At 37.9% G+C, this 72,089-nt stretch overlaps 1 protein-coding gene and 1 long non-coding RNA gene across 15 annotated transcripts in view; both read left to right on the forward strand.

Annotated features, from left to right (window-relative positions):
* Window positions 1–18,768: 18,768 nt before the first annotated feature.
* LOC114310067 (uncharacterized) lies at window positions 18,769–46,167 on the forward strand. Of its 8 annotated transcripts, none has more exons than XR_014327362.1 (8): window positions 18,769–18,912; window positions 19,019–19,056; window positions 19,237–19,411; window positions 21,365–21,548; window positions 21,656–21,741; window positions 43,339–43,456; window positions 43,651–43,772; window positions 45,821–46,167. It is a non-coding gene; the product is annotated as an uncharacterized LOC114310067 (long non-coding RNA). The 8 variants fall into 8 exon arrangements; XR_014327360.1 differs by having other exon boundaries at window positions 19,242–19,411; XR_014327359.1 differs by lacking the exon at window positions 18,769–18,912 and having other exon boundaries at window positions 18,920–19,056.
* Window positions 46,168–64,097: 17,930 nt separating this feature from the next.
* LOC114292667 (coatomer subunit beta'-2) overlaps window positions 64,098–72,089 on the forward strand; it is an 18,895-nt gene continuing 10,903 nt past the window's right edge. For 6 of the 7 annotated variants that reach the window (XM_082865979.1, XM_028236677.2, XM_082865980.1 and 3 more), the window contains exons 1-11: window positions 64,112–64,354; window positions 64,590–64,610; window positions 64,732–64,793; window positions 65,077–65,131; window positions 68,588–68,624; window positions 68,739–69,064; window positions 69,177–69,308; window positions 69,387–69,535; window positions 70,674–70,742; window positions 71,534–71,684; window positions 71,792–71,857. In XM_082865979.1, the coding sequence (XP_082722105.1) occupies window positions 64,352–64,354; window positions 64,590–64,610; window positions 64,732–64,793; window positions 65,077–65,131; window positions 68,588–68,624; window positions 68,739–69,064; window positions 69,177–69,308; window positions 69,387–69,535; window positions 70,674–70,742; window positions 71,534–71,684; window positions 71,792–71,857 (1,071 nt within the window). In that variant the 5' untranslated portion in view covers window positions 64,112–64,351. Of the gene's footprint in view, window positions 64,355–64,589; window positions 64,611–64,731; window positions 64,794–65,076; window positions 65,132–68,587; window positions 68,625–68,738; window positions 69,065–69,176; window positions 69,309–69,386; window positions 69,536–70,673; window positions 70,743–71,533; window positions 71,685–71,791; window positions 71,858–72,089 lie in introns of all 7 variants that reach the window. The other variant, XM_082865978.1, reaches the window with a different exon arrangement.

Here is a 72,089-nt window from a genome sequence, read left to right on the forward strand (position 1 = left end):
TTATATGCCCCTTTTGAGGGGCCCCTATAATAGCATTTCCTAACAATTTTTTTTTTCTTTTCTAAAAAGTATTTCCTAACAATTTATATTATACTAGAAGTGATGGCACACACAATGTGTGCGCATATGATCATTTTGTTTCAAAAAAATAATATTAAAAAGTGTATGATTGAATTTAAAAACTAAAAATTAAAATGGATTTGAAAAAATTAGAAGTTGAGAGATTTGAAAAATAAAAATAAAAAAATGAATTTAGAACATCACTTTCCATGTAACTATTATAAGAAAAAATAAAAAATAAATAAATAAATAAGACGTCAACACCAACCCTAACCTTCACGTATATACTAAAAGTGGTGACACATATAATACTAGACATCAGCAATAACTCTTTTCTTTTTTTCCTTAATATATATATATATATATATATACACATACGTATCAAAAGAATATATGAAGTTAGTCCATTATTTTAACTCACAAGTCAAAATCCTAATTTCAAATAAATAAAAACCGTAACTGTAGACACCCCATTTTTGACCGTCCTCAAGACTCGGACGTCATCGTTTGAACACTCGGTGATCATCCATGTTCGTGTTCGTTTTGAGATCCTGAAGGACTCGGCTGCGCGCCTTGCCTTAGGATCTCTCGACTTGACTGTTTTATGCTTGGTTGTGGACCAAGGACTTGTAGTTTTTTTCACCTGAGGGTAGGAAGTGGCTTGTTAGCCATCCCTCAAACCCACCGGCCGTGGCACGAAGCCACCGGCCTTGCTTTATTTCTACCGACCAAATATTTGGTCGATCGGCATGGATATCTGGTTGATCGGCCATTTATTTGGCCAATTGTCTCTTTTTCTGGCCGGTACCTCCTTTTTGCCTTTTCCAGGCATTGTGCATGCCAGCTGTGCCAGCTGGAGTGCACATACCAATCCTCCATACACGTGTATGGAGGATTTGCACCCTTTGCACCCTTTGCTCTAGCTTCTTGAGGAAGCTTGACCCTTTGTCTTAGCTTCCTCAAGAAGATTGGACCTTTGTCTTGGCTTCCTCAAGAAGCCTTGACCCCTTTGCCTTAGCTTCTTTAAGAAGCCTCGACCCCTTTGCCTTAGCTTCTCTAAGAAGCTTAGGCCTTTGTCTTGCTCCATAAAAGAAGGCCTCTCTTCTCTTTGAAGGGGTTCAGCAAATCAGAGATATATATGATATATATACCACTCTCTCTCTATATCTCCCTCTCTCTCTACATTTGTGTGTTAGAGTGTCCAAAAGTGAGTTTTGTTCTTAGTTTTGCACTAAGACACCTAGTGTTACACCATATCTTGGCTATTGAGGTGTTGAGAGGTTGTTCTTAAAACTTTTGAGTTGGTTTTGATCAGAAAAGGGGGCTGGAGTTTTGGTTCTTGAAGTGTTCTTCAAGGGTGAGCGCTATTGCTTTATATTTCCCATTCTTGCACTAGCTTTTAACCTACTTTGCATGCTGTTTTGAGCTTTGTGTATAACTGATAAAAGTTTTGATTTTTCATGTTTAAGATGTTTCATTAAGGTTATTTTTGTGTTTGGGGTCGACCTCCCCCTTTTAGGCCTTGTTTGGCCCTTTTGTGCCTTCTTTGTTTGAGCTTTGAGAACTTTCGTGTATTGGCCTTCTCACCATTGAAATCCAGAGGATTTTTAGTGGTGGTGAAGGAGTTTTGAGGTCTTTCATAGGGGAGGGACACCCCTCTCCCCTTTTGTCTTATATGTTTGTGTTTTTGGCTCATAAAGGTAGCATGCATGCCTAGCTTTGTTTGGCTTTATTTCAGAGGTTATTTGGTGTTTATCTAGCTTGTTTTACCTCTGTTCCATGTTGGTTCGTCGACCCCTTGCATGCACCATACACTTGCCTTGCATTCTTCTATTTTGCCTAGAGATGCATCTTGCATTTGGATCACCATGCTTGCATGTTTTGGCTTAGCTTTGTGAAGGTTTTGGTCATGTTTTATCATGTTCAAGCTCTATTGGGTGTTGATTTGGTCATGTTTTCCATACTTTGTATAGCCTCTTTGCATTTTAGCTTGTTGGCTTCGGGTGTGTGAGTCTTTAGCATGCATTACTTAGGCTATTTCAGTGATTTGGAATCACTTATCATGCCATTTCAGTCCATGTTTTATGCTTACATGCTTGCATTTGATTACCCTTTCAATGCCTTGAAGAGTTGTGGTCCTATGCTCCATGTTTGAGTCCTTGGTGTATGCCTTTTTGTTTAAATTCTTGGGCTGCCATATCGGTGGGTTTTGGGGTGTATTTTGACGCATTAAAACTCTATTTTTGGTTACATAATCCATGCCATGTGTGGTCATGATAGTTGTAGTGGAATGCTCCCTTTTATGCTTTAGTTTTAGGCCCATTGGTGTGCATGTTTGCATGAGCATTTGTCCATCATTTCCATCACTTTTGGCCACTGTTTATGGCAAGGCTGAGGTCTGCCCTTTGCGGTTTAAGTCCACCATTGCATGTTCGTCGCACGTTTGTTGCATATTTGGTTCATCGTGTGTTGGCACATGCTAGTTCCATTGCATATTTTTCCATATTTGCTACATTGCATTTTGCATGCTTGGCATATTGCATATTTGCATGTATAGGTTGTATTGCATTTGGCATGTTTTGCTAACTTAGCCTCATATTGCATACTTGATGCTGTTTTGTACACTTGAGCCATATTGCATACATGCATTGCATTATGTTTGGTTTGGGGTGTCAAACCAAACATGGGGAATGAGGTGTGTTCGTACTCAAAGTGACGAAACACGTCTCAATCCTTGGTCGCCGACGCCCTTGATCTCAACATGATAGGGCGTGAAGCATTCACTCATTTGTTGCATTCATTTACATTGGTTTGCAAGCTTGGTGCCTTTGGTCATCATGCATCGAAATGCGTGGTTGGTGGCCCGAGGGCTGAGGGCCACACTCCCTTGAGTCTGTAGAATGATAGGGAAAGCGGCCATGCACACATTGCTTTGAAATTTTCTTGCCATGCATTGTTTGTCCTCTGCTACTGTCAAAACAGGATTCTGCAGGAATATTTGGCCGACCGACTGCATACAGTGCCGACCGACCAAAAATATCTGGCCGATGGATTCACAACTGGTCGATGACAATCTATCAATGGCCGGTGGATCTTTACCTTGGCTGGTGGCATCCCAAAATGATCAAGGAGTGGTTCAGAAGCATCAAGAATATTTTCACAATGCTCAGAGGTGCAGAACAGTGCAAACAGAGACAACAGTGGCATGGCAACGGGTTTCCGAGCGAGGCGATCAAGCATGCATCATTCAGGCATTTCGAGGCGGGGCTGCGGCCACCTCCTTTTGTATTTAATTTATTAATTAATTAAGTGTTTTGTAATAATTAATTAGTTAGTTAATTAGTTAATTTGTATTATTTATTCGGACCCTCCGAGCGAGGGTAATTGTGTAATAAGTATGCGTGCGTGTGATGTATGCCTTCCAACCCCACGTCTTTCTCCCTTTTATTTACCAGCTTATGATGGTTAGATTAGGGCATGTTTCAATTAGCATACTTATGCTTGCATGTTTGCATCATTCATCTGTATTGCATGCACCGGGCTCGGTGCATCATACTAACTGCATCGTATTTCAATTCCAAGTTGAATACATGATTTTTGCAGCATTTCATATGCCATCTTAGAATAGCCGAGCCTATCTTAGTTGCATTTTTGCATGTGTTGCATTAGACATCTCAGCATAGTTTGGATTCATGCATGTTTTCTAATTAACTTCTTTCTTTGGCTCGGAGTACTCGGTAAGTCTTTATGCTTTAGCATCTCGCATGTTTGTGAGTGTTAACATCACAGCATGCTTACCATGAGGCTAATTACTTATGTGATATAAACTGCCTGAATGCCTGTGGGTGAAGGTTGGATTGCTTGAATTGGAATAATTCGTCGAAATCCGTGTTTTAGCCTACTTGCGAGTAGCAAACCTCAATCCATTTTCAAAACAAACAGATATGTGATGCTTTGTTCTAAATTAGGCAATCTAGTCTATACTTGTATGTTGTGCGCGTCACATAGTAATTCTAGGCTAATAACTGGAATAAGAGCACACAATGTTTTCAAAACTTGATATCATGGTTAGTAGAGGCCGATCTTTGATCGGGCGAGCGGGGTGCTCATAGCTGACCTTTCCCAATCGTACCCAAGTTCCCGAGCCAAGCCAACTTTGGTGATGACGGACACGTGGCCTTAGGCAAACGAGTCAGGGTTTCCTAAATTCCCCCATAAAAAAATATTTAGGTGGCGACTCTGTATCTGGCAAAGCAGTCTATGTTTGGCACTTCTTTCTAAAAAATCTATATTCCAAAAACGATTTACTGGATTTGGACTCTTTGGTGATTTATCAGTCTTGCATTGCACTTTGCAAGACCAGATTAAGAACCGTGACAATTTGAGTCCTGAATTGTAGTGAGCCCAAATGAACAGAACGGGATTTATTCCCGGGACGTTCGGGGACGTCTACAATAACCTTTAAAAATGTTATTCTAAACTCGATTCTAAAATGATATTACAATGTTAAACTTGTACAATAAATTTATACATTTTTAATTAATATCACAATAAATCATAATTAATATCATAATGAGTAATAATTAAAGGGAGCTTTTTTGATAAATCCTTTTTCTAAGAGCTTTATTCCATCCAACCTATATTCTTTTTTACTATTCCATTAGGTCCTATTTGAGGTAAGAAGACCAAAATACCCTTTTCATGTACTTATGTTCCATTTAGTCCACATTATTTTCTTATGTTTCAATAAGTCCTATGGGTGACATAATTACCAAAATACCCCTAATGTGAATGTTCACATCCTATGGGTGACATAATTACCAAAATACCCCTAATGTGAATGTTCACATCGTCAATGTGAATGTTCACACTGTCAATGTAAATGTTCACACCGTTAATGTGAATGTTCACACCGTCAATGTTAATGTTCCTATTTGAGGTAAGAAGACCAAAATAACCTTTTCATCTACTTATGTTCCATTTAGTCCACATTATTTTCTTATGTTTCAGTAAGTCCTATGGGTGACATAATTACCAAAATACCTCTAATGTGAATGTTCGCATCGTCAATGTGAATGTTCACACTGTCAATGTAAATGTTCACACCGTCAATGTGAATGTTCCTATTTGAGGTAAGAAGACCAAAAAACCCTTTTCATCTACTTTTGTTCCATTTAGTTCACATTATTTTCTTATGTTTCAATAAGTCCTATGGGTGACATAATTACCAAAATACCCTTAATGTGAATGTTCACATCCTATGGGTGACATAATTACCAAAATACCCTTAATGTGAATGTTCACATCGTCAATGTGAATGTTCACACTGTCAATGTAAATTTTCACACCGTCAATGTGAATGTTCATATCATCAATGTGTAGGGGCTCGGCTCCGCCCGGGCCAGGGCCAACCCATGTAAAGCCTCGTGGGTGCTTGCCAAATTCGGGCCGGGCCGAACCGGCCCACGGGCCAAAAATTTAGGCCTATGCCCTAGCCCTGGCACAAAGGTATTCAGGCTTTGGGTGCCCCGGTGGGTCGAGCCAAGGGGCTTGGGCCTAGACCTGGGCTTGGGTGAGTCTCGCCATTTTTTTAATTCTTTTTAATTTTTTCTCCCAAAATTTTATTATTTTCTGCAAAAAAGACACCGGGCCTCTGGCGAGCCGAGCCTTAAATGGGCCTTATGCGGGCCGAGCTTCAAAGTGATGGCCCAGGTCCAGCCCAAGTTCTCGGGCTGGGCTCAGGCCCAAACGAGCTTGCCTTGACCCGCGGGAGGGCTTCGGGTGGCCCACGGGTCTCGGGCCAATTTTACACTCCTATCAATGTAAATATTCACATTGTCAACAGGTCGAACCCACTCCGGGTCGCGAGCCAATTTTACACTCCTATCAATGTTAATGTTAACATGTCAATGTAAATATTCACATTATAAACGGGTCAAGCCGGGCCCAGCCGGGCCCGCAGGCGGGTTTCGGGCCGTCTACGGGCCATGGGTCAATTTTACACTCCTATCAACGTGAATGTTAATATGTTAATATGAATATTCACATTGTCAACGGGCCAAGCCGGGCCGGCCCTGGACAGCCCACAGGCCGCGGGCAGATTTCGGGCAGCCCACGGACCGTGGGCCAATTTTACACTTCTATCAATGTGAATGTTAACATATCAATGTGAATATTCACAATGTCAACGAACCGGGCCCGCCCCGGCCCAGGGGGGAGCTTCGGACCGCCCACGGGCCACGGGCCAATTTTACATTCTTACCAATGTGAATGTTAAAATATGAATATTTACAGCTCGCCCCGCCCCGGGCAACGGGCAGGCTTCGGGCCGCCCATGGGCCGCGAGCCAATTTTACACTCTTATCAATGTGAATGTTAACATGTCAATGTGAAAATTCACATTGTAAACGGGCCGAGCTGGGCCTGTGAGCGGGTTTCAGGCCGCCCACGGGCCGCGGGCCAAATTTACACTCCTATGAATGTGAATGTTAATATGTCAATGTAAATATTCACATTGTAAACGGGCCGGGCCGGGCCCGCGGGCGGGTTTCGGGCCGCCTACGAGCCGCAGGTCAATTTTACACTGCTATCAACGTGAATGTTAATATGTTAATGTGAATATTCACATTGTCAACGGGCCCGGCCTGGCCCGCCCCGGGCAGCCCACGGGCCACGGGTGGGTTTTGGGCCGCCCACGGGCCACGGGCCAATTTTACACTTTTATCAATGTGAATGTTAACATGTCAATGTGAATATTCACATTGTCAACGGATCGGGCCCGCCCCGGCTCGGGGGCATGCTTCGGACCGCCCACGGGCCACGGGCCATTTTTACATTTTTACCAATGTGAATGTTAAAATATGAATATTTACAGCCCGCCCCGCCCTGGGCAACAGGCGGGCTTCTGGCCGCCCACGGGCCGCGGGCCAATTTTACATTCCTATCAATGTGAATGTTAACATGTCAATGTGAATATTCACATTGTAAACGGGCCGGGCCGGGCCTGCGGGCGGGTTTCGGGCCGCCTACAGGCCGCGGGTTAATTTTACACTCCTATCATATGTTAATGTGAATATTTACATTGTCAACAGGTCGAGCCGGGCCCGCCCCAGGCAGCCCACGGGCCACGGGCGGGTTTCGGGCCGCCCACGGGCCGCGGGCCAATTTTACACTTCTATCAATGTAAATGTTAACATGTCAATGTGAATATTCACATTGTCAACGGACCGGACCCGCCCCGGCCCGGGGGCGATCTTCGGACCGCCCACGGGCCACGTGCCAATTTTACATTCTTACCAATGTGAATGTTAAAATATGAATATTTACATCATAAAATTTCTAACCGTTCAAAAAATATTTGTAAGGGTATAAAAATTAAATATAAGGGCATAAGAGTCTAAAAAAAGAGTGTAAATCAAGAAAAATGACTTTATGGAATAAAACTATACATACATGGGACTAAATGGGTTAATAAATTTCTTGATGGACTTTTTGGGTTAAAACACTTCTAAATGGGATTTATCAATAAAAATCACATAATTAAATAAAATAAATGTCATAATTGGAGTATATGGTACACACTCCAAAAATGTTTATTATAAAAGTTCCTAATATATATCTATATATATAAGAAACACTTGAGGATCGTTTTTTTTTTTTTTTTTTTCTTCTGATTTTGTCCTTTGGTTTGGAATTATTTACTATTATAGGCTTGAATTTTAGTTTTCCCATTTTGCCTCTTTATTTTGCATAGTACTAATTTGGAAGAAGGTTTTTTCATACTTATGTAAAAATTCGTGGTCAGTTATTAAATATAAATATTTTGATTTTGATGGCTGCTATTAGCACCTGCCTAAATTCTTTGGACCCCCATTTCTATTTAATACCAAATTTATCCATATTCAAAATATTATCACACCTAAGGACACACCCACCTAATTTTGCACACCCTCTCTCCTTCTCCTTTTGATAATAAATATCATTACCTTAGTAAAGAACATTGCATCAGCGGTCCATCATTGAAATTCCTGTCAACTCTCAACAAAGGAGGAATTGACTTGACGGTGCCCAAAAAAGACTATCAGAAAACTCTTCGGAAATTCCTGTCTACCATTGTGAAAAACTCATCGAAAATTTCTCTCAAATAAAGCCCTCACAAAACACACAATCTGGTGTTAAAGATACAAAAATCAAACCGTTCGACATACCAGGAATTTCACTGGGAATTTATTTATTTCGTTCGTATGTTGGAAAGATGAGTTTGCTTATCATGTTCGAATAACCAAAGTTGAACTTTTACACAATGTTCGATTATTTATATTTGAACAAAACATTTTTGTTCAAATTATTAAAATTGACCAAATATTAAATGTTCATACATAAAAAATTGAACATTTTAAGTTAGTTTGGTTAAAATAAATTAAACTTCAATTCATTGTCCAGATATGAATTTTTGAAAACATTAAATTTGTTTAATTTTGTATTTATGAACATGACTAATTTGATGAATTTGAAACGACAACGAGAGACAAGAGTTCAAAATCGACAATAAAGATCAACACCGACGAAGATGGAGACCAAATGAAATACTTCGCCGGTGATCTGAAACGACGAAATGACGAGTTGAAACACGACGAGAGTTCAACACCAACAATGGAAATTAACACTAGCGAAGATGGAAGCCAAATGAAACTTCCGCCGACGATAGAGATCACGACCGACGAAGATAGTCTCTGTTGGTCTCTATTCTGAAGATTGTGGGGATTTAAATTTGTTATGTGTATTGGTGAAGATGAAGAGTTTTTGGTGTGTGTAATAGTGTATATTCAAATAATTAGTATTGTGTTAATATAGGGTTAATAATGGAAAGTTACGGTGTGAATTAAGATATTTTTAAATCCTAAAAATTATTTTGTGTGTGTACTAAGTAATGGTGTGTACTGAGAGTATTAGTGATATGTAAATAGAATCACCCAATGTCATATCCAAACCATAATCATTTCACTTTTTTCTCTCACAACTATCAAATAAATTTTAAAACGGATTTTTATTGATAAATCCCATTTAGAAGTGTTTTAACCCAAAAAGTTCATGAAGAAATTTATTAACCCATTTAGTCCCATGTATGTATAGTTTTATTCCATAAAATCCTTTTTCTTGATTTACACTCTTTTTTTAGACTCTTATGCCCTTATATTTAATTTTGATACCCTTACAAATATTTTTTGAACGGTTAGCAAGTTTATGATGTAAATAATCATATTTTAACATCCACATTGGTAAGAATGTAAAATTGGCCTGCGGCCCGTAGGCGGTCCGAAGATCGCCCCCGAGCCGGAGCGGGCCCGATTCGTTGACAATGTGAATATTCACATTGACTGGTTAACATTCACATTGATAGAAGTGTAAAATTGGTCCGCGGCCAGTAGGCGGCCCGAAACCCGCCCGTGGCCCGTAGGCTACCGGGGCAGGCCCGGCCCGACCCGTTGACAATGTGAATATTCACATTAACATATTAACATTCACGTTGATAGAAGTGTAAAATTGACTCGCGGCTCGTAGGCGGCTCGAAACCCGCCCGCGGGCCTGGCCCGACCCGTTTACAATGTGAATATTTACATTGACATGTTAACATTCACATTGATAGGAATATAAAATTAGCCCGCATACTGTGGGTAGCCCGAAGCCCGCTCGTTGCCCGGGGCGAGACAGGCTGTAAATATTCATATTTTAACATTCACATTGGTAAGAATGTAAAATTGGCCCGTGGCCCGTGGGCGGTCCGAAGCTCGCCCCGAGCCGGGGCGGGCCTGGTCCGTTGACAATGTGAATATTCACATTGATAGAAGTGTAACATTGGCCCGCAGCCCGTGGGCTGCCTGGGGCGGGCCCGGCCCGGCCCGTTAACAATGTGAATATTCACATTAACATATTAACATTTACGTTGATAGGAGTGTAAAATTGACTCGCGGCCCGTAGGCGGCCCGAAACCCGCCCGCGGGCCCGACTTGTCCCGTTTACAATGTGAATATTTACATTGACATGTTAACATTAACATTGATAGGAGTGTAAAATTGGCCCGCGGCCCGTGGGCGGCCCGAAACCCTCCCGCGGGCCCGACCCGGCCCGTTTACAATGTGAATATTTACATTAACATTCACATTGATAGGAGTGTAAAATTGGCCCGCGGCCTGTGGGCGGCCCGAAACCCGCCCGTTGCCCTGGCGGGGCGGGCTGTAAATATTCATATTTTAACATTCACATTGGTAAGAATGTAAAATTGGCCCGTGGGTGGTCCGAAACTCCCCCCTGGGCCGGGGCGGGCTCGGTCCGTTAACAATGTGAATATTCACATTGACATGTTAACATTCACATTGATAGAAGTGTAAAATTGACCTGAGGCCCGTGGGCTGCCCGAAACCCGCCCGCAGCCCGTAGGCTGCCCGGGGAGGGCCCGGCCCGTTGACAATGTGAATATTCACATTAACATATTAACATTCACATTGATAGGAGTATAAAATTGACCCGCGGCCCGTAGGTGGCCAGAAACCCGCCCGCGGGCCCGGCCCGGCCCGGCCCGGCCCGACCCATTTACAATGTGAATATTTACATTGACATGTTAGCATTAATATTAATAGGAGTGTAAAATTGGCCCGCGGCCTGGAGCGGGTTCGACCTGTTGACAATGTGAATATTCACATTGACATGTTAATATTCACATTGATAGGAGTGTAAAATTGGCCCGCGGCCCGTGGGCCACCCGAAGCCCTCCCGCGGGCCGGGGCAAGCTCGTTTGGGCCCGAGCCCGAGCCCAGCCAGAGAACTTGGGCTAGGACCTGGACCATCACTTTGAAGCTCGACCCGCATAAGGCCCATTTAAGGCTCGGCCCGAGGCCCGTCCCGCCAGAGGCCCGGTGTCTTTTTTGTGGAAAATAATAAAATTTTGGAAGAAAAAATTAAAAAAAATTAAAAAAAATGACGGGGCTCACCCAAGCCCGACCCAATCCAAGCCTAGGCCCAAGCCTCTTGGCTTGACCCACCGGGGCACCCAAAGCCTGAATACCTTTGTGCCAGGGCTAGGGCCTAGGCCTAATTTTTTGGTCCGTGGGCCGGTCCGACCCAGCCCGAATTTTGGCAAGCACCCACGAGGCTTTACATGGGTTAGCCCCGACCCGGGCTGGGCCGAGCCCTTACACATTGATGATATGAACATTCACATTGACGGTGTGAACATTTACATTGACGGTATGAACATTCACATTGACGATATGAACATTCACATTAGGGGTAATTTGGTAATTATGTCACCCATAGGATGTGAACTTCACATTAGGGGTATTTCGGTAATTATGTCACCCATAGGACTTATTGAAACATAAGAAAATAATGTAGACTAAATGGAATATAAGTAGATGAAAAGGGTATTTTGGTCTTCTTACCTCAAATAGGAACATTCACATTGACGGTGTGAACATTTACATTGACAGTGTAAACATTTACATTGACGATGTGAACATTCACATAAGGGGTATTTTGGTAATTATGTCACCCATAGGATGTGAACATTTACATTAGGGATATTTTGGTAATTATGTCACCCATAGAACTTATTGAAACATAAGAAAATAATGTGGACTAAATGAAACATAAGTAGATGAAAGGGTATTTTGGTCTTCTTACCTCAAATAGGAACATTCACATTGACGGTGTGAACATTCACATTGACGTTATGAACATTCACATTAGGGGTATTTTGGTAATTTTGTCACCCATAAGTTGTGAACATTCACATTGGGGGTATTTTGATAATTATGTCCCCCATAGGGCTTATTGAAACATAAGAAAATAATATGGACTAAATGGAACATAAGTAGATGAAAAGGGTATTTTGGTCTTTTTACCTCACATAGGAACATTTACATTGACGGTGTAAACATTTACATTGACAGTGTGAACATTCACATTGACGATGTGAACATTCACATTAGGGGTAATTTGGCAATTATGTCACCCATAGGATGTGAACATTCACATTAGGGGTATTTTGGTAATTATGTCACCCATAGGACTTATTGAAACGTAAGAAAATAATGTAGACTAAATGGAATATAAGTAGATGAAAGGGTATTTTGGTCTTCTTATCTCAAATAGGAACATTCACATTGACGGTGTGAACATTCACATTGACGTTGTGAACATTCACATTAGGGGTATTTTGGTAATTATGTCACCCATAGGATGTGAACATTCACATTGGGGGTATTTTGATAATTATGTCACCCATAGGACTTATTAAAACATAAGAAAATAATGTGGACTAAATAGAACATAAGTAGATGAAAAGGGTATTTTGGTCTTCTTACCTCAAATAGGAATATTCACATTGACAGTGTAAACATTTACATTGACAGTGTGAACATTCACATTGACGATGTGAACATTCACATTAGGGGTATTTTGGTAATTATGTCACCCATAGGATGTGAACATTCACATTAGGGGTATTTTGATAATTATGTCACCCATAGGACTTATTGAAACATAAGAAAATAATGTGGACTAAATAGAACATAAGTAGATGAAAATGGTATTTTGGTCTTCTTACCTCAAATAGGAACATTCACATTGACGGTGTGAACATTCACATTGACGATGTGAACATTCACATTGACGGTATTTTGGTAATTATGTCACCCATAGGACTTATTGAAACATAAGAAAATAATGTGGACTAAATGGAACATAAGTAGATGAAAAGGGTATTTTGGTCTTCTTACCTCAAATAAGACCTAATGGAATAGTCAAAAAGAATATGGGTTGGATGGAATAAAACTCTTAAAAAAATGATTTATCAAAAAAACTCCCATTTTAAAAATACAAAAAAATCAACTATCATCCCAAATAAAAAAAATTTAGTCAGATTAAAATAGTCAAAAAATCAATTAAAATAGCCAAGTTCTCAAAGAGGACCTAATAGCTTCCTCTGTTTTGTTTTTTGTTTTCTGTTTTTTTTCTTTCCCTGGGGTCTTGTTGCTTTTTCCTTAGAATTCTAAAGGTTTTAATTTCTTACATATAATTCATCAAAAGATGCAACAAATGCAAAAGATGATTTTAGTTATAATTAGTGATTTCTTCAGGATGACCTAGGATATTCTTCCATCTTGTTTTATTTTATAATCTATAATCAAACGATATTGTTTGTTTATAGTTGTCTCCCTCATGCACAAACACACAAAAAGATTTTTAATCCATGAAAATCATGAGCATTAACTCTTCCATGTTACTTCTATGTCCACATCCAATTATCAATCTCCAGCAGATCTGGATCAATATCCGTATTCTATGCAATATTGGTTCAACTATAAGCCAAGCGAGGCAATTAGTTTAGGCCTTGCATTAGAGAAGGTCGAAGTTTTTAGCCAAACTTAAAAACATAGAAAGAACCAGGAAATCCATACCAAAAATAAAAGAATAATGAATTGGTGATTCTATTTTGGTACTATGGTGTTTGGGAAGCTAGGGCTCCGTTTAGCAATGTTTGAAAACCCAAACCGGATCAGACCATTGACCCGACCTAATTCCAGTCTTGATGACCCTCGAAACCTGGACAATGCTCAAAACTAGCTTAGAATTTGAAAACCAGAAGAACCGGCCAGGTTTGAAGAATTAAAGTTTCTTCCAAAAATATGTTGTGGAGAGGGTTTGAACATGAAACCAAGTGCATAAAAAGCAAGCACTCAAACCACTAAGCCAGTTGAAAATGTAATAAGTATATGTACCATTTATTCAATATTATCTTAATTATTTTTATTAAAAATCAATGTATAAAAAACGTAAAATAAATTTTAAGAAATAATTTTTTTTGTTATTGTTTATTATTTATTATTTTTTATAATTTTAATATCTATATTTTTATACTTATAAATTTTTCTCTCACACTCATCTATTTAACTACAAAAAAAAAAAACTACAAATCATTCCAAATTACAAAACTCCAAATTTGTAAAAACTATTTTCAAAATATACAACGAAATAAATTTTCAAATTTTGAAAATCATTTCCAAAAAATTATCTTTCAAAACTGATTATGAAAACCAAGCCAAACACAACCTAGCTTTTTGGTTAAAATAGTAAAAAAGTCAAAACACCCAATTACATCACTCTATCTATTTTTTTCACGTTTTTTCGTAAAAAAATTAAAAGATCAATTAAACTAGTCAATTCTCAAATGAGCTCACAGAGTGTGGCATTTTACACACATCAACGGATGAAGTCCTGTTGTTTTAAAAATATGAGTAAATTATAAATACATTCCTGAAATTTGTTTAAAAGACGAATTGTCTCATGTGGTTCTAAAAAATACAAATATTGTTTTATCAAAAATTTTTATTTTACAAAATTAATAGAAAAAAAATTCTAACTACTCTCGTATACAACATTAAAATAAATTATTAATTGAAATATATTTCTGACATCATTTAAAACTATTAATCGGCTTAATGATTTATTAATGAAATGAGTTATTTGTTATGAGATTAGAAATTTAAAGAGACGGGACCCACATCAATAATCCAAATCATGCATCTTGTAAATCTCACAGTAAATGTTGTCTATGTAAAAAATCAACTTCATCAAATATTGATGAATAAATGAACAATTTGCATTTCATTTTACAAAATAGAGAATTTAAATTTAAACTCATAGTTATCGCCATTTTACGAAACAAAATATAATTTGTTCATGTATCTGGTGATGTCTGATAAAACTAATTTTTTGTACAACTCATGCATCTGGTGATGTCTGATAAAACTAATTTTTTGTACAACCCATTTTTACTAAGTAGTTTATGAAAGGGTATGACAGATAATAGTATAGCGAGGTGCCATTCTCAAACTATCATATCTATATTTATATTATGGGGAAATGCTTTGGTGTGTAATGCATACCATATTCAACCCTATCACAAAATTACATAAGTTTTTACTAATTTGCATTAGTGATCTTGCAAAAACGCGTAAGTTGGATACAAATTCACATAAGTTCGTGAAAACTTAAGACTTACGCTAATTTGTATTCAACTTATGCATTTTTGTGAGATTGCTTATGTAAGTTCGTAAAAACTTACGGAATTTTGTGATAGAGTTGCATATGGTATACATTACACACTGGAGAATTTTTTTTATGCTATTCTTCTCACTTTCACATTCAATGATTAATGTCATGCATTTCAATCAAATGGAACCTAAATCTACGATCAAATAGAATTTAAAAGTCATTTTTTTCAAATTGGGACATTACTTGGATTGTTTGTAATAAAAATTCAATTTTATTAAGAGCACCTACAAATCCAATCTTACATTTGGTGACCTTCTAAGGTTGTGTTTGGTTCATGAATTGAGGGAGGAATTTAAAAAAGGAAAAGGAAAAAGTGTGAGAAACTAAGTAAAATGTAGATATATTTTATTCATATTTCACATATCTTTTTCTTTTCCCTTTCTAAATTCCTTCTCAAATTGTTGAACCAAACACAGCTTAAGAGAAAATAGAAGTAGAGATATTCCAAAATTTTCCTTGTTTTGGTGATTTCAAATCTTTCCATTAGAGCTGAAAAAGAGAGGAATCGAGTTGAATAGTAAGTTGTTCAAGTTTGATTTGATAATTTAACGAGTGGAACACAAGTCAAATTCAAGTAACATAGTTCGTTTAGCAACCTACTTTCCATCTATTTAATTCCTAATTATAAAAATTTTAATAAATAAAATTATTTTGTTCAATTTGGATATGGACAGTCCATATATCATGACCAGCTCAGCTAGCAAGGTTCAGGCCCGACGGGCCTCACACCAAATCCTAGGCTAGGCCCAACTCAAAAACTGATTTTAATGAGTAGCGCTGGGCTTCAATACCTCATCATAAGCCCTAACAGAAGAGGTCTAGACTGCTCGTCATAGATTATGTTCTTACCAATGACTTTCCTAACAAGCCTTCATCTCTACTCTTCAATTGGCTAAATTTATTCTATTATATGTCTCTGCTTAAACCCAAAAAACAACTTGTGGTTTTTATCTTTGAAAACATTAGCCAGACAGTTTGTAATTTCTTATTTTCGTTAATTACAACTTTTTATATATTGTGAGTCAGATTTAGAATTTTTGTTTGTGCTAGACCACTGTGGTTCTTCAATAAAAGCTTAAGGTGGGTAATTATTTACTTTGACCTTATTATACTGCATTTATCATAGTTCACTTTTACCCACCTCTGTCAAATTTTATTTTATTAGAGTTCACTAGATTCAGTAAACTTTTGAATCATACAGTGATTTCTCTAATTAATCAATGTCCTATCAAATCATATAGTGACTTATCGAATTGATCAATGACTTGTTTAATCATGCAGTAACTTGTCCAATCACGTAGTAATTTGTCAGACCTTTGAATCGAATTGGGATCCTCCCCTTGAGCCCCTCCTTCATTTCCTCCTTGCAAGGGCTTTCGGGTCTACTTTGAGGCCCAGTTTTGATAATCCGAACCGTTCATATTTTTAGATTTATTCAGTATATTATACCTGTAAAAAATCAAGTTGATCGAATATCATAAAGTATGTGTTCGAAAAACTGTTTATTAAAAAATAGTTTGTAGTCCCAATTTTCTGAACGCATACTTTCTGATATCCGATCAACTTGATTTTTTACAGGTATAATATACTGAATAAATCTAAAAATATGAACGGTTCGGATTATCAAAACTGGACCTCAAAGTGGACCCGAAGACCCCTGCAAGGAGGGAATGAAGGAGGGGGCTCAAGGAGGGAATCTGGACTCCTTTGAATCATACAATGACTTGTCCATAAGATATGTCACATGGGCTCGTAGACCAAGAACAAAAAAGCCAAAATGATCCAGGATCCTCTAGAGTGATTTTTTCTTAAAGTTTCTTAGAGTGCAACATTGTGTGGTTGAGATTTACTGGCAAGTCACATCAATTTTTCTGATGTGACTTGCCAGTAAATCTCAATCACACAATATAGCACTCTAAGAAATTTTAGAAAAATTTCACTCTAGAGGATCCTTGGTGAAAATGATCGAGGATCCTCCATTATGAAAGTTTGGAGAGCCATTATTTTCAACAATAACCATAGCATTGAAAATAAGAAACAGAAAAGCAAAGAGTGAGGAAACTAGAAACACAAGTGACATTAACAAAAACTTGGGTAGTTTCTGCAAAAATAGAAGGGTCATGTATGTCATGAACTAATGTAAATATATGTAGAAGGTTTTTCTTGACATGCCCTTAACAATGGCTATAAAGAATTAATGTAAATATATGTAGAAGATTTTTCTTGACATGCCCTTAACAATGGCTATAAAGAATTTGCATAACTTGATTCACCGATATGCACACACGGGCTGCATTATAATAAAATCTAAGTAGCTGCAAGAAAGAAAAGAGAGAAGGTTTTGGATTTGTTTGGTCATAATATGGTTTATCATTGTATCATTTCGATCTTTACTATAAAAATGAATAATTGTATCAATTCAGAAATGGCTGTGGTTAGCATTGAATAAAATTGAAAATTAAGTACCAATTTAATTATTGAATCAAATAAATTATTTGATATGTAAAAGATTATATTTGAGATTAATTATTTTCAAATTGTAACTTTTAATTTTTATATTATATATGGTGGTGGTGGTGGTTATATAGCCAATGATAATGGTGGTAGAAGTAGAGGGATAGTGGGTGTGATGATAGTAGAGTGGTAATGTAGTGGAAGCAAAAAGGATATGGTGGTGGTGTAATGATGGTAATAATTTTGATGATGGAATGATGATAATGATAATCATTGTGAAGGTAAAAGATTGTAATAGTTGTCGTAATGGCGGTAGGTAGTAATGACAATGATGACTATCGTCACTACAAGAATCTGCACTTTTAGCGATTACTTTCTGCGACCAATATAAAAGTTGGTAGCTAAAAGTTACCTTTTAATGACCAAATATTAATTAGTCGTGAATGATCATTATTTTTTACGACCATATATGAGTTGGTCGCATAAGGTCATATTTTGGCGACCAAAATATGAGTTGGTCACAAAAAGTGGTATGGTTTTGGTGACCAACTACAAATTTGGTCACGGAAGGTCACATTTTGGAGACCAAAAAATAAGTTGGTCGAAGAAGATCAAAAATAAGTTGGTTGTGGAATTGGCAACCAAAAGTTTGGTAGCCAAAAACTTATTTTTAGCGACAAAAAATATTTTAGTCACCGTATATTGAATTTGGGCTACTAAAACTATTTAGTCGCTGAATGGAAAATAAAAAATTATTTCTTATCTTTGGCGACCAAAATTTTGGTCACCAAAAACTTATTTTTAGCGACTAAAAATATTTTAGTCGCCGTATATTGAGTTTCGGTTACTAAAACTATTTAGTTGCCAAATGGAAAATATTTTTTTTTTTTATCTTTGGCGACTAAAATTTTGGTCGCCAAAAACTTATTTTCAACGACCAAAAAAAAATTAGTCGTCGTATATTTATTTTTTCCTACCAAAACAAAGTTAGTCGCCAAATTAATATTTTTTACCGACTAATATTTTAATCACCGTTAATTAAGCTTTGGCTATAACAAAATTTTAGTCATCAATTATTAACATTTGCTGACTGAAAACTACTTTTATCACCAAAAGTGTGAAAATTTTAGAGGAAAACCATTTAAATTGTCCCCGCCTGTTCTCTGTTTAAACAAATCAGATTGTTCTCTCTCGCACAGATTCTCCTTCGCCACCAAACCTCGCCTCGCCTCGCCTCAGCATCAACGTTGCCGTCCACCGTTCTCGCCCTCCACTATCATCACCGTACGTTGCACTCTAGACCCTTTTCTTATATGCAAGCCCTAGCCCCTTTTCTTATGCGTTGTTCCTTCAATGTTGTCTCTCTTGATATCATTCTCTCTGTTTCAAGCTCTCTCCGTTGCCATGGTGATCTGAAGAACAGGAGTGGTACGAATCTCTCTCTCTCTCACACACAATCTCTCTCTTTCAATCTACCTGTAAATACTTATTTAGCTTTCTCACTTTTCTTTTGCGATCTGTCTCTTTCTCTCTCTCTCTCTCTCTGGTCTCTAGAATCGCCTCTCTCTGTCTCTCTCTTGAATCGGCTCTCTCCCTCTTCTCATCCAGTTCAGATTGTCCCTCTTCGATATGTCGAAAGCTCTCGAGTTCGAAGAAGAATCGATTTTGAAGACTATCAAGTTTCGATATGCGCTTCTCTCTATTTGATATAGGGCTCTTAGATCTGGATGAGTTTAATTTGGATTTGACCGATTGGGATCTGGATCTAGGGTTCTTCTACCAGGTATGGGGTTCTAATTTGGATTTCAAGTTCATTCAAATCACTAGCACTATTGTTTATGGTTTCAATTTAATTGATTTAGGCTCTTAGATCCTGGCTGATTTTCATTTGGATCTGAAATATGTGTATGAGAGAGAAAAGATGAGAGATGTTAGAAAGTTGATGTTGATGAACCAACACAATTATAGTTGGAAAGTAGCAGTAAAGTGCTCAAGATTTGAATTTATAATATAAATTTAAATTTGATATGATGTAAGTCATATTAAGAAAGTATTTAATTCACAAATTTTCAAATTTTGAACACTCTTTTATGTATTTTCTTCTAAGTATATAACATTGTTGTGCTAGAAAGTAATCCAATTCCACGCAAGTAGAATGCTAAAACTCCAAGATAAGAGATAGTCAAGCGATGTTTGAGTTTTGAGGATGGCTTTGCTCACATCCTGTTGGCTCATCAAACAATATCCTTTTACGTTCTATTGTTTCCTGGGAAAACACACACACACACGAGAAGGGAAAAAAAAGCCAATTAATTGTAGCAGATTTTGTTAAGTAAGGGTTTGTGATTTCTCTGATGAAAAATTTGAGGTTCAATTTGAGAAGGAAGGAAGGAAGGACTTATTGTTTTCTTTCATGTGGCGATTAATTTGGTAATAATTATGGTATTAGAGTGCATTGTTGTTTTGTTGATTCGTACTAAGCTGTATAGGGAGTTGACAAAGTGATGCGAACTCTTATTGACTTTGTAAGATACCTGCTAAGTTCAATTATCACAAATTTCAACAGTTTATCAGATTCCATATTGAGGAAAATGTTGTTTGGTGTTACCACAAGGCAATAGTTAAGCCTAAACCCTTGTTTGTTTCCCAAGAAAACAAAAAAAAAATTCAATTAATTGAAGCAGATTCAGTTAAAGTAAGGGTTTGTGTTTTATCTTGAGTTGACCAATGAGATTTTCAAGATTCAGTTTGGGAAGGAAGGACTTCTTGTTTTCTTTCATGCAGTGATTAACTTATTGTTGTTTTATTGATTTGTACTAAGCTGTATAGGGAGTTGATAAAGGGATTTGAACTCTAATTGAATTTCTAAGTACATTGCTAAGTTAAATTATCAAATTGGCAGAGATAAATTTCAACAGTTTGTTGCCGTCCATCTCGGGCATTTATCAAATTGGCAATAGTTTGTTGTTAGCTACCTGAATGTGAGATATCTTGAGTTTTTAGAAATTTCGTGTTCTTAATTATTTTATTAGGGTTTTGTATAGTAAGGAGATATACAAAGTTATGTATTGTATGTATTCCAATGGTGTATTGTGGTTTTGGTTCAAGAGAAATAAAAGGACAAACCATGTCAAGAGTCTGGGCAAATATGAGAAATGTGTGGTATTATGTCGTTTCATGGTCTAGGGGATTTTGAAACTCAATATAAATCTTGATCCTCTTGTATTAATACTTTTATATCCCTAACAACAAAAGCCTTGACATTGATTAGTGGGCAAATCAACTGCTGCCTTTAGATGTTTGGTTTTCAGTTGATTATCTTATCATTATGACCAATTAGATTATATGCTCATACTATATATGTGGTTATTAGAAAGGTGACAACCCTAATGAATCTACTACAAAAGTGGTTGTTAGCTACATCAGCACTCAAATTCCTTCATCCTTATTGCTCTTGCTTTGATGATCAACCCCTAGTACATTTAGGCTTTTATTCTTGCCTTTTTCCATTTTAAATATGCAAAACGTCCTATCTATATAGAAATCTTACCTCCCTTTGCTGATAATTAGTCTATTGGAAAACATTGTTGGAATGACATGTCACAAGACCATCAAGATTTGTCAAATATGCTAAATCATAAAATTTTTGTTCTCTTGGATCCCTTTTCACATATTTTATACTTGGGTTTTCTTGGTAGCCTCAGTTGTTTTCAGTGAAAGCCTTGTTTCCTTGTAGGCACACTCCATTGCAAATAATCCACATTATAGGAAACTTTATGAGAATACGGTCGATTTACCACTACTTGTCTCAGACAGGAGCTTCAGTTGTACTTTTTATCTTCAGTTGTCTCGTTCCATCATCCATCATATTTTTAGTTTTGCAAAAACCATGGAAGGGCAGACCGCTTTCTAATGCACAGGTATAACGAAAATATACTTTTATATGATAATTAATGATATATTGCAAAATGAATTTCACTACTTGACGTGATCACATATTTCTTTTGTTACTCTATTTGCTTTTCAGGTAGTACCTTCTATAATGAATGGTGGAATAACAGCTTTATACTTCATTTTGTGGGGAAAGGGTGTCAAATCATGTGGCCCTGTCAGGTACTTTCTTATGCTTACAAGAAAGATTGATGAAATATTCAATTCATTATTCAATCTCAATCTTGATGAGTACATGATGGTTATATACATATCAGATGATTACAACTAATCCATAACTAATGTAATCTGTTACACGTATATACTAACAAACACTCTAACAGATTCCTAACTAACTAGCTGGAGCACAAATTCCTAACTAACTAGCTGGAGCTGATTCGGTGACTGCACCTCCATGGATGAGGATGTACACCTGATGTTAGAGCTGCTACTATGTATCTTATCAGGCCCCTGCAAGCTGATGGGGTGACAGAACTCCATAAGCTTGGTTTTAAGATAAGAAAAGTGACCAACAGAGAGGGGTTTAGTAAACATATCAGCCAACTGATCCATAGTAGGAATGTATTGCAAACTAATTTGTTTAGCAAGGACTTTGTCACGAATAAAGTAACAATCCACTTCGATGTGTTTAGAGCGAGAGTGGAAAACAGGATTTGAAGCAAGAGCAATGGCGAAAACATTATCACACCAGAGAAGAGGAATAGTCGGAGGTGAAATGCCAAGATCATGAAGAAGTATAAGAAGCCAAGAAATCTCAACAGTGGTGTGAGCAAGGGCTCTATATTCAACTTCAGTGGAACTACGAGAAACTGTAGCTTGCTTCTTAGCAGACCATGAAATAAGATTGGAACCCAAGAATATACAATAACCAGAAGTAGACTTTCGGTCAAGAACATCCCCTGCCCAATTAGAGTCGGAAAAAGCATGAAGATCAAAAGTGCTGGGAGAAAACTGAAGACCATGATAAAGAGTACCCTTGACAAAGCGAAGTAACTGCTTAACAGCAGAGAAATGGCCAATGGTGATGGCATGCATGTGCTGACAACATTGATTGACAGCAAGGGATATATCCGGGCGAGTAATGGTAAGATATTGCAAAGCACCCACTAAACTGCGATATAGAGTAGGATGAGGACAAGGATCATTAGAATGAGGAACCGAAAAAGGTTTGAAAGCAATAGGAGAAGAACAAGTTTACAATCAGACAAACCAGTCTTAGTCAGAATATCCTGAGCATATTTATGTTGAGACAAAAAATAGCCTGAATCAGGAGTGCCCTTTATAGAGATCCCAAGGAAATAGGAGATATCTCCTAATTCTTTCGTGGAAAAAACCTGGTGCATCTTGGTAATCAAATGCTGAAAATGAGTAAAATTATTTCCTGTGAGCAAGATATCATCGACATAGACCAAAAGAATAGTAATTGTGGTGGCTGTCCGTTGAATGAACAAGGAGGAGTCACATTTATTATTAACAAAACCTTGAGATAAGAGGAAGGTTGAGAAAGTGGAATACCAGGCACGGGAGGCCTGTTTTAAGCCATATAACGTCTTGTGAAGCTTACACACTTGAGTAGGAGATGAAGATATAAAGCCTGGGGGCTGGAGCATAAAGACCTCCTCTTCAAGCAAACCATGAAGGAAAGCATTTGAAATATCCAACTATTTCAAGGGCCATTTATGGTGAAGAGCAAGACACAAAAGAATTCGAATAGTAGGTTATTTGGCGACAGGACTGAATGTTTCTTGAAAATCAATCCCATGTTGTTGAAAATAACCCTTGGCTACCAATCGGGCTTTGTGTCTGGCAATACTACCTTCTGAGTTTCTTTTAATTTTAAACACCCATTTGCATCCGATAGGCTGTTTGTGAGGAGGAAGAGAGACAAGGGTCCAAGTGTGTTGAGCATGTAAGGCAGTAATCTCCTCTTGCATAGCTTAAAGCCAAATAGGAGACAAAAGAGCTTCACGATAAGAAGGAGGCTCAGAGTCAGCAAACAACTGAGGAAAGGAAGACTGAGCAACTGAAAAACAAGTTTTAGAGTGAGTGAGCATAGGATGAGTGTTAGTAGGAGGAAGAGGAGGTAACACAGGAAGTTGGATAGAAATAGCCTGAATAGGAACAGGAGAAGAGATAGGAAGAGTAGAAGGAGGCAGCAAAGGAACAGAACTTGATGAAATCATAGGACCAGAACTGGGAACTGTAGGAACAGAACTGGGAAGAGCAGAACTGGGGGCAGAGCAGAACTGGGGGCAGAGCAACTAAGCTGGACTGCTGGACAGAACTGGGAACAGCAGAATTGGTGTAACAACCCTCACCACTGTTCACCGATAAACTACCGATTACTGCTAAACTGAGACTGATTATGAAAAGTAATTGAACTGATTGAAATACTGAACTGACTGACTGAAATCTGAAATTGATTGATTGACTGTATCTGTTTAAATGCATTATCTATTTATTTGACTGTTTGATTATCTGTTTATGTTTTTAGGTTTAAACTGCAAATTGAAGGCCTTATCAGCGGCCGAACCAGAAATTGATTAGTGTTTCATGATCAGTAGAATTTATGTGATTTTATGGCATATTTATCTGAAATGTGTTTTGGTATGATTAAATTAGTTGAAGTAAAGCTAATTAAAGAGTTAGGCTTATCTATAACTTTGCCATTGTGAGTGGGCCACTTCATGAACTATATTTGAGCCTTATTAAACACTTAGGCAAACATTTCATCAGCTCATCTCCCTTGCCTTAGCCGACCAAGAGGGAGAGAGGAGAGGAATTGAATTGTCCTTGTTGATTTGTTTAGAAACTTGAAGGAATTGAAGGTTGATTTCAAAATTGTGCTTCCATTCTTGAACTACAAGACCTAAGGTAGTGTAACTACCCTCTTATTTGTGAATTCAATTAATTCTTGCATGGTTTTAGAGCAAGTTGAAGTCTAGAGCCAAGTTATGGCTCTGAATTGTTGAATTATAGCTTAACTCATGCATGCATGTTTGTATTGCTGCATTTTAAGTTGTTTTCATGGCAAAATGTTACATGCATGTTCATATTATGTTTAAATCCATGATTTCATCTTGTTTTGAAAAGAATTGGCTTTTTAGAGCAAGTGTTTAAAGCTTGAAAATGATTTAAGTTCATGCATGTTGCATGTTCATCTTGTTCATGAAAATTGGTTTGAAATTGGATTTATTTGAACTACCTTTGGGCTTTGATTTTTACAATTGAGTTTTGAATCATGTTAAGCTATGAGTTTTGAGGAGTTTTCTGGAAAATTAGCCAAGGGGATTGGTTTTGATACATTTGAACTCGATTTTGAGCTTGAGGTTCGAATCTGGGAATTCCAGATTTTGAACTCACGCTCGAGCGAGGTGACTGGCGCTCGAGCGTGGAAATCGTGCTCCCAGCATTTTGTTCTGTTTTTGAGTCAGCTCGAGCGGGGTAATTTACGCTCGAGCGGGACCTTGTGTTTACGCTCGAGCGGGTGTCGAGCACCCAATCGAGCGTGAATTTTACATATCCAGCACTTTTGACTGTTTTGAAGTATGCTCGAGCGAGTTAGTCTGCACTCGAGCAGAAACCTTTGTCTGCATGTGCGCTCGAGCGGATTAACCTACGCTCGAGTGGGACCCCTGTTTTCTGAAAATACTTTTAAAGCGCATCTTTGCATCCTCATTTCATCCTAGGCATTCTTAGGCCTAGTTTAAGGCATCTTAATGAGGATATAGATGTAGAACCACACCGAGTCAAGATAGGGATTAAGTTATTATCTTTCCCAACTGTGTAGCTTAGTGTGTGTTCAATCTGTAAACTGTGTAGGGTTGGTGTAGACATCCCTGAACGCCCCGGGAGGGTGAGTCCCGTTCTGTTCGTATGTGGGCTCACTACAGTTCGGACTCTCAAATTGTCACGGTTCTTAATCTGAACCGAAGAGTCCAAATTCGGCAAATCGTTTTGAGAAACAGATTTTTGAAACGAAGTGCCAAACATGGACTACTTTGCCAGATATAGAGTCACCACCTAAATATTTTTTATGGGGGAATTTAGGAAACCCTGACTCGGTGCCAAAGGCCACGTGTCCGTCATCACCAAAGTTGCCTCGGCTCGGGAACTTGGGTACGATTGGGGAAGGTTAGCTATGAGCACCCCCTCTCGCCCGATCCGAAGATCGGCCTCTACTAACCATGATATCTAGTTTTGAAAACGTTATGTGTTTTTATTCCATTTATTAGCCTAGAATTACTATGTTATGCGCACAATAAACAAGTATAGACCAAATCGCCTAAATTGGAACAAAACATTTCATGCTTGTTTTGAAAATGGTTTGCTACTCGCAAGTAGGCTAAAATGCAGGTTTTGCCACCCTCGAGTGGACTTTTAGAAAAGATGGTTTTGCCACTATCTAGTGGGCTTAAAACTCACAGTTTTAATGCGTTATCCCAATTTAGGTAATTCCACCTCCATCCACAAACATTCAAGCAGTTATATCACATAAGCAGCTAGCCTCATGGTAATCATGCTGTTATGGCAACACTCACACGCATGCGGTATGCTAAAGCATAAATGCTTACCGAGTGCTTCGAGCCAAAACAAAAACTAGTTAGTAATCATATGCATGATCCTAGTTCATGTTAAGATGGCTAATGCAACACATGCAAAGTGCAACTAAGATAGGCTCGGCTAATCTACAATGACATGTGAAATGCTACAACTAACACGTATTCAATTTGAAATTGAAATACAAATGTAGTTAGAATGATGCGCCGAGCCTGTAACGCCCTCAAAATAATAACTTTAAACCCATTAAATAAGACATGCATTGATATTCAAAAGCTTCACATTCTTTCATTTATCAGAGTTTCATTACAAAAAGTATTACATGTTAACAACAAAAGCAAATGCCCTATGGGCTTACAGCTTTCCAAGTTAACACTTGGTTACAACAAAAGAGTACTAACTCAAACACGTTAAGCCCTTGGCTTGAATTTACATGTAATACATCAAAAGTAAAACAACAAAAAGTCCGCCTCTGGCCTCCCAAGCTACGTCCTTGGAGGTGGCATGCTACCTGTACCTGAAAATGATATTCCCATATAGGGTGAGCCACAGCCCAGTAGAAATACACTAAACCAACCATGAACAATGACTAAAAGATTAGCAACTGATAGATGGTCAACACTGACACTTCCAATTACATCTCCCTACGTTACCATGACAGCCAAGTCTATATTACAATTCACTTTTCATTTTTGTTCAACTTTGAGTTTGAAAACAAGGCTCAGTACTCTGGCCAGAACGTTTGATGAGATTATAGTTCATCACTAGAACACTTTCGAAATCCAAGGTGGATACACATTATGGTGTTGTATCAATAACACATAAACTACTCCCATATACTTCGCAAACAATGATGATATACATTTTAGTGCTATATCAAATCAAACAAACTTTTCAATAGATAAGCATATGAGCTATATCACTACTACAACAGATAAGCATATGAGCTGTATCAACACTTCAACCGATAAGCATATGAGCTATATCAACATTCCAACAACCGGTTTAGAGGTACATCCCCCATCTTCCCCTAAACCATTAACCGGTTTAGAGGTACATCCCCCATCTTCCCCTAAACCGTGGAGTACATCCCCTATCTCCTCCCATACACAAGTAATGCATATAAACACAGAATCACATATGCAATCAATCAATACATAAAATTAATGTATTCTATCAACCGACATGCTCTATGACACATCCAATTGATTAGTTTTAGTTTGCCTAATCATCAAGCATTGTCTACAACAATCAACACTACCCTCCACCGGTAGCCCAAAGCAATTATTTCTAAGCAGGAAATAAATGCACAATGGATATTCAATCGACATTTCAATTCGGTGAGTGATAAATAATTCAACTACACCCTTTAACCCCATGCACTCCCAATCTCAACAATTCCATTTCATTTCCTCATTTCCCACAATTAATTATCTCAATTAATTAAACAATGTAATTAGGTCATTTTCCATAATTACCATTACCACCCTTAGGTCCCATTTTCATCAATGATTCAACATTTATTCCATTTCTCTATACCAAACATGCATCTAGGTTTATTACAAATAAAACCCCAACTTTTGTAAAATAACACAAAAGGCCCAAACTTTCACAAAATTACCAAACCAACCCCAACCTCTCAAATTACCAAAATTTAAAGACAAAATCCATAGAGAGGAGTAGGATATCCCTACCTCAAATTCAGAGCTCCAAGGGAGAAGATGAGTAAAACTCCGAAGTGCTCCAAATCCCAAATTTCTCAGATCTCAACAAAGCCCTCGACGATCAACACACTTCTTACAAAGGCCCAAGGTGAGGAAAACACTCTAGGTAGATCAATCCTAAGAGAGAAGTTCGGTTTTAGAGTGAGGTGCTCTCCAATGGAGGTTTTGAAAAAGTAAGAGAGAGAAAGGAAATCAAAAAGTGATCAAAAAGGTGGTTTCACGAACTGATATAAAAGCAGGTCCGCTCGAGCGTACAACACCCCGCTCGAGCGTACAGACACAGGTTCACGCTCGAGCGTCCAAAGATCCGCTCGAGCGCCGGGTGCACTCTCCCAGAATTTTCTGCAGACGACCAAAATGCTGAGAGAAGGAAATTCACGCTCGAGCGTCCAAACTGCCGCTCGAGCGGAGAGGCAACAACAAAATCCCACTCGAGCGTCAAATCGCCGCTCGAGCGGAGAGACCAAAACCTGGGCAAAATTTCTAAGTTTTAAAACACGACCCACTTATTCCCAACCTGCCCAACACAACCCAAAATTCTAATTAAAAGAGTAAGGGATAGAAATGAGGATAAGATAACAACGAATCTACGGAACCGAGTCCGGATTATAGTTAAACAACAACAGGAAATATCGGGACCGCTATAACCTCCCCCCCTTAAAGAATTTCGTCCCCGAAATTAAGGGTACGCCAAAACACAAGGCCAACTGATAACAGAGCATTCAACAATCGAGCCCCAAGGAAAGAAATTACTTTCACAACAAACCTCCGACTTACTCTTAGCAAGGAAGATACTAACCAAGGAAACACATTCTAAACAACCACACCTTAGGTACGCAAGCCTCAACAAACCAAACCTCCCCCGAAACAATTCACCAACAACCGGCTAGCATTCCAAGCTAAGTCACTACTCAACAACACGACCAAAGCAAATCTTTAGAGTAGATAATAAGAAAACATTTTCTTGTTCAAGAGGCATTTCCCAAAGATGTTTAAATTTTCAACGTTAACGTTCCGGAATAAATCTTGCATGTTCCGTACGAAAACTCAAAAGCTTTGCAAATATTTTTCACAAATACGGTGTTACCCAAAACGCAGAGTCATCCACAGTTTATTTGCCAAAAGATTAATCTGGAATTCTTTAAAATTCTTGAATTAAATCAACTTTTCAACAACGCATTTATATGGTCCAAACACTGGAAAAATTTTGTTTTCCATTTCTTTCCAAAACAGCACTATCCACAACCATCACTCATACAGTGATGCCACAACCGACACAGAACATAACATTTCTATAATGATAGTTAATAGAAATAACAACAGTACTATCAACACATAAGGTATAAGAAATTCATGGTTTTGCAATTTTATCCCGCCTCCCTTTACTTAACCACTTTATAATCATAAACACGGCTCAGAAATACACAAATGATACACATTATAGTGCTGTATCAACATCAAACTAAACACCATACATTCATAATGTATAAAAAGCCAATCATTCACAATGATCAATCAATACATATATTAGATGTATTATTCCAACCGTCAGACTCAACGACAAAACATGTTCGATTAATTTCAGTTTTCCTTAATCAACATACGTAGTCTACAACGAACGAGACTAAACTCAAGGTGACCAATGCCACCCCAACACCCGATACCGACAAGCTGACTAGTCAGCTCAATAAACTCTACACTCAGTAATCCACACACTGATGTGCTACTCAGACCACTAACCCCAACCACGGAGTTCTCTACACGAACCACAAATTTTGGAATCTCACTGGATTTCCTAAAATTTAACCGCCTCAACATCGCGTCTAAGGGAATCACCATCCCCCGCCATGGTTATCTAGTAAGCCTGCTCACTTCCTTGACTGAAGACCGACATGGTCAACCTCAATCACAACATCCCGAATACGAAGGACTACTTTGACCCACGCTATACTCATTGCTTTAGAACACGAATTGCTCTTCCTTCAAAGAATGTTGGCAGCATCCACTCATAACCCACACCCAACAATGGATAACCAATCACAATATGAACACTACCCCTATACAACCAAGGGGGGTCACCACGGACTCACTATCTAGCAAGGCCCAACACACGAACCAGCATACAGGTACCATTCCCACTAACTCGAGATACAAATCTCACGTTCCCTCGAACATTCTCATATAGTCCTGCCAACACCGCGCAACTCTCGAAACCATCCCATCTAACACATTCAACCGTACTAGGCAAAACCTCCTTATTTTGCAAGCCCTCTTACTCCTACACCGAATCCTCCAATAACTCATAGGATCCACTCGTTACTCTATATCTTACTTATCACTCATCTCGAGAGTACCATCAAGAGGCCCGGCCTCCGTGCTAAACCACTAGTCCACACTACCGCTAGGCAACCATCATGAACCAAACCCCGACATCGTCACAAGTCGCCGATAGGGCTTCCAAAGATTCACTCATCTAACTTTCCAGAGGGGTAAAAGTCCTCGCCTCCCTCGTCATTAACCCACATCTTCATCCGCAAACACCATACCACTGTGACTCCACCCACGGGTCACACTCTAACCATGGGCTATATACCCAATTAACGCTTCTGATAATATCCTCTGACTTGACCAGTGCTAAGGTACGAACTTATCACATTCAATCCAAATAAAGAAATTTGAAACTTAGGGAGACATCCATTATATTACAGCCCGAGGTATAGTACCAGCTACTCACAACACATCGCTCCCGATACAACAATCACAACCTTATATAGGGACTGACATCCCTTCACTTGAAACGGCCAATCAGTACACCTGCAATCTTGACAACGTTACTTACCACGAAGGTACGAGTCCAACCTTGACAAAATTATGTGCCATGCCCCCGTAGGACACCATATTAAATACGTGTTACATCTAGTATTAATCGTACACTTCACATCCTCTCAAGTTCACCCGACAGTAGATCAAAAGCTATACCACGCACAAAACTTTAAATGGGTAGTACTCATGTAATTCCACACACTCGGCAAGTAAAACAGTTCTCGCTCCAATATTACCTTGGCTAGGACACGTACCCCTCGGTGGTTCTTCCAAATTTTGAAAACATGGCTCTCTAGCCCTCATCCTTCCCAAATCAAGTCACAAGCATAAAAAAAAAAAAAAAAAAATTTATATAGGAACTTTATACATTAATAAAATTTTAGAGCTACGACATGCTCCAATTCACCCACTCTAGGGAAATTAACAAACAAAGCATATATGTATATATATATAGATAAACAAACAGTTTAGATGTTTCAACCTTCCCAAAACACATTGGTTACACAACGGAACCCAATGATCACAAAACAATAATCCACTGATTACAAAACGGATTAGTCAAAACAAAACCATCCCATCAGTATTACTACTACTACCGTCCCTTGTTGGACCGCCGAAGTTGGTCATCCCCGAACATAAGGCAACCTACGAGCTTACAAGTCACGGACAAGAACCACTGGTATGCCCCCTCTGCCCACACCTGGAACAACTACAAACTTCCCTAGCTGGGACTTGGGAACTTGACTCTACTGAGGCCCTCGCAATCTGGCCTGCTAGTCCCCCAAAACGATACTGTTCCTGTCCAGTCGAAAGAAACTGAGCCTGGTTAGGTTGCAAAACCCCTAAAGAAGCTCCCGGCTGAGTACAAGAACGTCGAATATGACCCGGCTGATTACACACCCAACAGGTAGGCGGTGCCTGAGCACGAGATTGGTTCAGAATCTGGGCTGATGAAGACCCCAACAACTGCCTCCCCACTGAGCATTTAATCGGTCCAAAACCCGACTGGTTGGATGATCCTGGTGGTACAACTACTGGTTGAACTGCTAACCCCACCCCTTTCTTCTGTGGGCAAACCGAAACCCTGTGGCCCAGCAGACCGCATCTGAAACAAATGATGCCCCTCTGCTTACTTTCCCCCGAACCCAAATCTGACACTGGAAGGGCAGTTCTAGCCCGTCCTCCCTGTTGCGAGTTTAAAACCCTCTGCCTCTTAAAAGGCCTACCAACACCCTGAGTCACAGGAGTCGCCGAGATGGCTTCCTCCCCACTCTGCCCCATTGCTAGCACTGCAGCCTCTACATGGGCGGCCGCCTCAACAAGCGCCCTATATCTTTTATGCCAAGACCCCGCTATCCTTACACGGATGTCGTCACGCAGCTTACTCTCAAACTCAAAACAACGTAAGTCCTCTGTCTCCACCAATTCTGGAGCAAACCTCGACAGATTAGTAAACCATCTTTCGAACCGCACCAAAGGTGTAGTACCTTGGCGTAATTCCACAAATTGTTTCCGCAGCTCTTCCCGAGCGGAAGGAGGGAAATCACAACTTCCTCGCCTAGGCATCCTAGTAAAAGTAACGGAGACACGTTAGCACACTCATACATGTGCCGAAGCTAAACACTTACATCCTAACACATGGACAACTGTAATTCACTCCACATAAGCACATAAACATGTAAGCACTTACGAATTTCATTTCCAGATAATGATAGTCCCGAGGCGTTACTAGAGTTCCGATCAGAAACAGCATTGATCAAGTGCCTTTCCAACTGGACTCCCAGAAACCCAAGGATCCAATCAACATCCAAGAAACTACATTCCATACCCAAATAGTCACATAAACATGTTATCACAAAAGTACGTAACATTACGTCTAAGTCTCTAACAAGCGAGAGAAACCCATTGTGATACTAATCACTTCCCACGTACCCAAAGTATTCGAACCAGGTACGCTCTGATACCAAGTTGTAACGCCCTCAAAATAATAACTTTAAACCCATTAAATAAGACATGCATTGATATTCAAAAGCTTCACATTCTTTCATTTATCAGAGTTTCATTACAAAAAGTATTACATGTTAACAACAAAAGCAAATGCCCTATGGGCTTACAGCTTTCCAAGTTAACACTTGGTTACAACAAAAGAGTACTAACTCAAACACGTTAAGCCCTTGGCTTGAATTTACATGTAATACATCAAAAGTAAAACAACAAAAAGTCCGCCTCTGGCCTCCCAAGCTACGTCCTTGGAGGTGGCATGCTACCTGTACCTGAAAATGATATTCCCATATAGGGTGAGCCACAGCCCAGTAGAAATACACTAAACCAACCATGAACAATGACTAAAAGATTAGCAACTGATAGATGGTCAACACTGACACTTCCAATTACATCTCCCTACGTTACCATGACAGCCAAGTCTATATTACAATTCACTTTTCATTTTTGTTCAACTTTGAGTTTGAAAACAAGGCTCAGTACTCTGGCCAGAACGTTTGATGAGATTATAGTTCATCACTAGAACACTTTCGAAATCCAAGGTGGATACACATTATGGTGTTGTATCAATAACACATAAACTACTCCCATATACTTCGCAAACAATGATGATATACATTTTAGTGCTATATCAAATCAAACAAACTTTTCAATAGATAAGCATATGAGCTATATCACTACTACAACAGATAAGCATATGAGCTGTATCAACACTTCAACCGATAAGCATATGAGCTATATCAACATTCCAACAACCGGTTTAGAGGTACATCCCCCATCTTCCCCTAAACCATTAACCGGTTTAGAGGTACATCCCCCATCTTCCCCTAAACCGTGGAGTACATCCCCTATCTCCTCCCATACACAAGTAATGCATATAAACACAGAATCACATATGCAATCAATCAATACATAAAATTAATGTATTCTATCAACCGACATGCTCTATGACACATCCAATTGATTAGTTTTAGTTTGCCTAATCATCAAGCATTGTCTACAACAATCAACACTACCCTCCACCGGTAGCCCAAAGCAATTATTTCTAAGCAGGAAATAAATGCACAATGGATATTCAATCGACATTTCAATTCGGTGAGTGATAAATAATTCAACTACACCCTTTAACCCCATGCACTCCCAATCTCAACAATTCCATTTCATTTCCTCATTTCCCACAATTAATTATCTCAATTAATTAAACAATGTAATTAGGTCATTTTCCATAATTACCATTACCACCCTTAGGTCCCATTTTCATCAATGATTCAACATTTATTCCATTTCTCTATACCAAACATGCATCTAGGTTTATTACAAATAAAACCCCAACTTTTGTAAAATAACACAAAAGGCCCAAACTTTCACAAAATTACCAAACCAACCCCAACCTCTCAAATTACCAAAATTTAAAGACAAAATCCATAGAGAGGAGTAGGATATCCCTACCTCAAATTCAGAGCTCCAAGGGAGAAGATGAGTAAAACTCCGAAGTGCTCCAAATCCCAAATTTCTCAGATCTCAACAAAGCCCTCGACGATCAACACACTTCTTACAAAGGCCCAAGGTGAGGAAAACACTCTAGGTAGATCAATCCTAAGAGAGAAGTTCGGTTTTAGAGTGAGGTGCTCTCCAATGGAGGTTTTGAAAAAGTAAGAGAGAGAAAGGAAATCAAAAAGTGATCAAAAAGGTGGTTTCACGAACTGATATAAAAGCAGGTCCGCTCGAGCGTACAACACCCCGCTCGAGCGTACAGACACAGGTTCACGCTCGAGCGTCCAAAGATCCGCTCGAGCGCCGGGTGCACTCTCCTAGAATTTTCTGCAGACGACCAAAATGCTGAGAGAAGGAAATTCACGCTCGAGCGTCCAAACTGCCGCTCGAGCGGAGAGGCAACAACAAAATCCCACTCGAGCGTCAAATCGCCGCTCGAGCGGAGAGACCAAAACCTGGGCAAAATTTCTAAGTTTTAAAACACGACCCACTTATTCCCAACCTGCCCAACACAACCCAAAATTCTAATTAAAAGAGTAAGGGATAGAAATGAGGATAAGATAACAACGAATCTACGGAACCGAGTCCGGATTATAGTTAAACAACAACAGGAAATATCGGGACCGCTATAGAGCCCGGTGCATGCAAGACAAATGTATGAATGCATGCATGCATAGCATAAGGTATGCTAATTTAAATATGCCCTAGTCTACCATCATAAGCGGGTAAATAAAAGGGAAGAAAGACGTGGGGTTGGAAGACATACACACACTCACGCACACTTATTACACAATTGCCCTCGCTCGGAGGGTCCAAATAAATATTACAGTCCGAATACTAAATTAATTATTACAGAATTTCTAATTAATTAACAAATTAAATGCAGGATTAAAGTGGCCACAGCCCCTGCCTCGAAATGCGTAGATGATGCATGCTTGACTCGCCTTACTCGGAAACCCATGCCACGCCATTGTTGCCTCTGTTTACACTGCTCTGTTCCTCTGAAAATTGCGCAACTCCCAAGGTGCGCTCTCTGGACACTGGGGAGCATCACCGACCAAGTGGGATCACCACTGGCCATGTCCGGATGGTTATCGGCCATTTTTAAATCCATCGGCCAACAATGAATGGCCGGTCGGCAGTATAGGTGGCCGGCCGGCCAAAGCTTCCTGTAGAACCTGTTTTTGACAGCAGCAGAGGGCAGACAGTGCATGGCAAGGAAATTCAAAGCAATGTATGCATGGCCACTCTCCCTATCATGCAATGGACTCAAGGGAGCATGGCGCTCGACCCTCGGGCCATCAATTATGCATTTTGATGCATGATGGCCTAAGAGGCCAAGTTAGCAACTTCAATATCAAATGGAATGCACACACAAAACACATCAAAGGCCCCAACCTCTATCATGCTTGATCAAGAGGCAAGGGATGCATGCACAATGTAATGCAACCTAAGCATGCAAGCAAGGCTAATGCAACATGATTATGCAATGCATCTAATATGCAATAGGCACACAACCTAAACATGTAAGCATACATGGCATACAACAACATGCGATGATGGACTTAAACTAACATGGATATCTCGCAAGCATGCCAAAATCAGTGGCCATTAGATGAAAATGAGACAATCGAAATGCGCGCACACATGCACGCAAACCGAGGACCGATCCTAAGGCACAAATGCCACTCTAACAAGGCATGGCAAGGCATGAAATATGGCATACAAACATGCAAGTTTCAGCACTGAAATGTGATGCAAAATGATCCCAAAACATGGAAACATGGCACCCGATGCATGGAATGGCCCCGAAACACAAAACTAGGCATACGCATTGGCCTATAGCTATACAAAACATGCATTATTTTATCATGAAGCATGAATACAGATGCAAGAAAGTCCCAAAACATGCATATTTCCAGTTTATAACAAGCCTCAAAGATGAACACAAATAGGGCTAATCTATCATGCAAAAATGGCCCTAAAAGAGAGATTAAACACAAAGGAACAGCAGCTGGCCCCAAATGGAAAATAGCCCTTCAAAAACGTTGAAGAGGGGCTCAAAAAAAGGCACTTTACAGTTTACATCAAGCCACAAAAATAATCACAAATAAGGCTAAACTATCATGCAAGAAAATGCCTAAAAGAGGGGTAAAGAGACAAGTGGCAGCTTTTGTTCTCAAACAGAGGAGAGCCCTTCAACAATATTGAAGAGAGGCTCAAAACAAGATATTTCACAGTTTATAGCAAGGTCCAAAACAGCTCACAAATAGGCCTAAAATACTATGCAAAGATAAGGCCTAAAAGAGAGTTAAAGAGGCAAGTGATAGCTTTTGACCTCAAACAGAGAAAGACCCTTAATCAAACATGAAAAGGAGCTCAAAATATCACTATTTATAGTTTGGGTCGGAGCCCAAAAATTCTTGCAAGCAAGGCTTATAAATGAAGCAAGAAAAGACTAGTTTAGGGGAAAAGTGTGCTTACCCTTGAAGAGCAATGAACCAGCAGCCTTTGGACAAAGAAGAGGAGCTCCTAGCCTCTGGAAATCAGCTTCAAAATACTGTAATGGAGTGTGGATGTGTGGAGCTATGGGTTGGTGTGTAAATGGTGCAAGGCTTTTAGGGTTTTGAGGCTTGGAAGAGAGGGAGAGAGAGGATGAATGCAAGAGCTCAAAACCAAATCTTGTAACCCTGAAAAATGGAGCTGGGGGGTCTGGTTTTATAGAGGGAGGAGTGGAGGAAAAGGGGGGGAAAACCAATTCAAATTTCCCCCCCAAAAGGGCAGACCCTCGGGCAGGGGTTTTGGTGCAAAACAGCTGGCACAACTGGCATCCACTCAATCTGTAGAATACTCCGGAAGGTCGTCGGCTAGCAAAATTGGTCGGTCGGCTACTTTAAATGGTTGGTCGGCCATCTGTTCTGGTCGGTCGGCCATCTATTTGGTCGGTCGGCAGAATATTTGGTCGGCCGGCAGGAAAAATCTGCTCTGCAGATCCAACTTCAAATGGGCATAACTCCTTCATATGAACTCCTTTTCAGGTCATTCTTGTGTCCAAATTGAAGCCCCGGAAGTAATATTTCCAATGGAACCAGCCTTGCATCAAAATTCCAACTATGAAAAAAGTTATGCTTATTTTGGTGAAGGTTGCTCAGTTTCGGTCCAACTGGGATGATGCCCAACTTCAACCAATCATATCTCCTCCATCCGGACTCGGCCTTAGGAGATTCTTGAGTGCAAAACGAAGCCCCGGAAGTCTTCTTTCCAACGGTGGTGGCCTCATAGCTTAACTTTATTTGTATAGACAGATAAGCTTGATTTAGCGAGAACTGTCCGTCCCTCTCTTAGCGATTCTTGCCTATCTTCTTCTCCAACTTGGTTTCTTCTCTCTTCCCCTTCTTTCTTCAACTTCAAACCCCTAAACAAGGTGTTTTGAAAGATTTTTCAAGGATTTCATCTCTCTTTTTTTCATTTCCATTTTGTCCTTACTCGGTTTATCGAAAAGCGCATCGTTTGACAAAATGTGAGCCTCGGAACATTGTAGAAACTTTATTTCAAAAATGTTTTGAAAGAGAGGGTTCTAAGGTCTGAAAACCCTCCAAAATAACTTTGGTCCAAAATGGGGTGTGAAATTGAGATTTGTCTCTCTCCTTGCCGAAGAAACTGAACCTTTGCCCTACACACCTTTCTCCACCAAGTAAACCATCAGTAACGCCCAAGTCTTGAGGGCGATCAAAAATAGGGTGTCTACAGTTGGCAACTGGGGACGCGCTCTAACCTAACTGTAGCCTAGAAATCTGTGAGTAACAACTGTGTAAAGATATGTTCAAAAATGATTATCTTTTGAACAATTGAACTGTACTGTTTCTGAATCGATACTGTTAATAGAATGAATGTATGTCCTCTATTCAGAACTGTATTATGGCATCCTTAGCAACTACTGTTACTGACTATTACTGTTACAGAGATCTCTGTCGGTTCCCTTGTTAGAACCACTACTGTTTACTGATTGATGGCCATCATTGACTGTTCGGTCTTTCTAGACCTACTGTTCACTGTACTGTTATGCTAATGGATGTACCACATATGACTGTACTGACTGAACGACTGAAATACTGATTTAATGAACTGTTTTCATTACTGTAAGGACATTCATTCTAAACCTTTTTACGCATTATGTTATTCACTGGGCTTTAGCTCACTACTCATATATATATGTAGGTGTACAGGCACCAGACCGCGGCTAGTAGCGTCGGGGTAAGCTCCAGTTTTGTCAAGCCAACCACTGTGCCTCACTACGAAGTTCCGAGTATCAAGCTATGGCTTAGGGGTGTTTTAATTTTCCCCGTCAGTCTTTGTAACTGTTTTATAGACTGTATAGACTGTTACTGTACTGTTTAATAAGGATTAGGTCCCTGGTCTGGATGATTATAAATGTTGTACCTACTGTTCTACACTGTGTATATATATATATATGAAAAGTCTTTTTGGCATACAGACTGTCACAGCTCATTGGACATTGTTTATTTACTGTATTGGCTTATGCCAAGCCCCTGTACTCTGTTTTACTGTCTTACTGTTAAGCAGGCCTTCGGTAATCTCGGATTACTGGCCGGATACGGTGCTAAACCCATAGGGACAGGTTTGGGTCGTGACAACTGGGTTGCTGACCTGCTAAGCTGGACTGCTGGACAGAGCTTAGAACAGCAGAACTGGGTGGCTGAGCTGTTAAACTAGACTGCTGAACAGAAGGAGGAACAGCAGAATTGGGTTGCACAGGTGCAGGACTTGACTGTGTAGAAACAGCATGCTGCAGAGAGGTAAGAGCAGATGGTCTAGACAATAGAGTAGGAGAAGACCAGAAAAAATGATGTAAAAAAGAGAGAGTAGTAGAAGAAGGGACAGCTGGAGCTGGAGAAAGAGTGTGAAATGGAAAACAAGTTTCATTAAAATGAACATGCCTAGATAGATATACCCGACCTACTAGAGGATCTAAACACCTATACCTTTTGGCAAATGGATGATAGCCTAAAAACACACAAGAGACAGATCTTGGTTGAAGTTTATGAGTAATATAAGGCTTTAGCCAAGGAAAACACTGACAACCAAAAACTCTTAGCTAAGAGTAATTAGGAACAGATTTGAACAGTAATTCATGTGGAGACTTATTAACTAATTGAGAAGAAGGCAGTCTATTGATCAAAAAAGTAGCCACAGCAACAGCATCAGCATCAAACCAATACTTGATAGGAACAGAACTGTGATGCGATAAAGCAATAGTTGTTTCAACTATGTGCCTGTGCTTTCTTTCTACAACACCATTTTGAGAGGGTGTGTAAGGACAAGAATGCTGATGAACAATGCCCTCAGAAGCAAGAAAATGAGTCATTTTATTATTAAAAAACTCAGTACCACCATCTGTTTTGAGTACTTTTAAAGAAGTTTGAAACTGTTTTTCCACATAAGCTTTAAACTCAATGAATTTGGTACAAACTTCACTTTTATATGACAAAGGATAAAGCCAAGTGAATTTAGTAAAATCATCCACAAACAAAACATAATACTTGTAAGGAGACGTAGACTGAAAAGGACCCTATACATTATTATGAATTAAAGAAAGTGGTTGATTGCTAGTAGAGTTAGACAAGTGAAAAAGAAGCCGGTGGCTTTTAGCAACACAACAATCAATACAAGTTTGAGATGGGGATTTATTAGAAACAAAAGGCAAATGTTTCTTAAGGTGAGAAAACTTTAAGAGACTTGGATGACCAAGCCTATTATGCCAGATGTCTGCAGAAACAGATGCTGAAGAAGCATCAATCTTAGCACTAAGATGTACTTGTGATAGTGGAGAAACTTTAGCAGATGAAGATGGAAGAAAGTGGTAAAGTCCATGGACATTAGTTCCTTTGTGAAGCACTCTCTTCGAATGCTTGTCCTGGATAACAAAATTAGCATCATCAAATGTTATGAAACAATTGTTATCTCTTGCTAACTTGTGAACAGAGAGTAGATTGGAAAAAATGGATGGAGTATGAAGAAGATTTTGTAATTTGAAAGAATGATGAGAAGTAGGTAATATGCCCGTACCAATGTGTTGAATTGGTATGGAATTACCATTGCCAATAGTGATTTGATCAGTTCCTTGATATGGTTGATAGCAACTCAAATTACCTATGTCATTGGTGATATGATCTGTAGCTGCAGAGTCAAGATACCAGGGCACTGTTGATGAAGATGAACCAGAGGCAGAAGATGCCACAAATGCTTTGGAGTGTTGAGGAGACTGAGAGAAAGCACCAGATGAAGATTGAAACTGAGAGTCCATGTGATACCAATAGTCAAGAGCTAGGTGACCAAAACCACCACAGATCTGACATTGAAGGGAGGAAGAAGATCGGCCTCTACCTCTAAAAGCACCTCGATTAGTATTATTATAATGGCCTCTGAACTGAAATCTACCTCCTCTATTACCTCGATAGGAATTTCTTCCTCTGAAATGACCAGAATTAGATCCTCGAGACTGAGAATTTCTTTTAAAAGAAGCAAATGCAACTGTAGGATCAGTGGAGGACTTCTTGAGTTTTGCCTCCATATGAATTTCTTCAGAGAGGAGAAGAGAAGAAACTTCTTCCTGAGTAACAAAACCTAATCGAGCTCGAATAGAAGTAGCAAATGCATCATATTCTGCTGGTAATCCATTGAGAGTAATTAACACTAGATCCTCATCTTCAATCAACACTGGAACAAGTGCTAATTGATCAACAATTTCTCTGATCTTAGTAAGATATTCAGTCATTGAATCAGTTTTCTTCGACACATTATTCAATTGATTCTTCAATTTATGGACATGAGATCGAGAGATGGAAGTGTACTACTTATGTAAAGCAGACCACACTTCAGAGCAATGAAGACAATGTAAAATAGTAGAGTAGATAGATGAATAAAGAGTTGCAGTCATACAACTCAGCAGATGTGCATCCACAAGATTCCATTGTAGTCGTTCAAGATTAGGAACAACCTTTCTTGAATCATCACTGACTGTTAATGGAGGACAAGAGACTGTATCTTCAACATATTCAAGAAGATTTGTTGCTCTTAGAATGTTCTGCCATTGATTCCTCCAAATGACAAAATTGGATGCATCAAGTTTAACTGTAACAAAAGAAGATGGATTGGAGATAAGTAGAGAAAGGTTTGAAGGAATAGAAGATGTAACAATGGTGGAAGGGGAAGCCATGGATCTCTGTGCTCGTAAGAGCTCAATGCTCTAATATAATGATGAAATATTCAATTCATTATTCAATCTCAATCTTGATAAGTACATGATGGTTATATACATATCAGATGATTACAACTAATCCATAACTAATCTAATCTGTTACACGTACATACTAAAAAACACTCTTAACAGATTCCTAACTAACTAGCTGGAGCTGATTCGGTGACTGCACCTGCATGGATGAGGATCTACACCTGATGTTAGAGCTGCTGCTATGTATCTTATCAAAGATTACAACTAGGACTCGGAATATATTAAGTGCTCAATACTGTTTCTCTCTTTTCTTTTTCATGTTACCAAGTGCAAGTAAAGCATGGGACTGATATATTTCACATATTTGAGAACTGATTTGAAACTTGCTTTGGTGAAACTTGGTAATTCTAGTTTATGAATATGGCACAATGTCAGTAAAATCTTGAAAATCTACAAAAATGATGGAAAATAAATAATAGGACTATAGGAGAATGGAATGGCTAAAAACGAAGCAGCACAATCACTTCTAGAAGGGAGCTTTTTTTATTTAGAAAACAATAGAGACATGACATTCCTTTGACACATCCAGACAGGTTTTATGCATAGCTTGAACATTAAGATTATAACGTACTCGGTCATTTACATGGAGTGGAATTATCAATAGTGAGAATGGAGTCTACAAAGAAAGCCACCGTGGTTGAAACCCCCACCTTCCAAATGTTTTTCAAGAAAAAGACCTACATGCTGCTCCTTTGCTAATAAAGTGAAAAGATTTAAACGAGAATCTTCCACCATTAGCTTTCCACAACCTATATCTCTACCCTACAAAGAACACAAAAATGCATCCACAGCATCTAGCTCCCAATCCTGCACAACATGAATGAAAAACGAAAAACGGCTCCATGCTATCCTCGATTCCATGATCTTGACATAGATAACATACATTTGTATAAGATATATATTAATGTCCTTTTCTCCTTTTCTAAAACAAAATCCTCATTCTACTCAAAGCCAATTGGAGTAGGCCAGCGATAGTCAAGCAATGTTTGAGTTTTGAGGATGGCTTTGCTCACATGTGGTATAAGTAAGTATTCATAATCATGGGCATTATTGCCTAAACATGGCTAATAAAATTATACACATATTGCACAAGCACGTTAGGCTTTTGTGGTAGAATTCACTACTTGTCACCATTTTTTGATTTTCTTTAGTAGCATTTTGATTAGTTATTGTGTAGGTGCAATTCTGAACAAGCAATTGTCTCCTACATGTTCATTTGAGAGCATAAAGCAGCCAGTGGAATTGACCTCCATCCCACAAATCTCATGGAGCAAGATGTCTAGAAGCAAGCTCTTAAGAAGTTTGGAAAATGACTTAGAATTAGTTTATGTGGCTCACTCATGCTTGTCCTGGGAAGCACTCCATTACCAATACCAAAAGGTTAGGGCTGTAATTGCATGCTCTGCTTCTCAAAATGCTGCCTTTTGCGATAACGTTGCAGCGAGATTCCAGAAGTTTCACTCATGAAATCTTTGACAGGATGAAACCATAACCATGTTTTGTTCATTATGTCTTTCTTTCTCTATTTGTCTTTCTTCTCTCCTTTTTATTTTGTTTTGAAAAATGGGGAATGAAGAACCATGACAGCTCGAGTATTCTTCTGTTATGATGAATGAATAACCATTTTTTATAAAAGGAACCTTTATATATGTAACTCACATTTAAGCCAAGGTCCTAGATTTGACTCTTACCCAGGACATCTATATATTGTACTTTGCCTTATCCATGTTATGAAACTGTTGTTATTATTGTGCTATAGTATTCACCTTTTAATGGATACCTTTCTGTCTTAGTGTAATGGAAAAGGGATCTCCATTGACATCTTCTCTCTCTGTTGTATGTTAGGGTGTTATGCAAGAAGGCTAAGGGGATTCTAATGGAAGAAAGCAATGTGACCATCTTTTGTCTTGACTCTTCCCGATAGGAATGAACAAACTTGTCCAATATGCTATATAATGTGGAAGTAGTAAAGAGTTCAAATTGATTTTTATTCTTCACTAATTCTTCACTTTGATTCTTATGTTTATAAATATATTTTTCTATACTGCTAGTTATCTGTACTTGATACACTGATGCCTCTTATATTTTTTTGCACTTATTACGCACATTATCCCATAGTGGTTAACTTTATGATATCTTGAATTGAATTGGCATCAGGGTTCTTCATAGTCTACCATCCTCGGTGAAGCTACCATCAACCTGCTAATTATGCTGATGCACTGAAGCCTTTTGCCATTGCACTGCCTCTACATGGATGCAAGTCTTGAACTATTTTACATGTAAAACACTTCTATCAGTTCTTTAAGCTTTTAAACAGATACCTTTTTCAATTGTAACCAGTGGCCAAGTTGAATGTATTAGTTGAGCAGAAACATCAAAATTCAAATGAAGAATTTTGAATTTATTGCGCTTCTCATTACTTGGATTGGGATTTTTAAAGTTTCTGCTCAACTTAGCAGCCACCTAGAAGTAAACAGGATTTTTTAATTGGATTCTTAACTCTATCTTCTTTTTGGGCTGTTGATTATACTCCATTTGGTTTCCTAGAAAATCTAGTAAAAAGAAGGAAAATTTTGAATTTATTAGGTTTCGCATTACTTGAATTGGGAATGTAAAACGTTTTACTCAACTTAGCGTAGTACAAGTAGATAGCATTAGTTAATTGAATTCTTAATTTTGTTGTCTGTTTGGATTATGGGAAAATCGAAGCATTAGTTACTATCTTCTCTCTATGTACTTCTTGGGTTTTTTATTATACTCCATTTGGTTGTTGATTATGCTCCATTTGATTATACTCCATTAATTACTCCTTTTATCAATAGCCCATCTACACCAATACCAACCCAAACCAAGCATAGCAAGACAGACACCACAACAATTTAGCACTCCACACTACAGCAGTTACAGGAAAAACTAAAAAACTACATTTTTCTGGTTAATTAGCACTCCGCACTACAGTTTAGCACTCCACACTACAGTTTAGCACTCTTCTGGTTAATTATAGGAAAAACTACACTTTTCCCTCTTGACCTATTACTTAGTATCTCACTGTACCCCCCTCAACTAAAAAACATTACACTTTGTTGCATTGAACTATCAATTTGGATCATTGTGAACCTTTTGTTAAAGATTCATTTCTTAAATAAAAAGGAAAAATTGATAGACATTTCAAACATTGTGAAATGCTTACAATAACCTTATTTACTTTTTTCCTGATTGTCTTCTACCCATGGTAGCACCCATAGTTGCTGACGTGGCTAGAAGAAAAGAGAAAAGGTGAAAGAGAGAAGGGGAGAGAAGAATAAGGTCATTTTAAACATTTTGCAGTATATGAGATGTCTTATGCCTGGCACATGACATCTCATATAGGCGAAAACGGCGATAGGACAAAAATATAGGCGAAAATGGGCCGTTTGGCGCAAAAATTGGAAATAGCCTCGAAGCAATCCTGAGATCATAAGGGTCAGCTCGACCTAGATTAAAGAAATTTGTGAGAGCAAGCGGCGCGTCGATAGGATGCACGGTTAGATATTTAGACAAAAAAATGTGATGAAGAAAGGCAAAAATGGGCTGTTTGGGGCCAAAAATTGGAAACAACCACGAAACAACCCCGATATCATAACGGTCACTTCGTCCTAGATTAAACAAACTTGTGAGAGCAACCGGAAAGTTGATACGATGCATCGTTACATATTTAGACAAAATTATGTGATAATCCCAACCTCATATCTTCCACTGCCCTCCCAGACTTACCTTCCAACAAGTAAAAGTTCAACCAAAGAATTTTGAATCCAGAATTAAAAAGCCTCGTTGTTACAGCTCCAAGAACCCAACAATGCATATGAAGGCCCTCCATATGCAAGAAAGGAGTACAAAATATTCTCTCTTCAAACCTGTAGTAAAAAAGAATCTACTGAGTAAATTCATTTTCACTGATTCTTCAATAAATCTCAATGAAAGCAAAAAGAGCTGCATTGTTCAAACAAGGAGGGGAAAAAATCGTTGGACCAAATATAGTAGTATAAAGGATATAAAACTACAACTAAATTATGAAAACAGATAACTCCAAATTTTAACTTAGTTTCCATTGTTGAAGCACAGGTTAATATTGGCAAATTGTGGACCAATAGTTAGAATTGTAATGTTTATTGGATATATACATATGAGTGATGTTGTTTTATTTACAAAATGGTAATGATAGTCAATTAATTTGTTCATGTTACCTTTACTTTCCATAGACATGTTTAATTTTTTGTCCAATAATGTGATGTGCAAATATTTTCATAAAAAAATTACCTAACATAATTTCTCTTTTTCTTTGGTACAGATAGATGAACTCGTGCACGAAGCTGAATTGTACAGGACTAATTGGCACTATAAGTATTTTTGGAAGGATTAGGGAAAATATTTTTGGATAGATGTGTATGGAAAATATTCTGGTAGACTGGTAGTTATATTTTTGGAAAGACTAGTTATATTTTTGGATGGGTGTGTATAGAAAATATTTGGTAGACTACTAGTTACATTTTTTGATTGATGTGCATGGATAAAAATTTATAACATAATAACAAGTACTTGTCATGTTATAAATTTTAATGCTAGATGGATGTGAATTGGATGATTATATAGATTACAAGAGAATTTTTAATTGAAGGAATATGTAGTTTGGAATTACTTGTGGATGAAAACTTATAATAGTTGCTGACTTTAATTAAACAGGTTTAAAGTTTGATGATTTATATATTTTGTTGAATGTTCATGATTCAGGTGAATTGTTGGTTTGATTGATTATTGCAAATTACAGATTGTATTGAATGGATTGAATAGATTATTATGAATTACAGGTTTATTTTGTTGCATGTTGGTGCAAACATTCCTTTTGGCGACCAAAGTTTTTGGTCGTGGAATGTGACAATTGGCGACCAAACTAAGAGGTCGTAGAATGTCACAATTGGCGACCAAAATTTTTGGTTGTAGAATATCACAATTGGCGACCAGACTTTTTAGTCGTGGAATGTGATAATTGGCAACCAAACTTTTTGGTCATGGAATGTGATAATTGGCAACCAAACTTTTTGGTCGTGGACTGTGACAATTGGCGACTAACATGTTTGGTCAGGAATATGTCACTTTTTGCGACTAAATGGATTAGTCGCGGTAATGATATATTTAGCAACTAAAAATTTAGTCCGCAAATCCAACTTTTCCCGACCAACAAAAATTTTGGTTGCGAATTATTTTTGCCGACCCTCAATTGGCGACCAAAGTAACGACCAAAAAAATTGGTCACGAATAATTTTTGCCGACTAAAAATGGGCTTTTAGCGACCAATATTTTGGTCGGCAAAGGTGTTATTTCTTATAGTGCGTAGTGGTGAAATGATGGTGGTATTTATGGCAATGATGACAATGGTGATGTGGTGATAGTAGTGATGGTAGTGGAAGGGTAGTTACGATGATAGATGTGGTGGTATTGGTAGTGGTTGTGGTGAAGGGGCGGTTATGGTAACGGTAGCTGTAGTGTTGACATGATGGTGGTGACAGTAACGGTGGCAGTGGTATTAGCAGGGGTAGTGATATGTGGTAGCGGTGGAAGGTCATAATGGTATACATCGATACTTATGCACAAGTATTTATTAATTAAGTCAGTATTAAGTAAATTTTCTTTCATTTAAAATTCTGCTAACTTTTAATTTATATTTTAAGAGCCATTTAAATTTATAAGTAATATTAATCATGATTATCAAACGGATTTAATTAATTTTTTATAAATATTTGAACAATGATTGTGTTATTATCATATTTTAGAATGAATATATATACATTATTTGGTCATATTAGAAATTGATACACTTTACCAAGATCGGTAAAAATAAAACATAACATGAATAATAATAAGAAATGATAAATCAAACACATATGAAGAATACAAAAATTTACATGATTCATCTCAAAACTAAGGTTACATCCATAGGTGCTATAATTTTCATTATGATCAGAGAATTATAATATACAATATATCTATCTTCTCAATTATAAATGTACATAGAAATTAAGACAACAAATACAAGTGTGGAAAAATCAAAATATCCTTACTCCAAAATAGTTGAATATGTAGACAAAATAGTTAGTAATCAATATTACTATAAATGATCTTAGTAATTTGGCCTAAACTGGTCATGCAAAACCGTTCTCCCAATTTTTGTAAGGCATACCCCAAAATTTTTTGATATTTGGAATAATCAGGTGAAACTAAGATATTTCTAAATCTATTCATTGTCATTTTTAAAGTGAAGTGGGATGCTTTGAATCAAATAGGTCTCTTCTTCACTCCATTGGCAATGAAAGTTTTATGATCTCCTAAACTTATTCAACATTTGTAAGATTGGTACCTAAAATCTTAGATTGAGTATTGTTTTCATCTGCGATTCAAATGAAAATTCCAATCTTACATGAAATTAGTAAGTACCATTTTCATCAATGATTCAAATGAAAAAAATGAGTCTCACATGAAATTGGATATGAAGTTTGAAGTTTTATCTAGTGTTCAATGATGACCATAATCTTATTGTTTTTATTGTAATTTTATATGTTGTTTGTTTTATTTTAATATAACTATTTTTTCTGTTCCCAAAAAAAAAATGATGACCACAGTGACATCATGAACTCGTTTGAGAATTTAATATTTTAGTTAACTTTTTAATTTTTTACTAAAAAATATGTAAAAAAGTAGAACGAGTGATGTGATTAGCTATTTTGACTTTTTTACTATTTTAATTGAAAAAACTAACATGCCAAATGTGTGAGTGAATTTCCGATCACACTGCCAACTTAGTATTCAGCTGGAGAGTACTGGCAGAATAGATGACACCTGGTTGACCTGCAACAGACAGAGAAGATTCCGGCGGTGGTTCGTCTACCCGGGGGCACTCCGACGATCAAGTTAGTATATCTCTCAAAGATAATCAATTGCTAAACTCACTGTTCTGAGTATAAATTGCGTACCTTAGACTTATCGGGGGTGCCTTTCTTTTATATCTAACTCAATCCTTGTCTCTATAGAAACCTAGCTTCAATGGACTTTAGCTCAGTGCTTATCCTGGACTCTTCAATAGATAGAGATAAACTCAACAAAAGTGTTATCCTTATCCATGCTGAAGTCCTTCCTCATTCCAGGACTCTTGTGCCTTATCCGCTTATCTCGGATTCTGATATCTTCGGAGATAACCTCGGCCTAGCCGAGATCACCTCGGTGTCATAACCTGGACACGTGGCACATCGGCTGACACGTCGGCGTCACCTTGGCCACATGTTGGGAACTCAGAAAATATATCCCCACAACTGCCCCCTAGGTTCTATTACCTCGGCATTCTGAGGTGATGGAACCTATATCAGTACTTCCTTCTAGTATGTCAGCTAAAAATTTCTCAGTCGAGACCACCGTTAAGGCCGACATGTCTCTTTAAAGAACAAGGATCCCAAGAGCTCTTCTTAAACGTATGAGCTGTCATACACAATAATTCAACCGTTTTAGCCACGTACCTTCCCCTTACTAGATCGTGCTTGTGACACGCCTGTAAGCCGTCTCGCGCCTGCGTGCGCCGTCTGACAAATCCGTCGTTCTAGGCTCATTAATTTTATTTTGCCGCCGTTTCAAGTTTTAACAAAACTTTTCCCCCTCTTCCATCTTTTCACTTTTCTCCATCGTTTCTGAGGCTTTTTCTCTCTCTAGCTTTTTCAAATCCTCCATTGTTCCAAGCTTTCAAGTTCTGCTACCACTGTTATTCACCTCCTCCGGCGAGACTCTTGCTACTCTTCTCTGCTGCTGTCGTTCGTCTGACTTCGGCGAACTCAACGCCGGCTTCCTTTTTTCTAGTAAGTCAATGTTCCTCCTAGTTTTAGTTTCCTATTGCTTTTCAAGAAGTTTCGTTTCATTTATCTGTTGTTATTGCTGTTTTTGCTCAAGTATTTGATTTACGTATCATGTATTCGAGCACGTTTATCTTACGCTTTTGTTTCTGCCCAATTTATGTCTCGAATTCACACTGTTCACACGTTTGTTGATTGTTACCACTGTTCTTGGCCTGTTACATCTGTCTTGTGTTTCTTGATGATCCTTCACTGTTCTTGACTCTGAATCGCATTACCTGTTTCTGCTTTCTTGTGACTTTTCCAGATTCGTGCCGTCAATCTTCATCTTCATAGTTTTAGGTTTAGGACTTGTTTGTAGAACCTATTTTAGAAAAAACTGAAACGATTCCCCACAGATTCTGTGTATTCTTAGGCTTTAGCCGAGGTCCCTAAAACCCTTCAAAGCACTCCCTTCTGAAAATCCAACTCCTCCTAGTTAAGCCGATATCATGGGTATGTGGAAACATAGGGTAGACACCCCAACCAAGTTAGATCACTTTGGGCGTGCGTTTGACATCCCAGCCAATGTCCATCTGAGGTTGGCTAGGGAGGATGACTCCATTATGCCTACAACTGATTCTATGCCCTTTCCTGTGGTAGCTTTTATCGAGTGCGGACTTTGGCTCCCACTAAATACCCTTTTCCGTGAGATACTTCATTATTATAAGCTAAACTCGATGCAGCTTGTCATCAACTCCTATTGAGTCATCAATGACATAATAGCTTTAGCCAAACAAGAAAACACTAGGGTTACCTTATCCGATATCCAATACTGCTATACCATGTGTGGCCTTAAAAAAGATACGGGCTACGTTTACTACCTCAAGCCGAGGTCCACAGAGTACAAAATTGTCGCCGACCTCCCTAACTCCAACAAGGGAACTGGGGATGACTATTTCATTACCTCGGGGAACTGGGAGTTCACTCCGGATGAGGACCTCCATCTCTACCCTCTTCCTCGATCAGTTTTTGTAGAGAGCAATGGTAAGAGCCCTGTGTTCATACTAACTTGTTTTTAAAGTCTTCAATATTTTATTTGTTTTTCTTGCAGCTCTTCCTCAACCACCAAAAGGCTTCCGTCAGTCTTTCTTTCCCAGCAAAGACTTGAGGAAACTTTTGGATCTGCCAGTCCACAAACGGAGAGCCCCTCTGGTACTCAATTTCATCCCAACCTACAAATCGGCGCTTCCCGATGTCCCAAAGAAAAAGAAGAAAAGCCAGTCACCTCCTTCTGCTACAACTCCTCAAGCTGCCTCCTCATCTCGGCCAGATCAAAGATCGACCTCTGATTCAGCTGAGCAGCCATCTACCTCGGCTCCATATCTGATCCCAATATCTCAATGCTGTCGACAACGCCGAACAGTTTTTGCTGCTGAAATGGGCTGCCAAAAAGCAGTTGCTAAGGATCTTTTGGCCAACATTCCATCCTCTGTTAATGCTCAACCAGCTCCAACCCAGCCTCCAAAGCCAAAGCAAAAAGGATAAAGAAGGCTTAGCCAAAGGCAACGATGACTCAGATTGATTCTGAGGACACCTTGCCAATTTCCAAATTGGCTGAGAGTGAAAAGACCACCTCTGTCCTTGAGAAAAGGTCTGCTAAAACACAACCATCCGAATCCACCAGATCAAAAAGGCCAAGGTCATCCTCTGCAACTACCTCGGGGTCCCTAAAATATGATGCCCTCTAGGCCCCCAAAATCGTACTAGAGGGCAAGCCAGTTAGGGCTGGCGACAACACTGATAACATTAATGTTGGCGTTGCCCTTAGTACCACTCTGCTTCTTCCCGGCGATCTCAACCGAAACGCCGAGTTGAGCGAATATGAAAACTATACTCTGATGCTCCAGTGCTCTGTTCAAGTAAGTGTCTTTATTTGGTAATTTTTCTTTCTCTCTTTTTTCTACTTTAGAAAATTTTGTAATAACTTCTGCTCTGTATTATTTTTCTTAGGCAATCCAGCATGTCCACTCCTTCTCAGTACAATCTTTTGAAAATTGGAAGGAGCTGGCCGACAAGAAGAGGAAGGTCTCTGGTCTGTAAAAGACCAATAAAAGCTTGCAATCCAAGAAGAAGACCTTGGAGGATCAAGCCGAGGCTGCTATCAAGGCTCAAAATGACGCCGAAGAAAAGGCGAAATCCGCTGAGGCCATTAGGAAGGTTCTCGAGGCCCAAAAAAGAGAGGCCTAGGAAAAGATATCCCAGGCCCAGAAAGAACTTCAGGATGCTCTGGCAACAAAAGAGGCCGAAGTTAAGGCCGCCGACGAGAAGGGATATAATGAGGGGGTGGCCGATGTCACGGCGGATTACGAAAAACAAGTAAAGCAAGTATGCAACAAAGGTTTCACCCTTGGTTGGATGACTTTACTTAAAAAGCTCGAAATCCCCGATGACTCCCCCCTCAGGAACACCGACGTCCTTCCTCTGCTATTCCCCCAACTCCAAGCCAATCCTACGACGATTCTGCGTCTGAGGAGGAGGTTCTGGTGAGGAAGTCAAAGGAGGCTACTGGGGCCAAGTCCCCTACTCCAAATGAGCAAGTCCTGGACTTGACTCAGGATGAGGATAGTGAGGAGGTTCCCAAGGATGCTACACCCGAGAAGGCATCTTCGGACGTGCCTCTCGCTGACAAGCGCCTCGATCAAACCCTTCAAGAAATAGATGCCGAGCTCGCGACTGGGAAGGCTGCCGAGATGTCCTCCCAACAGTCTTCTGAACTTCAAACCCAACCCTCTGAAGGTGCTGAAGGATCTTGATTTTCATGTCTTTTTTCTTCGTTTTGTGCCTTGCACTTTGTTTTCCTCCATTTTGGAACAATTTGTAAGCTTTGGCCGACATGCCTTCTTTTGAACATTAATACAACTTTCCTGCTTGTATCTTTGTCTTCTCTTTACTGCTCTTGTTTGATTCCACGCTTAGAATATTTTGTATATCTTTAATATACACTTCAGTCTTGTGTAACCTTCTTGGGGTGACACGCCTTAGTTATACAAACTGATAATTTACCTCGGCAAATACCCAAGTACCTCTCTTGGCACACCCTTGGTTTCAACTTGTAAATTTCTTCATAAAATTTCAACAAGTATTTTACCTTAGTTCAATTTTAACTTGTAAACTTTTCTCAAGTTTCAACAAGTGTTAAACATAATCTCGGTTTAACTTCAACTTGTAAACTTTTCTCAAGTTTCAACAAGTGTTAAACATAATCTCAATTTAACTTTAACTTGTAAACTTTTCTCAAGTTTCAACAAGTGTTAAACATGATCCCGGTTTAACTTTAACTTGTAAAATTTTCTCAAGTTTCAACAAGTGTTAAACATGATCTCGGTTTAACTTCAACTTGTAAACTTTTCTCAAGTTTCAACAAATGTTAAACATGACCTCGGTTTAACTTCAACTTGTAAACTTTTCTCAAGTTTCAACAAGTGTTTAAACATGATCTCGGTTTAACTTCAACTTGTAAATTTTTCTCAAGTTTCAACAAGTGTTAAAACCATTTTTCTTCTCTCTGCCCCCTAATGTGAACGTAAGTTCCACTTGGGTTCTCATTATACATGTATTCCAGAAACAACGTTATGTATCTTTATCAGTCATAAGTGTATAAACAAATAAACAAGCTAAAACTTTATTTATTTACTTCGGCAAATGACAAAAGAACAAAAAATTCTAATGATAGAAAAATTTCAAATTGCAAGTGTTCCAAGGCCTTGGCAACTCTTTGCCTTCATTATCTTTAAGCCGATATGCCCTATTGCCCAGTATCGAGATGATTCTGTAGGGTCCTTCCCAATTTGGGCCAAGCTTTCCCTCTCTGGGATCTTTTTTGTTGCCGACGACTTTTCTTAAGACGAGGTCACCGATTTGAAACTCCCTTGGGTTGACCTTCTTATTATAAGTTCTAGCAAGCTGCTGCTGGTATGTTGCAAGCTGTATTGTAGCTCTCTCCCTTCTTTCTTCTAGTAGATCTAGATCTCGGGCTAATAATACGTCATTGGTCCCATTCTCCACTCCCTGGGTTCTGATCCCTGGGATGCCGACTTCCAGAGATATGACTGCTTCTGTGCCATAAGCCATGGCAAATGGGGATTCTCCCGTTGATCTTCTCGGCGTAGTCCGATATGTCCAGAGTACACTTGGCAGTTCATCCACCCACTTTCCCTTTGCTACTTACAGCCTCTTCTTAATCCCATCCAAGATGACTTTGTTGGATGCTTCTGCTTGTCCATTACTCTAAGGAAAACTTGGGGTGGAAAAGTAATTCTTGATTTTGAACTTTGCACAGAAGCTCTTGATTAGCTTACTGTCAAATTGTGTTCCATTGTCTACAACTATTGCTCTTAGAATCCCAAACCGGGTGATGATGTTCTTCCATATGAAGCTCTTTACATCAACATCTCAAATTTTGGCAAGGGGTTCAGCTTCTATCCACTTGATGAAGTAGTTTGTTGCCACCAACAGTTATTTTCTTTGTCCAGTTGCTTGGGGCAATTTCCCAACGAGATCCATGCCCCATTGGGCAAACGACCAAGGACTGGATACTAGGTTTAGGTCTGCTGCTGGTTGGTGTATCAGTGGTGCAAACCTTTGACATTTTTCACACTTCTTGACATAGGCCTCTGCATCTTTCTGCATGTAGGGCCACCAATATCCCTGGGTAATGGCACTATGAGCTAGTGATCTGCCCTAGCATGGCTTCCGCAAATTCCTTCATGTATTTCATATAAAAAATCTTCAACTTGTGAAAGATGTACACACCTCGAAAGGGATCCAGTGAAGGATCTTTTGTAGAGATGTCCTTCTACTGTCAGACTGAACCTTGTCGACTTCAATCTGATCTTGTGTGCCTCTTTGTGATCATCTGGCAGCTTTCTTTCTTTCAAGAATGCAACAATTGCATCCATCCAGCTTGGTCACATGTCCACACACATTGCTTCACGCTCTGTGGTCAATGGTTCGATGCTCGGGCTCGACAAATAGTCAACCATTATTGTCCTTACTTTTTCAGGTTGTACTGCACTAGCTAGGTTAGCCAATGCATCAACGTGACTGTTATCATCTCGGCTAACCTGAAGTAGTCGGCAGTTCTGAAACAAGGCTGCCAACCTGATGACCTCCTTTGCGTAGGCTAACATCTTTTCATCTCGGGCTGCAAACTCGCCCGTTGTCTGGTTAACTATAAGTTGTGAGTCACAAAAGACTATTACTTCATCTGCTTGTACTGTTGCTGCCAGTTTCAGTCCTGCAATGAGTGCTTCATACTCTGCTTCATTGTTTGAGGCCTTGAACCCCAAACGAATCGATTGTTCTAGTACCTGCCCATCTGGAGATATCAGTACTACTCCTACCCCTACTCCCTGTCGGTTTGAACTCCCATCAACAAACAGTCGAAAGGAGTCACCGATGTAAATGCTGCAGGGTTTGAGTTTTTTCTCTTTCCTTTGTTCTTTCGCCTTTGGCTAGGCTCCTCCTTTCTTGTTTGGACATCGTTCATCTTGGCTCAACGGAGCCCAATGTTTGATGGATTCTGGCGTGAACTCCGCCGCGAAATTGGCCAAAACTTGGCCTTTGATTATTGTTCTGGGTTTGTACTCTAGGTCATACTGGCCCAAGGCGACTGCCCATCTGGCTATTCTTCCTGTCAAGTCTCCTTGTTGTAGCAAGGACTTCAAGGGGTGTTCAGTTAGCACCACAATTTTATGGGCCTAGAAGTAATGGTTCAGCTTCTTTGAAGCCATTCCTAAAGCCAGTGCCAATTTCTCTAAGGGCAGATACCTTGTTTCTGCATCGGCCAGGGCTTTGCTTACATAGTAAACAGCCCTTTACTCCCATTTTTCTTCTCGGATTACCACTGCGCTTACTGCGTGTTCTGAAACTGCTAAGTACGAAAACAACTCCTCTCCAGGTTCTGGATTTGAGAGAACTGGAGCCGTGGTTAAATACTTTTTCAAGTCGGCCAAGGCGGCTTCGCACTCCTCGGTCCATAAGAAGTTTGTGGCTTTCTTTACTAAGTTAAAGAAAGATTTGCATTTGTCTAAGCTTCTGCTTATGAACCTATTCAGGGCTGCAGCCCTTCCAGTTAGCATCTGCACCTGTTTTGCCGATGTCGGACTCTTCAACTCTAAAATGGCCTTGATCTGATCCGGGTTGGCCTCAATCCCCCTTCTGGTCACCAGGTATCCCAAGAACTTACGAGATCCAACTCCAAATGCACACTTCGATGCATTGAGTCGGAGCCGATATGTTTTAAGGATTTCAAATACTGCTTTGAGGTCGGTCAGATGACCTTTAGGTTCCTTGGTCTTCACGACCATGTCGTCGATGCAAACTTCCACTGTTCGGCCAATCAGGTGTCTGAACATCTTGGTTACCAATCTTTGGTAAGTTGCTCATGCGTTTTTCAACCCAAAAGGCATCACTTTGTAGCAATACAGCCCTTTTAGGGTGATAAACGCAGTCTTCTTCTCATCTGGGGGATGCATGGCTCTCTAATGGTATCCCCTGTAGGCATCTAAGAAGCTCATCCTTCCATGCCCTGAAGTAGTGTCTACCAGTTAGTCCATCTTGGGTAGAGGAAAACTGTCTTTGGGACAGGCCTTGTTCAGGCTGGTAAAGTCTACGCAGACTCTCCATTTACCATTGTTTTTGTTCACCACCACTGTATTTGATAGCCATGTCGGGTAATTTACCTCTCAAATGGCCCCGGCCTCCAGAAGTCTGTCTACTTCCGCTTCTATTGCTTCGACGTGCATCAACGTCGGTCTTCTTGCTCGTTGGATTACAGGTTTGGCCGACCTATCAACGTTCAGTTTATGGCAAGTGACCTCGGGGTCAATGTTAGGCATTTCATAAGACGTCCAAGCAAACACCTCAATATTTGCTCTCAGGAACGCCTCTAACTCTTTTTCTTCCTCTTCGGCTAAGCCCGAGCCAAGAAGAAATAAGCGTTCTTCATCCCCCTCCTAGACAAAGATTTTCTTCATTGCTTATTCGCTCTTCTCGGTTGGCTCCTTGCTGACATCCTCTAGGACTTCCACGTCCTCATCTTCGATCTCTGCCTTCTCTGGTTCTCGTATGCTGCAGGTGGATTTCATTGCTGCAATGGAGCAATTCTTTGCCTGCAGCTGATCTCCTCTGACCTCCTCTATCTCATGCTCTGTTGGGAACTGCAATAGTTGATGCAGTGTTGAGGGAACAGCCCCCATTACGTGCAACCATGACCTTTCCAAGATAATGTTGTAAGGGGAGGGTGTGTCGATTACGGTGAACTCTGTTGTCATCTTCTTCGTGCCAGCCTGCACATCTAAGCTTACTACTCCCAGTGGCCATGTCGGCGTTCCATTGAACCCGACCATTGGGCCATTAGATTGTTCCATGTCGTCTGGGTGAAGGCCCAATTTCTTGTAACATCTAACATACATGATGTCGCAAGAGCTACCTTGGTCAATCAGGATGCGTTTCACTTGGCACTTCCCAACCTGGAGGGGTACTACCAAGGTGTCGTTGTGCAGATGTTGTACCATCTCAAGGTCGGCTTTAGTAAAGGACACTGCTGGTCCTTGGCACTCCTCTGCCCGATGTCTCTTCTCCCCGACTTGGTAGACATGCTGTAGGTGCTTTACCTTTTGGGTCTCCCCCCGAATTTCGTTTTCATTAACCTTCAAGTGAATTACATTAATTACCTGAGGTCCTCCTACTTGAGGTTACTGTGTGGGGGAGGTGGAGCTGCTGGTGCCTAAGGTAGTCTTGCCTATTCTTCCCTTGTCCTGGCCTCATTGACAAGGTCTCTCAGATGGCCTTGCCTCACCAGGTCTTCTAAGTGTGTTTTTAGGACTCTACAACCCTGAGTCATGTGCCCATCGTCATTGTGGTAAGCACATTGCTTGCCAAGGTTTCTTCCCATAAACTCCCCTGGTGCCCTCGCTGGTGCTCTAAAATAGGGTTGGCTCCGAATTTTATCCAGGACTTTGTGAATTAGGATTCGGAACACAGTTGTAATTGCCTGTGTAGCCCTCAGTCCTATCTCTTGCTTGCTGGATCCATTGTTACCTCGGCCTCGCTTCGGCGAGCTGTTTCCTTTTTCTTGCTTTGTCTCCTTCGTCCTCAACGTATCTTCCTCAGCTCTGGCATACTTCTCAATTCTAGCCATGAGCTCTTTCGTGCTCTTTGGCAGTGTCTTTGCCAAAGATTTTCGTAGTGGACAGTCATCTTTTAGGCCATTCTTGAAATATACGACCGCCACCTCTTGGTTACACTCGGGTATTCGGTTAAACACCTCATAGTACCTTTTTGCATAGGCCCTAAGGCCTTCATCCTTACTGATTCTCAGAGCCATGAATGCGTCCACCCTTAATGGTTGTAATTTATTTCTCACGAACCTGGCCACAAACATCTCGGCCAGGCCTTCCCAGGTCTTCACATTTCCTTTTGGTAGTTTGTGAAACCAATCTGATGCAATCTCCCCGAAGGATGAGGAGAACACTTTGCAGAGTAATAGCTCGTTTCCACTATACAATGCCATTGAGTTCAAGTATAATCCAACGTGGATGTTGGGGTCTGACTTACCATCGTATATTTGGAACCTCGGCATACTGAATCTCTTCGGCGCCTCAAATTTGTCCAACTCCACTAAGAATGGTGTTCTCGGCTTATCTGGGGAGGTTACCTCGGTATCGGCATTTTGTTGCTTCCTCTTGAGGTAATCTCTCAAGTCCCCCTTTGTTCGCCCAAGAGCTCGGCTATCTCCCGACTTTAGTCTTTTCGGCGGACTACTCTCTGCTTCGTTGTGGGCCCTTTTTTACCTTTCTCCATGAGTTGTGTTGAAACACAACTCTTGTCTTTGAACATGCCGATGTTCTCTAGGGTCTACTTCTTTAGCGCGATGTGTCTTTCGTGACTTTTCCCTTTTCGACTCCCCTCATCCGACCTCCCTTGAAGGCCGGTGAGAGTGTTTTTCACTCCTGGTGTGCTGGGGAGCTATTAGGATTGGTTTCTGCCCCCCTTCTGGGCATTGCCCGCTGGAATCGGCGTGTCGTGCAGCGGGAATGGTGGCTGCATGACATTATTTCGCATCATGAAATTGACGACCGATTGCAGGTTCGCCAATTTGTTTGCTGTCTCTTTTACTTCTTCGTCCCTCCGCAGGCATCTATCCTTCCATACCTAGAGGTCATCCTCATTGTAGTACCCACTTTGATCTGGTTTCTTCGGTATGTCACCATCCTGGCCAATGTCTTTTCTGCTGTGATTCTAGTTCTAGGTCTTCTTATTGCAACCATCTTCCTCCATGTTAGGGTCAACGTGTTTACTGTTCCCAGTAGGGGTTTCGTCCTGGCCATCTATTCTTCTTTCGTTCCTACAGATGACGCTAAATTATGTGAGTGAATTTCTGATTACACTGCCAACTTAGTATTTAGCTGGAGAGTACTGGCAGACTAGATGACACCTAGTTGACCTACAACAGAAAGAGAAGATTCCGGCGGTGGTTCGTCCACCCGGAGGCACTCCGATGATCAAGTCAGTATATCTCTCAAAGATAATCAATTGCTAAACTCACTGTTCTGAGTATAAATTGCGTACCTTAGACTCATCGAGGGTGCCTTTCTTTCATAGCTAACTCAATCCTTGTCCCTATAGAAGCCTAGCTTCAATGGACTTCAGCTCAGTGCTTATCCTGGACTCTTCAATAGATAGAGATAAACTCCCCAAAAGTGTTATCCTTATCCATGCTGAAGTCCTTCCTCATTCCAGGACTCTTGTGCCTTATCCGCTTATCTCGGATTCCGATATCTTCGGAGATAACCTCGGCCTAGCCGAGATCACCTCAGCGTCATAACCTAGACACGTGGCACCTCGGCTGACACGTCGACATCACCTTGACCACGTGTTGGGAACTCAGAAAATATATCCCCACACCAAACAACACTTTGCCACACCTTACCATGCTAGTCTTTGTTTGCCGCAACATTTTAAAATTACATCTTGAAATTGTGCAACTCAACTCACAATTTGAAAATATGATTTCAAAAAATGTTCATATTTTTTTGCATGATTTTAAAATCTTTGTTATCTATTTTTTTAAAAAAAAAAAATCAAAAACTACTTTGATTTGATGAATAACATAAAATAAAAAAAAATTAAAAAAAGTCATCATTTTCTTATGATTTTTTTTTTGGAAAGATTATAATTTTTTAAATTTAAAAATAAACTTTTCTATTTTATTTTGCTAAATTAATTTTATTTTAAAAAATAAAAAATAGATTTTGAAAATCAAAACAAAATAGATGTACTTTGGTGAATAGTTTTGGTTACAATTCTTAAAAATTATTTTTAAATAAGTTTTCCTTGTCCTTATTGATTTATATATATATATATATATATATTTTTTTTTTAGTCATTTTTTTTAAAAATTTTGTAGACATGTTAAAGTTAGACGCATCTAAAAAGTTTAAAATATATATATATATATATATATGAAAAAAAATTACTAAAAATATATAAAAACTCATTTAAAAATAGTTTTTGGAAAAGTAAACATTTTCCCTTCTTTTTTTTTTTTGCATTATTACCAAAAAGGAAAAAAAAAATCTTGATTTCAAGGTAATTAAATTCATTACAAGACTCACCCAAAAAATAAATTCATTACAAGATCTTTTTTTTTAACAAATTCTTTACAAGATTGAAATTGAAAAGATAAATACAAAAGAAAAAATCTATATAATAAAGTAAGACGGTTTTTGAATTTTTAACATATTTTTGTCATACTAGGACATCTGGATGGCTCAGATCTGTTCAAATTATAAAACAATGGTTAATAAATATTTTCAAAAAATATCCTACATGTACATTTACTACTTTCTCGCTTCTCTCTCTTACTTTTTCCTTTTCTCACTCATCTTTTCATGATTCCATGATCCCACCTTTCTCTCTCTTTTCTTTTATTTTTTTTATTTGCTTCTGTTTTTCTTTTTCTTTCTATTTGTTTATTATTTTTATTTTCTCCTTTTTGTTCAATATATTTTACGCATATTTCCATACAATGTATGTATGCCCCGTAATACACTAGGATATTACGGGCATACATACAATTTTCATATAATTATATATAAGCAAAAGCAATTTTGTATGTATGCTTGTGAAAATTGTATGTATGTCAAGTACATCTATCTGTCTAGCTATATATTATATAAGCAAAAACGAGTTTTCATAAGGAGTTTTGTGAGAATTCAAAAATTTTATAATAAATTTGTGATTTTGTCAAATTAAAAAATAAATTTAAATAGTATTGAAATTAAAATTATATTCTAATTCTAACATTATTTACACTGTGCCTTCAGGCACGGGCATCCTCTACTCTATATAATAAAGTAAGACGATTTTTGAATTTGTCCTACACACATTTGTCCTATTAGGACATTTGGACGGCTCAGATCTATTCAAATTATAAAATAACGGTGGTGATATATTTTTCAAAAAATATCCTGCATGTACATTTTCAATTTTCCCATTTTTCTCTCTTACTTTTTCCTTTTCTCACCCATCCTTCCATGATTCCATGATCTCATCTTCCTCTCTCTTTTCTTTTTATTTTTTTTATTTTCTCGCATTTTTATTTTTATTTATTTTTTTATTTTATCCTTTCTGTTCACTTATTTTTATTCATATTATATGGAAAAGTCTACGATCCCAGAATTATGAATCAGATTTTACTTTGTGTAGTGGAGATTAAATTAATGAATTTTATAGTCCATAAATTAAATGAATTTGAACAATTAATTATTATTTTAAAATATATTGAATACCTGATAGATTTCATAAATTTAAACCTTATATGAATCTTTAACATCTATATAATGCAAGACGATTTTTGAATTTTTGCTACACACATTTGTCTTACTAGAACATTTGGACAGTTCAGATCTATTCAAATTATAAAACAACGGCTGAGATATATTTTTCAAAAAATATCCTACATATACATTTTCAATTTTCCCGCTTCTCTCTCTTACTTTTTCCTTTTCTCGCCCATTCTTCCATGATCCCATGATCTCACCTTCGTCTCTCTTTTCTTTTTATTTTTTTTTATTTTCTCGCATTTTTATTTTTATTATTATTTTTTATTATTTTCTCATTTTTGCTCACTTATTTTTATTCATATTATATGGAAAAGTATACGATCCCAGAATTAGGAGTCAGATTTTACTTTGTGTAGTGGAGATTAAATTAATGAATTTCATAGTCCACAAATTAAATGAATTTGAACAATTAATTATTATTTTTAAATATATTAAATACCTGATAGATTTCATAAATTTAAACCTTATATGAATCTTTAACATCTATATAATAAAGTAAGACGATTTTTAAATTTTTTCTACACACATTTGTCCTACTAGGACATTTGGACGGCTTAGATCTATTCAAATTATAAAATAATGGCTGAGATATATTTTTCAAAAAATATCCTGCATGTACATTTTCAATTTTCCCGCTTCTTTCTCTTACTTTTTCCTTTTCTCACTCATCCTTCCATGATCTCACCTTCCTTTCTCTTTTTTTTTTATTTTTTTTATTTTCTCGCATTTTTATTTTTATTTTTTTATTTTCTCCTTTTTGTTCACTTATTTTTATTCATATTATATGGAAAAGTTTAGGATCTCAGAATTAGGAGTCAGATTTTACTTTGTGTAGGGAAGACTAAATTAATGAATTTTATAGTCCACAAATTAAATGAATTTGAACAATTAATTACTATTTTTAAATATATTAAATACCTGATAGATTTCATAAATTTAGACCTTATATGAATATTCAAAATTCACCTAATCAAACGATACATTAAGCGATCAATTTCTTATCTTCGATGGAACTTAGTCAAGTGACGCTGGAGATCTTCTTAAAGCTTTAGCCGAAGTGGCTCTCTCACTACGAGGGACGCGAATTCTCAGCATCGATGGAAGCGTAACCACCGATTTTATCACATGTTTGTTGGAACTGTAATCGGAGCTCTCTTCGCCGCAATGCTGACTGCCGACAACGGAAACGAACGTCCTCTGTGGAGAAATGTCAATTGAACTTTTTATTGAACTTGATATAATTATCAACTGAATCATGAAAGACTATGAGTGGTGGAATATGGAGGAGAGAGAATGAGTGGAGAATTGATGGGCAACATGTGGGTGCTATGTTTCTAACCCTTAAATTGATGTTTTTGAGGTTTTTTTTTATTTTTATTTTATTTTATTATGTAGGTTATGGATTTGGATTTAATTTTTTAAAAAATTTTAGGTCTAAAATAAAACTTGATCTTCATAAAATGTGTTTGGATTTTAGAAATATATTTTTATTTTTAGTTTGATTTATAAAATGGATTTAATTCCTTGATGGAAAATGAGTGTTGATTTTTTATGATTTTGAAAAAGCTTTTAAAATGGGTGTTGACTCAAATAAGTGTATCTATGCAAAAAAAATTACATTTTTTTAAGTTAACCGAAACAAGCACTAAATAATTATGTTAGTGGGAGAGAGATTGAATAATTATGTTTAATCTAAATAAATAAAAAAAAGAGTTTTTTTAATTTAAATAAATAATTATAGAGTTTTTTTTAACATATTTTTTTATTTATATCAAAAATACGCGTAGTTTCTAATTAAAAAGGGAGAGTGGGCCAGAAAAAGAGACCAATCTGAGACACAATAAATAATTGAAAAGATGAGTGTAATTAGCAACAGAAGCGTGGTCTCTAAAAAAAATAATTAAGCCACGCAAAATTATAAGAGGTGTATGAGAGGTTGGTTAATTTAGTAAGTTATTTTAATTTTTGGTTAATTTAGTAGATTAAAATAATTATATTTAGCAAGATTGTTGAATTTTTTTATAATTAAATACGATGTATATGAGAAAAAAATATAAAAATGATTATGAATTTGATATTATTTTAATTTATTTTTCCTTTTAAATACATATGACTCAAAAAAAGTTTGACGTAACATTGTTTAAATACATTATATATATATATATATATATATGTATATTTTGATAAATACACTAAAGTTTATATATGACTTAATTCAACCGCATTTTTAAAATTTAACACACCTTTGTTCAATATTATAAACACACCTTTGTTCAATATTATATTAGTCATTATTTTGAATTCTGTACTTTTTTTAGATGGTGAAATTTTATAAAATTTCAAATACAAATTAATGTTTTAACTTAAACTTTAGTAATGAATTTAAAAAATTACATTTTAATTTAAATGAACCGTCATCGTACGATTCCTGTTGAAGTCATGGCCGGCGGTGGTATTGCCATAGATGTTGGCAGAAGTCTTATGTATGGAGTTTTATATTGCAGTGAAATTATTATTATCTTGAATTGATTTATGATAATTGATTTCTGTAGCAGTGAAATTATTATCATTTTGAATTGATTTTTTTGTAAAGGATGTGATACTAATATTAATAATTTATGTTAATTGATTTTTATAGAATATGTATATCAATATTATTTACATCGTGTCTTTAACACATGTATACACCAGTATATAATGTTATATACATATATATATATATATATCGTGGCTTGATCTGCACCGTCCATTCCAACGCATCAGATTGATCGGTAACTGAGAGACCCATCACACGACTGCACTGTGGTAGCTTCGTAAAAATAAGCCATTATCGTAACTACAAAGCATCATTCATTTACTCTCTCTCTCTCTCCTCACTCCGTAACCTTCTTTAACCGAAGTTCCGCTGTAACGAAGACTCAAAACTCTCTCTCTCTCTCGATCGATCTTCCGAGTTGGAGAGCGATTCGAACGAAGATCGTTGTGTAACAGCTGAGTTCGTTGGTTCTCAAGCACTGCGATCTTACCTGGATCTCTAGGGTTCGTCAGCAGCCACCTTTCTCCGATTCCATCAACGGAGACGCGTTTTCATTTCCCAAAATGGTCAGTCTTCAATTGTAATTGTTCTTAATTTCTTTCACAATTCGATTTATATATTAGATCTAGCTCAAATCTGACACGATTCGATCTGAATATCTAAGCATTCTTGCGAGTGCCTTGAATTTCGCACAATTGTGTTTATTTTTTGAATTCTGCACTTGGACTCAGTTAAAGATTTGATTTTATTCGAGATCTAGCGTTGTAACATGTACTAACTAATTCGTGTGTTTCTTTGCAGCCTCTCAGACTGGAAATAAAGGTATTAATATTCATGTTGCTTTTGAATTTTTTTTTTTTTTTTGAATCAGTTTTGGATTGGATCCTTGTTTCTTTTATGTGTAATTTTTGAAATTTCGTGCTGACAATTATTGTCTAATCAGAGAAAACTTGCTCAAAGGTCCGAAAGAGTAAAATCTGTGGATTTGCATCCAACAGAGCCATGGTAATTATGATTTTATTTGTGTAATCAATCTAAGTTTTGGATTTTAATAGAAAATGTACCTACATGTTCCTTCTTGCTAATTGCCAAGAAAAAAAAAATATGAAACTTGTGTTTTATACCCCAAGCAAACACCTTTTCTCAGCAATTAAGTGGCATTGACTTTATTTGCAACTAACCCAGGGTCTAAGGCTATGAGAAAGTTCATCTTTGTGAAAGTTTATTTCTTTATTTTTTTATTTTTATGTGATTCGTGATGATGATACGTGATGCTTTTATCTTGCAGGATTCTAGCAAGTTTGTATTCTGGTACTGTTTGCATCTGGAACTACCAGTCTCAGGTATGTAACAACTATGCAAGTTAGCTAAGAAGCATTGGTTACCATCCAACTGAATTATGATAAGTACCTTCTCAGGCCTCACAATGCCATTCTTCTTGTGATACAATGCTTTTTTGTTTTTTGTGGTGTCTTTCTATTATAGTTCATTTTCGAATGTATGCTTGTATGTTATTTTTCTTCTTTTTCTATTTTAATTTTATTCTGCACAATGTTACTGATAATCATTTTTTGGGATTCATTGTATTGTCTTGTAGAAATACGTTCATTTTATATAATTTTTGTAACAGTTGATGCTCAAATCTCACTCTGTATATCAATTATAGGTAAGGGGAGAACTTCAACTGATCACAAATTAATAAATTTAAATAAAGTAATTTTGTTGGATCCATATCCTTAACATTGTTTGTTGCTAGGCTTCAAGCTATACATTCTATTTATATCTGCAGGTTCATTGCGAACAATAATTAAGTCATCCATATCTATAAGATATCCAATTGTAGTTTTACTAACTTTTCACTTTAGATCTTTACACCATAAATTCTAATGTAGATTGACAACAATATAGATTTGAACTTTGAAGCAGTGGAACCAATCAGTACCCATTAATGGGTGTTTGGGAGGGTTTAGATTTGGTACATACCTAATTTTTGACATAAATGCACAATGTGGTTGTCCTCATACTTGAACCCATAACTTCAAGGTTAATAGGTCAAGGTTTTAACCATTGAACCAGTCTTAACCAATAACATAGTAACTTAGAAAAATTGCAGAGGAATGAAAGAATCTATTAATTATTGGGGATTAAGAATCATTAACGACATGAATAATGTTGTGAAGAACAATTTAGCATACACCTATTGGTTAGTGGGAGATTTTCGATCATTTACCACATGAAGAGCAACATAGAAGGAAACCCTTTTGGACCCAAAGCAATGACGACTTGGGAAACCTGTCCAGAGTATATATTGCACATATGCATAGGCATAGTCTCTAAATTATTTTAATTTAATAGCCTATTAGTCTATTCCTTAGCTTGTCCAGTTACAATTATCATATGACATGGCATATGTTTGTTAAACATGTTACGCTAAAGTTATTATACTTTAGTATATTGTGGTATTTTCAGCATTATCTTACTAATCAGATGCAACAAAATGAAGTTTAAATATATGAGGCTGCCTATCAGAATTTCATGTTCTTTTGTATAGGTCCTTTCATACGCAAAGCTACATTTGTCCATTTTTTTTATAAGCGAATCCTTCATTTGTCCAACAAAGACAGTAGTGAAGAGATGCGATATAGTGACGGTAGATGGAAGTGTTAGGGGAAGGGACAGATCTAAATTGACGTGGGCTAGTGTAGTAAATAGAGAGATGAATCTCCTTAATTTGACTAATGAAATGGCTCTGGATAGAGTTGAGTGGAGAATAAGGATTTATGTAGTTGACCCCATCTAATGGGACTTAAGGCTTGGCTTGGCTTGGCTTGGCTTGGTTTGGTTTGGTTTGGTTTGGTTTGGTATCCTTTATTTGTCCAATCCACCCAGCCAAGTTGAAAATGTTCTCAGTAATATCAATAAATCTGTATTCAACTCTCATTAAGATGGTTTGGGTTATTGTATCATGGAGCTTCTGTTATTAAAGTATCATCCAATCCAACTCACTATTGCTTCTGCAGCACCCACCCGCTCTCCACCTCGGGTTGGTGGTACGCTATGATAAGATCTTTGTGCTTCTGCCATTGTTCAGTATCATAGATGTTGTATACATGACCCAATTTCCCATAATTATCTTCTTTTAAGATATGGCAGATAATATTTTGGTGTGAATCAATATCATATGAAATTGCAGTGTTAATACACAATTTAATGTTTATTTGCATATTTTAACATATTTATTCAATTGTGTATTGAGTGATGCTCAAGGATTGCGAGCTAGACTTTCTTAGTCTTCACCTTTAATAAAAAGAGTAGGGTAATTATACTTATTTCCCCTGAGGTTTGGAGAAAATACAAGAAGTTTTACAATTTTGGTATAATTACATTGGGTTCCGTTAAGGTTTTAATTCATACGACATTGAGCTCCTTTTTCATCAATAATTTGTTTGTCATATGGATGGAAAAATGATGTTGTCATCTCTTCTATACTAAATTGTATATTTTTCTTTGTTTATCCTTGTGTCTTCACACCATCTAAATTAGTTTTGGTCAATTTAAACGTACTAAAAGGGAGGTTTGTGTAATTATGCCAAAATTATGGGGCTGCTTGTATTTTATTTAACCCTCAAGGTTAGTGTAATTTACTATAAAAAAAAAAAGAATACTTGGGTACAGATTTAAGATTACATACTAATTCATGCTTGTTTGCATGCTGATTATAAAAAAAAAAAAAAATCATGCTTCTTTGCATGCTCTCATAGCAGTGATGGTGATGGAAAAAATAAATCTTATTTAGCATTATCTACCTGATCATCAACCACCCTTTTCTCCCTATGAAGGGAAACATACAGGCTGGTAGGGTCCCACAGAATGTGCAAGTAATGGCTTTGATACACTCCCAAGAAACAAGGGTGACCATGACAAGTGGAAGTTAATGGTTTTATTTTATTTTCAATTTAGGAATATTTTATTTGTTCTGAAGTCCTTTTCAAAAAGAAAATCAAGTGGAATTACGCTTTAGGGATGAAGTTGGAGAGCGAAAAGTCACTTTGCTTGTTGGATATTGGGTAGATTTTTGATGGCCTTAGGGACATAATTTCAAACTTTCTCCATTATAGCATGAACCAAAATTTAGAGCTATAACAAACCTCTTGATTGATTTAAATGAGCCTTATGTCATTAACTTGGATATTCTTCTAAAGAAAATACCTAGGGGACCTACTTTTTGTAATATCTTTGTATTCCATGGGAGACTTTGGCATTTTTATCAAGAATTCTTTTGCAAATACAAGTGATCATATTTTGTGGGTATTTAACTTTGTAGGGGTGGTATACCAACTCTTGCAATGAAATGAAGCCAATCTTGATTTAAAAAAAAATAAAAAAATAGTAACAAACACTTGAACTCAGTTTCGTTTTATATTATTTGCCTTAGAAATAGTCAACTTATATGGCACACAGTTTGTTTCTGAACATTTCTATTCCTTTATGAGAATATCATAAGACTAGAGAGCTCGTTTCACATATCCATTGGTTTTGAAGGCCTTATGTGTTACTGTGTCCCCCTGGACCAAGTTATCACTGGTGTCCTGCTTTCATTTTGAAGCTCTTCTGAATTATCTGCTATTTCTTGCCTTCTAAAAGATATTAGTGTCATTGGTATATTAGGGATGCTCTAAAGAATAAGAAACAAGATGAAGTTTTTTATTATCATAAACTGATCATGATTACTTTTTTATCCTTATGGTGATTACTCAAGCATGTGATGCTAACTAAAATTTCATTTTCTACTATCATAGACCATGGTGAAGTCATTTGAGGTTACTGAGTTACCAGGTAGGTAATTATTATTTTACATTACCTATTTATTTGGTCAGCTGGTACAATTTTCTTGCTTTCTCATGTTGATGAGGGTTATTCTGTGCTGATATCTACTCAATGGGTGTGCAGTTAGATCTGCAAAGTTCATTGCACGCAAACAATTGGTTGTTGCTGGTGCTGATGATATGTTTATTCGTGTATACAATTACAATACAATGGATAAGGTCAAAGTGTTCGAGGCACACACTGATTATATTAGGTGTGTGGCTGTTCATCCTACCCTTCCATATGTGCTGTCTTCATCTGATGACATGCTTATAAAGCTCTGGGATTGGGAGAAGGGATGGGTGTGTACTCAAATTTTTGAGGGTCATTCCCATTATGTTATGCAAGTGACATTTAATCCAAAAGATACCAACACATTTGCTAGTGCATCTCTTGATCGCACTATAAAGGTATGGATTGAATTGTCTATTTCTAACTTGTTAACCACAATTTTTTGTATAATTGAGTACAAATGATAGTCATGCATTGGAACCTTTTTTTCGTTTTTTACCTTCTTTCCAGATTTGGAATCTTGGCTCCCCTGACCCAAATTTTACATTGGATGCCCATTTGAAAGGGGTAAATTGTGTTGATTACTTCACAGGTGGCGATAAGCCTTATCTGATAACTGGTTCTGATGATCACACTGCAAAGGTTTGACTCCTATTTTCCTTGTTGGGTTCTTATACATGTACAGCGTGAAAATATTTGTGGCTATATCCTATGAAACAGGTGTGGGACTATCAAACCAAAAGTTGTGTCCAGACACTAGACGGCCACACCCACAATGTTTCAGCTGTATGTTTTCACCCTGAACTTCCCATTATAATTACTGGTTCTGAAGATGGTACTGTGCGTATATGGCATGCTACCACGTATCGGTAAGTTCTATGGTCAAACTATCTTCATACTAAGATTTTGACCTATACTTGCCCCAATCTTGCTATTATACATGATTGGAATTTAGTTTGATGCAACATAGGTAATTATTTAACAGATTGACATCTTTGCTTTGTATAGGGAGTTACTTAGGTCATGGCATATTCCAACTTTTTGAACCTGTTGTTTACTGAGTTATAAGTTGTTAACTTTGAATTGGCTCAGGTAATTAATCCCACTGTATGTTGGGATTAATGATACCATAGAATTAATGATACAGTTTTTTGAGAAAAATGGTGTCTGTAATTTTCAAATGAAATGGTGAAGGCACTTTCAGGATCTATTTCTACCACCCCCCCTCCCCCCCCTCTCAATGCTCTTTCGTTATTTCTAGACATACTCATGAAGTCTCATATATGTTTTTTAGTTTTTTATTTAAATTAAATAGCATTGAAAATTTGATCTTGGATGTGACAATTAACCTCCCTTTTCAGGGATGTATTTCTTTTTTTGTATGTACATATGTAACAGGTTAAATAAATGTCAACAAAATTTTGCTACGAGTGTGGTTACTTATCCATTATCCCAAGGCTGCATGTCATTCGATTCAGATATCCTCATTCCATTGCCACTCACCTTCCCTGAACTCTGAGCAACACCTTGATGTTTGCTGTAATCTAGATGGAATAGAAATCTAAATCATGGAAACAAAAGGATTGTTCCATGGAGTTCACAAGTTCAAGGACCTCGTAATTATGCCACTGACTTAGCTTGTTAAATTTAGCTGGATCATTCTAGATTTCCTTTGCAATTTTAATTTTGATCTTGGTAGCAAGATCTTGAAAGTAGCAGTTTTTTTTAGCTTTTTTTAAAAGATGAAATCTGTGTAGAATAGTGTCCAATTGGGTTGAATTTTTGGAAGTAAAATAATAAAATTTGAAAATGCACTAGAGATTGAGGCAATATGGATGCTCGAGCCTTTTGTATGTGTATTTGTGTGTACACTTGTCCTTGTATTGTTGATCCCTACATTTATTTCACACAGTGGTTTTCTGTTTTTATGTTTTCACTGTTATAGTACATTGAGTTTTTTGAGTTTTTTCTGGTCTTCCTAAAGCTTTCTGTTTCATTGACTTGCAGCCTTGAGAACACGCTGAATTATGGTCTTGAAAGAGTTTGGGCCATTGGATACATGAAAGGTTCTCGCCGGTGAGTTTTATTTTTTTTACTTATGAAAAAGTATGTTTTTTGGAAGGTGTGACTGAATTGGGTTTTTTCTTTTCTCGAATAGGATATTATGGGTGTGTTTTGATATAAATTTTCAAAAATAGTTTTGGGGAGACTTTAGAAATTTTTTTGGTTTATTTGGTATATATTTTGAAAATAATTTTGGAGTTTGGGATGATTTGGGGTGTGTTTGGTTTGTGTTTTGAAACATGTTTTTGGAAGAAAATTTTCAAAAACATGTTTGGTTACAAATTTTCTTTAAAAAATTTCAAAATTACTTCTCTCTCTATTACACATCAACTAATCACTTTTTTTCTCTCCTCTCCTTCTCAATCATTTTTTTCTCTCACACACATCTACTCATTTATAACAAAATATCAAATCATTTCAAACTCCCAAACTTAAAAACTATTTTCAAAATATACAACCAAACAAACTAAAAAAATTTGTAAACTCTCCCCAAAATTTGTTTTTGAAAATTTATCTCAAAACACAAACCAAACACACCCTTGATATTTTGTTGTAGTTGAGTAGATGTGTGTGAGAGAAAAAGTAATTGATTGATGTGTAGGAGAGAGTAATTTTGGAATTTTTTTTTTCAAAAAATTTGAACCAAACAAAATTTTGAAAATTTTTCTCAAAAATGGTATCTTGAGATACAAACCAAACAAGCCCTACAATTTCAGGGGAAGAATTAGGAAATAAAATTGAACATACTCTTGCTAAATTTGTTGCAACTTCATTCTTTTGTGGCTTTTGCACTCTTTGGACAGGCTTGTAATTGGTTATGATGAAGGAACTATTATGGTAAAAATTGGTCGTGAAGAACCTGTTGCTAGTATGGACAATAGCGGAAAAATCATATGGGCTAAGCATAATGAAATTCAGACTGTTAACATTAAGAGTGTTGGAGCAGATTATGAGGTTTGATTCAATTGTGTTCTCATCTATTCTGAATTTCATAAAACTATGATGACAAATCTTTTTTGCTTAAGGTGATGTTTAAATTCGTTGTCTTCTTTTCTTCTCAGGTTACTGATGGGGAAAGATTACCTTTGGCAGTGAAAGAGTTGGGGACCTGTGATCTTTACCCACAAGTGAGTTGGCCTTCTTTGGATGTACTAGATATTTTATCATGTTTTGTGTCATGATTTGCAGTCTCTGAAAACTAGTGAGCTGGCCTTCTTTTGCAGTAGAACTGCTGCTATTTAATTTGCTCTCTAGTACTAATCTTGCAAAGATTTTTTCCTTGTTCTTTTTATTATTATTATTATTATTTTTTTTTTTTTTTTTTTTTCCCCTAATAAGTAATCATGGCAAGTTATCTGG

This window comes from Camellia sinensis, chromosome 4 (genome assembly GCF_055761805.1).
Source record: "Camellia sinensis isolate YWXY chromosome 4, ASM5576180v1, whole genome shotgun sequence".
Taxonomy (NCBI): Eukaryota; Viridiplantae; Streptophyta; class Magnoliopsida; order Ericales; family Theaceae; genus Camellia; species Camellia sinensis.